The 72089-nt window shown below is 32.6% G+C and overlaps 4 protein-coding genes and 2 long non-coding RNA genes across 8 annotated transcripts; 2 read left to right on the forward strand and 4 right to left on the reverse strand.

Moving 5' to 3' along the window:
* Nucleotides 1–12778: 12778 nt before the first annotated feature.
* Nucleotides 12779–17952, forward strand: LOC144572663 (kinetochore protein NUF2 homolog). The gene is made up of 12 exons (XM_078322321.1): nt 12779–12981; nt 13569–13790; nt 14209–14299; nt 14822–15001; nt 15272–15361; nt 15767–15874; nt 16050–16103; nt 16234–16348; nt 16520–16677; nt 17302–17397; nt 17552–17652; nt 17784–17952. The coding sequence occupies exons 1-11, from the start codon at nt 12821–12823 to the stop codon at nt 17648–17650; spliced, it is 1374 nt and encodes a 457-aa protein (XP_078178447.1). The 5' UTR covers nt 12779–12820; the 3' UTR covers nt 17651–17652; nt 17784–17952.
* Nucleotides 17953–21518: 3566 nt separating this feature from the next.
* Nucleotides 21519–23189, reverse strand: LOC144572666 (large ribosomal subunit protein uL29). The gene is made up of 4 exons (XM_078322323.1): nt 23014–23189; nt 22778–22913; nt 22520–22676; nt 21519–21730 (listed from the first exon to the last, which is right to left on the reverse strand). Exons 1-4 carry the CDS (start codon nt 23015–23017, stop codon nt 21656–21658), a joined length of 372 nt encoding a protein of 123 aa, XP_078178449.1. The 5' UTR covers nt 23018–23189; the 3' UTR covers nt 21519–21655.
* Nucleotides 23190–30382: 7193 nt separating this feature from the next.
* LOC144572467 (F-box/LRR-repeat protein At3g26922-like) lies at nt 30383–34698 on the reverse strand. Its single transcript, XM_078322055.1, has 4 exons — nt 34569–34698; nt 32940–33871; nt 32349–32507; nt 30383–30738 (listed from the first exon to the last, which is right to left on the reverse strand). Exons 2-4 carry the CDS (start codon nt 33813–33815, stop codon nt 30538–30540), a joined length of 1236 nt encoding a protein of 411 aa, XP_078178181.1. The 5' UTR covers nt 33816–33871; nt 34569–34698; the 3' UTR covers nt 30383–30537.
* Nucleotides 34699–37560: 2862 nt separating this feature from the next.
* LOC144572603 (wall-associated receptor kinase-like 14) lies at nt 37561–45369 on the reverse strand. Of its 2 annotated transcripts, none has more exons than XM_078322245.1 (4): nt 44438–45369; nt 39633–39701; nt 38714–39036; nt 37561–38604 (listed from the first exon to the last, which is right to left on the reverse strand). In XM_078322245.1, exons 1-4 carry the CDS (start codon nt 45123–45125, stop codon nt 37681–37683), a joined length of 2004 nt encoding a protein of 667 aa, XP_078178371.1. In that variant the 5' UTR covers nt 45126–45369; the 3' UTR covers nt 37561–37680. The 2 variants fall into 2 exon arrangements, with proteins under 2 accessions (XP_078178371.1, XP_078178372.1); XM_078322246.1 differs by having other exon boundaries at nt 39633–39698; nt 44438–45368.
* Nucleotides 45370–54733: 9364 nt separating this feature from the next.
* On the forward strand, nt 54734–55931 carry LOC144572072 (uncharacterized). The gene is made up of 2 exons (XR_013517671.1): nt 54734–54935; nt 55632–55931. It is a non-coding gene; the product is annotated as an uncharacterized LOC144572072 (long non-coding RNA).
* Nucleotides 55932–56376: 445 nt separating this feature from the next.
* Nucleotides 56377–57877, reverse strand: LOC144572071 (uncharacterized). Of its 2 annotated transcripts, none has more exons than XR_013517670.1 (3): nt 57629–57877; nt 57105–57202; nt 56377–56720 (listed from the first exon to the last, which is right to left on the reverse strand). It is a non-coding gene; the product is annotated as an uncharacterized LOC144572071 (long non-coding RNA). The 2 variants fall into 2 exon arrangements; XR_013517669.1 differs by having other exon boundaries at nt 57624–57877.
* Between the last annotated feature and the right edge of the window lie 14212 nt (nt 57878–72089).

Raw genomic sequence — 72089 nt, forward strand, 5'->3', positions numbered from 1 at the left:
GGTAGAGAACCTTCAGATTCAAATTGGAGTCAAATGGGTGTATTATGTTTTTTTTAATAAAAGGGTAAAATAGGTATTTTATAAATTTAGAATGTGTTTTAATATAAAATACAATAAAATGAGTAAATATGTGAGTTTTTGGAGTTTAGAGGGGGAATATGTAATTTTAAAATTTAGAGGGGGAAATACGTAATATTGAAGTTTTTGAGGGGTATACGTGAAATTCCCCATTTTATTTTATTTTATTCACAGCTGGATCAGAGGAACTGTGTAGAACAGTGCGGGGCCCATTATAGGATAGTGAGCTTGTTTACTAATAATGGCCTAACGGCAGAGTGAGATTGGGATTATCACTAACATTTTTAGAGAAAACAAACAATTTTTTTTTTTTTTCAAATTTTTTTTTTCTTTTCTTCAGGCAGAAACGATCCCTTTCCTCTCTTTTTTTTTCTCTTTGTTTAATATTCAGAAGTGCTATGTTTTATTTTCAAATTACAATAGCCCAAATGCACCTTAGTTTTGGAGGTTTGAATGCAACTTTGATAAATTTGCTCGAGTTAATTATGTTAAAGCCAAATTGATGCAGCCAATTAGTGAAAGAAACAAAAGAGAATATGGTGCTGCCAATTAACATCTTATTAAAAACATAATATCATGGCTCATTAAAGAGAAAATCATGCTGCTTTAAAATCATATACTGCAAGATTTTGTAACAACTCATTTTTATTTCCCTTTTATTATAAATAAGTTCATAGGTTAGAGGAGAGAACATATTAGATTAGAGTTATTTTATTTTTGTCTTAGTGTGATGCTAAGCTTAGGGTGAGTGAGTCCCCTCGGGTCTCCTTTGGGCGAGCGAGTTCCCATTGGATCCCTGTTGAGTGAGCAAATCCCTTAAGAGTTGAGTGAGTCCTATTTTAGTTGATTAGTCCCAACAAATATCTTGTATCGTTACTATTTTATCAATATAATTTCTGTTTTTTAAGTTTTTGCAATTTCTTTTATGTTTGCATTTTTTTTCCGCTATCAAATTGGTATCAGAGCAGGTTGTGCCATGCCGCGAGGGATATGTAGTGCAAACCAAATAGACTCGAGGTCGAGTCTTCTTCGAGAGGAGGAATATGATGCAGCTAATTAATGAGAGAAACAAAATAGAATATGGTGCTGCCAATTAACAGCTTATTAAAAGCATAATATCATGGCTCATTAAAGAGAAAATCATGCTACTTTAAAATCATATATTGCAAGATTTTGTAACAACTCATTTTTATTTTCCTTTTATTATAAATAAGTCCATATGTTAGAGGAGAGAACAAATTAGATTAGAGTTATTTTGTTTTTGTCTTAGTGTGATGCTAAGTTTAGGGTGAGTGAGTCCCCTCGGGTCTCCTTTGGGTGAGCGAGTCCACATTGGATCCCTGTTGAGTGAGTCCTCTTTTGGTTGATTAGTGATCGGCGTAAAGCGCAACACAAGTTTCGGTACGCTTGGGAGCGTACCTTTTAAACCTCGGTTACACCTTCCGATTAGGGTTGCAAGTGCACAACCCTATCGAAGAGTATAATCGGGTATCGATCCACAGGGACGGTTTCTTTATCTAGAATTTTACTTAGCTTAGCTAAAGACTAGAAGTGAGAGAAAGGGGTTTTGGTGTTTAATTTTCCTAAGGAATCAACTCAAGCAATCACACAATGATATAGAATAGTAAATGTGCAAGAAAAGGTATAAACTGTGTTTTGATTTGGGATAAAAGGTGTTTCAAGGGTTTCAGACTTCATCTCTGATTTGCCTCTAGTGGTACGGCCCTTACCAAGTTGGTACGGCCAGGCCGCACCAACCTGGTATGACCAAGCCGTATGGGGCTTGGTACGGGTAGGCCGCACCACTCTTGTAAGGGCCGTACTGGTTTACCATAACAGAGCTTACAAGTTCGAGTTGATGCATTTCTTGCTGGTACCTCGTATTAAACTCTTGATAAAGGTTCAATTGACCATACCTAAGGTTCCTAAACCTCAACTCTCGTTTGTTGGTTCAAGATCTAAGTTTTGGATTCAATTCTTCACCTTCTAGGGTTTCTAAACCTCAACTCTCGTGTTTTGGTCCAGATCCTCTAGTTGATTGATTGGAGATCTAAGGTAACCTCTAATCTGTCGATTAGAGGAGAATTCAACCTTTCGGCTTCAATTCGATCAAGTCTACCTAAAGGGATTGGTTTGGTTGAGAGAAGGCAATGGTCACATGACCTTGTTAGGGTTGATCTACCACTATAGGCACACCACATGCAATCACAGCAACACAAAGCAATCAAGACAAGCAAATTCACAATCAAATCAATCACAAGAGTTCATACAAGATCCAAAACAAGAAAAGCAACACAAATCAAGAAAATCCATCTACAAACCCTAGAAACGAAAGTCTACTACTCACAAGTCATGGATCTGTCCAGATATACAAGAAAAGAGATAGAGAAAGTCATGAAAGAACTAGATTGAAGATCGGGAATGGAGAAGGTGTAGATCCGTCGATTCTCGCCTCTTCCTCTTCCTTGATCTTCTCTTCTTGCTCCTTTGCTCTCTTTCTCTCTTTCACTGAGCTCTCAATCTGGAATGAAGTGGAATCCTCGAAAATGGAGAGATCCCCCGCTATATATAGCCTCTGCCAAGATTTGAATTATGTCAGGCGGCACCTATGTACGGCCCGTACCAATTTGGTACGGCCAGGCCGTACAAGGTGGGAAGAAGGCTGAAACGGCTAAGTTTGGTACAGGCCGTACCAAGTTTGGTAAGGGCCGTACCAAGGTGTCCAAAAACGCCGTTTCTTCGTGTATTTTGCTCCAATCCTGCAGAAAACAAACAAACTCTCAGCAGTACCAAATTCTAAGGATATATCAATGAAATGCACATGATTTTGACAATTTAGAACGTGAATTTGGTACGAAATCAAGTCAAATATAGGCTAAATATGCGAGGTATCAATTAGCCCCAACAAATATCTTGTATCGTTACTATTTTATCAATATAATTTCTGTTTTTTTAAGTTTTTGCAATTTTTTTATGTTTGCAATTTTTTCCGCTATCACAAATGGATAATTTTTTTATTTTATTATATATAAAAAAAATTTAACATATTTTTAAAAAGAGAGCGTCTAACTATCCCCGATTCATTTTTCTCATTCATTCACTGATCATTAATTATCTTGAGGGCCGCTCATTAACTGGGGGACCACTAACTACTTGGAAGACCACTTAATATTTGATATATTTTACAATTGGCGCGCGCAAATATGGATACCTATGCGCACAAGTATTGATATATAACATATCAAATATTCATATCTAAGATACCAAGTTTTAAAAAAAAAATGGACACACTCATCTTTCACACGTTTTTAGAGGTTTATTTTTGTTCTCCGTTCAATCTCGTCAATATTTCAGACGATCTGTAAGAAATTTTGCGAATCTAAAACCACAAACGTCTTCTACACAATTTTTTTTCAAATAAGATTCATGATGACACAATTTTGGGTTGTCAGACGCACAAGTATTCATACCTCGTCGTGCAAATATTCATACATCGTAATGCAAGTATTCACACATCGTAATGCAAGTATTCATATCTAAAGATACCAAGTACTTCTAAAAAAAATGGACATATCATTCATTTTTTTCTCTTTCATCACACACCCATCTTTTACACATTTTTAGAGGTGAGTTTTTTTCTCTGTGTAATCACGCTCATATTTCTGACTATCTGTGAGAATTTATGTGAATGTAAAATCATAAACGTCTTCTATATAATTTTATCTTTTAAATGAGATCCATGATGAAATATTTATCTCTAGAATATCAAGTATTCATATTTACACAATAAAGTGTGAATATTAATTATGTAAATTATTTATGAGAAACCCACAGACGTGTTTTGAGAATTAAGTATCTCGGGGACCACTACCTACCTGGGACAACTACCGATCTGGGGGGATCGCAAACATCGCTTGAAAGTGACACAGACTACATGCGGAAAACCAAAGACAAGCGGATGCGTAACGACCATCGCAAGTACTAGGCTATAATTGTTATAAACAATATTCTTCTCTAAAATATCAAGTATTCATACTTGCGCATTCAAGTGTGAATCTTTATGTTGTAAAGTATTTCTGAGAAACTCACCAAACATGCTACAGGCATTAACTACATGGGAGGAGCACTATCTATATGGGGGGGATCGCAAACGTCGCTTGAAAGCGACAGCTACGGGGACCACAAGCGCAAAATATTTATACTTATAACTGAAGTATGAATTTTTACATTGTAAAGTATCTTAATTTAATATTTATTTTTACAAATGACTTTATTTGACGCTTGATTGTATTAATATGTAATATGAAAAGTATTCACAAATGTGCATGATGTACAGCTATTTACGTTGTAGACTATGTGCAAGTATTCATACCTCATTAAGCAAGTATTCATACCTCGTAATGCAAGTGTAAATATTACATATGTCAAGTGTTTGTACCTAATAGGTTCTCTAAAAAACAAATCCATACGGCACTGGATGATGTATGAAAGTATTAATATCAAGTATTGCAATTATTCATACATCGTCATGCAAGTGTAAATAGTTCATATAGCAAGTGTTTTGTATCTAACAGATTCTATCAATATTTTTTTTGCTTATGGCATTGGATGACGTTTGAAAATATTAATATTAAGTATTGTAAGTAATAGAAAAGAGACGTATCGTTGCTCTTGAAAATAATTACTCTCGTATTTGCTTATAGAGTATAGTAAGTATTAGTTATATTTAGAAACATTCTATATGACCTTGAAAAGGTTTGTTTTTGCAATTTTAAGACGACAGAGGTAAGGAGGACAAGAAATAGTCTTATTTTGGAATTTAAGTTTCAAATTTTAAATTTTATAGTTTTAAAAATAAATGCTAAAGAAAGTACAGGCATCAACATAAAGAAAGTAAATATTATAATACTAAAGAAACTCTTGGGCTGAGAAGAAACTCTTGGGCCGCCGGAAAATCAAGAATCAACCAAGATTCCCTTTTCTTCTCACATGGGCTTACATACTGATATAGCTCCCCTCTTATCGGAGCTCCAGAAGCTTCTGAGTAATATCTCTTCCTCCCTTCAGACCCTTCAACCCGATACAGTCCCATCAGTTCCACAGCCTCCGTCTGAGACGTTCAATCTCTTCTCCCACTTTATCCAGTTCAATCCTCCCACTCGAGTATACCACGGCTAAATCCAGTCCCAGCGCATCCCCCGATAGCAGTAATTCCTGGATTTTCTGTAATTCCTCCAAGAAAAACATTTACAGAAGTTATTAAGGAATCCATCCTCGCCCAACCCATTGTACGACACTCTAACCGCCCAACGCCGCACACAAGATCTTCTCAACAGAATCGCACCAAGACCGATAACAGCATCGCCAGTCAAAGAGTATCTTCAAAACTGTCACGCCTCCGTGCTCTGACCGAGAAAGGGATACCTGTTTGTTACCGATGCGGAGCGTCAGGCCATCATACTGTTTCTTGTCGGAGCTCCCTTGTCTGTTTTGCATGCTCTCAAACGGGTCACCGATCAGCACGATGCCCCTCGTTAAATACATTCAAGCCTTCAAATCCACCTCCCTCCTCTTCACAGTTACCAAATCCCCCAAAATCTACCCCTCAAATCCCCTCATCCACTTCAACAACATCAACCCCATCTCTTCCACCTCTACCTTCTACCCCTCACACTCCACCAGTAACAATGCTGCCCCCTCCAGCACCTGCTCTTTTAGCAGAATCAAACATTCTACCAGTTATGCGTTATTATGCAACTTCAGGAACCATTGCCTTGCGAAATTCACTGTCTCAAGGAGTAGTACTTCGCGACACACGCTATGTTGGACCTGATTACCTTCTCTCTTGCCTTCGCCTTCTCTTTCCATTTCCACATTGGAATTGGAACATTCGCGAACTACCAGATTTTCACTATCTTGTATCTCCTCCATCGGATGAATGGAAAGAAGACGTCTTACGGGCTGGTGAGGTGTCGTTGCGAGGGATTGTCTTCCCAGCTACTAAGTATGACTTCCGATTCTTCAATGGAGGTGTCCAGCTCAAAGAGTATTGGATCAGAGTCTATGGATTTCCTCAGGATCTTTGGCGTGACACTGAACTCAGACAGCTAGCAAGAGATCTGGGAAGTATTTTCATTACATACGATTCTCAATCATCCCTGATTGCTCTCCGATTGAAAATTGGGGTTCCGGATAAAGAAGTGATCTCCGCATGTCGCCGCCTCATTTTCACTGATCTAAATGGTACCGCACACAGCCACATTGTTCAAATCCAGGTAGAAGACAGTGACACACCTCTCTGGGGTTCAACAAGGATACCAGTCTTTGATGTCAATTTCATCAGAGAAAGCTCACAGTCACCTCAACCATCACCTGCTCTCTCCGACAATATCCTGACTCTGGCACAACCACTAGAAGCATCAGCTAACTCTATACCCGCTCCCAATCCCTTACTGGTAGATCTGAACACATTCCCTGATGACTTCTCCAACATAGCACATCCCAATTCTGTGGATACCTTAATCCCAAACCCTATTGGAATGCAATCTATGACTTACACTATCCCCATCCCAAACACTCCCCTTCCAGAAATTGGCTCTCCACAAATACCACTACCCCTTCTACCCCAGCTAGATGTCCAAGAACAGGCATTTAACCCTCAAGTACTCCCCCCTCACCAAGTGGTTCAACCATTACCCCCACAACCAGTGATACAGGCACATGCCATTGCACAAATCGAGCCAGTTGACCCAGTAGATCTCCAGATACAGGATGTAGCTCCCAATGAACCAGTGGTGCAACAGGATCAACAAGAAGATCCCCCTCTACCACAAGCACCAGTAGTTGGTCAACCAGTTCGCCAGGAAGTTCAACAGCTCAATCCTGTACCAGCTCCAGCAGGTGTTGAATCTGAAGCACGACACAGCCTGAGGCTGAAGGTAAAAGAAGCAGGAGGAACCAGCAAGAATAAGGGAAGGCATGTGACCTCCTCAGGTAACACTATAATTCAGCAATTTCAATATATTAATCTCTCTGATCAAGAGATTATTTCTCTATTTGAAGTGAGTGGTTTAAGTCTAGGTACTGATCTAGATCATAAGCTTAAAGTTGTTGCACACTTAAGATCACTCACTAGATCTAGCTTTTCAGATTCATGCCAAGATCTCATCCCCAAAATACCACCCACCCCTCCAGTAGACATTAGTGACATAATACTAACCATAAATCCAGACAACACTTTAGTTTCTAATGATTAATATCTTCTGTTGGAATGCAAGGGGGTTAGGCCTCCCAAGTAAACGTAGGGCTCTTAAGGATTTTCTCAACACACATAGAATTGACCTAGTTGCCATACAAGAAACCAAAAAAGAATCATTTACTAGGAGACAACTTAATTCACTCAATAGTAACATTAATTTCTGGTTATCTAAACCTTCTATTGGCTCCTCAGGAGGAATCCTATTTGGCATCAATGATAATAAATTTTCCATTATTGATTCATGGATCATGGAATTCTCTATCTCTGTTCTTATCTCTAATAAAACTGAGAATTTCATTTGGCTGTTCACTGTGGTTTATGGCCCAGTTCTTTCCTCAAGAAGATCAGAGTTTCTTAATGAACTTAGAAGTATATCTCTTTTTGGTTATTCTTCATGGTTAATTGGAGGCTATTTCAATTTAATCAGATCCAGATATGAAAAAGTAGGGTCCTCATATAACCACATCTTAAGCAATCGATTTAATACCTTAATTTCTGATCTTAACTTGATTGAAATACCCTTACAAAATAGGAAATTTACCTGGGCAAGGTCTGTCACATCTCCCTCTAAAGCTCTTTTAGATAGATTCTTATGTACAGTGTCTTGGTCAACTAAATACAACTCCTCAATTGTTCATTCTCTACCTCGAGTCTTCTCAGATCACAATCCCCTCATCCTACAAACAAACCCTAATACAACTTCTATTCCAAAACACATCAAATTCGATAAGAATTGGATTTCTGCAGAAGGTTTCAAAGAATTAATGATTCATTGGTGGAATGAATTTCAGCTATCTTCTGATATAGGTAACTCCTGGAAATTTAAGTTACAATTTCTAAGGAAAAAATTAAGAGGGTGGAACTCAAACTTACAAGGAGAGAAAAGGAGATTAAAAAATTCTCTAATAGCTGAAATTGAACACTTTGAACTGTTAAATGAATCTAATTCTTTGACACCATCTGACTGCTCTCATTGGCAACAATGTCAAACCACCCTGTATAACCTATTTCATCAAGAAGAAGTCTACTGGCAACAACGAGCCAAATTAAAATGGTTCTTAGAAGGAGATCAAAACACTAAATTTTTCCATCTAACAGCTACCCAAAGAAAGAAGAAAAATACAATCCTCTCCTTAGAAATAGATGGCAATCTTACTTATGACTCTATGGTTATCAAAACCCATATTACTAGTTATTTTAAAAACCTCTTAGGATCTTCTTCCCAGAGACTAGTGACATTACAACAGGGATTATGGTCTGTTCATGAACAATTGACTCCACTACAACAATCCTCTTTAGAGTCACCATTTACTTTAGAAGAAATAAAAGATACCATTTTCTTTTGCAATCCAACCAAATCACCTGGTCCTGATGGCATCTCATTTCTCTTTTATCAAACTTTTTGGGAAACCATACACCTAGATCTACTTACTATCTTCCAGTCATTCTATAATAGGACATTAGACATTTCTAAACTTAATCTAGCCTCAATTTGTCTCATCCCAAAAAAAGAAGATGCTCTTACAATTAGGAATTTTAGACCTATTAGTCTTATTAATTGTAGCTTTAAAATTGTTACAAAGCTCCTTGCTAACAGACTTGCCAAAGTAATTGATCCACTTATCGATGATTCACAGTCAGCTTATATTAAAGGTAGATTAATAGGTGACAATATTGTCACAGCACATGAATTACTACACCAAATTAGGCTTACTAAGCAAAAAGGAATTCTTCTCAAATTGGATTTTGAGAAAGCATTTGACATGGTGAATTGGGATTTCTTAGTTGAAATTCTTAAATATAGGGGTTTTGGCTCCTTATTCATTTACTGGATCAAGGATATTTTGCAAGGGAGTAGGACTTGCATATCATTTAATGGAGAGCAAGGAGCCTACTTTGCATGCAAAAGAGGTCTTAGACAAGGAGATCCAATGTCACCTTTCCTTTTTGACTTAGTAGCTGATGTCTTACATAAATTACTCACAAATGCACAACAAATGGGTAGAATTAGAGGTTTAAGACAATTTCCTGATAATAGCAAAATTCTAAACTTACACTTTGCTAATGACACCTTACTATTCTTAGAAGCAGATCCTTTAATGATAGAAAACCTAAAATACTTACTATTGGGGTTTCAAGAAACTTCTGGACTAAAAATTAACTTCGAAAAAAGTTCAATGATACCCCTTAATATCAATTAAACTGTAGTATTGCATCATTACCTATTACTTATTTAGGTGTTCCATTACATTGGAAAACATTAAGCATAGCTAATTGGAATCCTTTAATTAATAAGATTGAAAAAAGGTTACAATCTTGGAAAGGATCACTCCTATCAATAGGTGGAAGAGTTACTCTTTTAAATTCTGTCATTTCATCTATTCCTATTTACTGGTTATCCATATATAAAATCCCTGTTACTGTTTGTGCCAAAATTGACAAAATAAGGAAAAGATTCTTATGGGCCGGAAACTCCACAGGGACCAAAAAATACCATTTAATTGCTTGGGATCAGGTTTGTTTAGGTAAAGACCAGGGGGGCTTAGGGGTTATGAATATCACCAGAATGAATATGGCACTTCTTGCTAAGTGGTGGTTTAGGTTCAAAGATCCCATTGTTAAAGGAAAATGGAAAACCATTTTAATTAATAAATATGGTACCTCAGGGTTACAAATACCTAGACTTTCTTCCTTTTGGAAAGGAGTTATTAATTTTAAACACGTATATGACTTAGGTATTAAAAGAATGGTAAACAGTGGAACAGACACTGCTTTCTGGTTAGATCACTGGATAGGAGACTGTAGTTTATACTGCTTATATCCTAACTTATTTCAAATTGCCTCTAATCAAACAATAACAGTAGCTGAGGCATTCCCCTCAAATTCGGTATTGACACTTTCTTTTAATAGGCAACTTACTGGTATTACTTTAACTGAATGGTATGATCTGAGACAAACCATAATCTTTACATATAATATAGGATCAGATTTAATTAGATGGAAATGGACCACACATGGTCTTTTTTACTGTACATTCCTTATATAAATGGCTTGAATTTGGTGGACTCAAAAATAATTCTTTCACAACTATCTGGAAAGCACGCATTCCACTTAAAATCAAAGTCTTTTTATGGTTATTGAAACAAAATAGAGTACTTACCAAAACAAATTTAGCAATTAGAGGTTGGAAAGGAGACACTACTTGCTTACTGTGTGGTGAGGAGGAAGAAACCACTAATCATCTATTTATTACTTGCACTTATACTAAAACCATTTGGTCTTGGATTGCCAGTCATAATGGGTTCTCTTTTAATTGTGATACAATAGAAGACCTATGGTTAATTGATAGTTGTATACCCCTCAAAGATAGATTACTCGTAGAATTAGTCAGAGCTGCCACTCTATGGTCCATTTGGTTAACACGAAACAGAGTTTGTTTTGAAAATGCATCAGTACCAACTTTGACTAGTATAGGATCCAATATCATAGCCTTAGCTTCTTATTGGTGCAAAATAAGGAATGATGAGACTTATTTTAAATTAACCTTAATTATGCCTATGGATGTTTATGATTTGAACCAGGGAGGCAGACTGACAGTTTTGACAGTTTCAGATACCCAAGAGGAGCACAGTTTAGGGGATACAGGGGATACAGAGGGCGCAAGATATGGGTCCGGGGATCTGGATCTGTCGGAGTACCTCGTCGCCAGAATGGAATCTGAATCTTCCATTCCAGAAAATGCAACACTCTCCTCTAAAGACTCTAATATGGATTGCTCCTCCATAGACTCTATCCCATCTTAGTACTAATAATTTTCTAAGTACTTAGTATTGCTTTTGTCTGTAATATGTTCTCAGTCACTCTAGCTAAAAGTTTGTCCAAACAATGCAGGTGATTTTTGTGGTATTTTGGTTTTTGTATGATGGATTCCATCCATCGAAATTTGTATGAACTATGATTACCGTTTCTATATGAAACAGGTGGGTATACCCACTTTTATCAAAAAAAATAAAATAAATGCATAATAGAGACAAGAAACGGTCTCATAATAGAACCCGGACCGTACAATCTGTGTTAGTACGAACATTAAATGGCCCATGCATTCCACCTTCAGCCTAGATCCTGATCGAACGGTCTAGATGTTTAACTCGAAATATGAGTTAATGGAGAGAATATGAATTCCAAAAAACGGAGGTATTTGAAGTTGTGAATCCTCCTCTGAATAGTATAGTAATTGACTAGTGGGTTTTAATGTAATTAATTGGTATATATGTATTGTCTACAAGATCTAAACCTTAGCCCAAAAGATACCATAATATAGAATTCGAATTTGTTTCTCTTGCTATTGGTTTCTAGACTATAGATCTGAATTAAAGTATAACAAAAATTTCAATTCCTCTCTCTTTATTCCAAAAATGTGCAAATCAAATTCTCCCCCTGGAAAACCCAGTCCAAAACACTTCTCAAACTAGGGTTTTCTCGAAACTCGGCATACCACTACCTCCCGCCTCCATTTTCACTCTGTTAGTTCTCGTGCAATATCTTCTTTTGCTAGCATTCTCTCTTTGATTGAACAGCACCGATGGGTGAGTGAAAAATCCTAAATCCACTTGTTTCATCTCTCTCCCAATCTAATATGTTTTGATATGGTCTTATGATGCAACGAAATTAAGATGTACGAGCTGAGAGAATTAAGGTGCACGAACTATAAGAATAAAAACAGAGTGGATAATAATCCAATCAGTATTCAAGAAATTAAAAATAGATACCCATATCAAAATATCTATATAAAAACAAATCAAATATGATTTTAAGTTTTAATTATTGGTATATGAATAATAAATATCTATTAAGTTATAAAAAATATATCTTATTTATTATTTTAATTAAACAAATATTATGAAAGTTAATATTTCTAATAATATTTATATATATTTTAATAAATATCCGATTCGATCTGCATTCATATTCGAATAATAAGGATACGGAAATAGTTTTACCACTATCCGTCGCGTATCCACTCCGTTTTCACTCGTAACATACTGCCTCGTAAATTTATCGTGTGGAAGCAGATCGGACGGTTAGATCTAAACTCAAAATTTGAGCTACCTCAGGTGATACGAATTGGCCCGAACCGCCTAATAGTTTGAAATCGAATCCACTCGCCAAAAGAGAGGAGAGCGGGAATTCGTATCCTCTGAGATATCTCAAACTTTGCGTGACTTTATGGAAAATTCGAACCGTTTAAATACGTTCTGCACGAATCTCAAAGCAGAATAATACTGACCCCTACATCTCCCCGAATAGGCACCGGACACGTCGGTCACGCAAAAGTTGAGATATTTTCAGGAATCACAGGATCCTGCTATTTCAAATCCAACACTTTACTTTATGAAATGTACAAATCTCAAAATTAGTAGTTTTCTGTGCACGAATCTCGAAATCCGTCCTTGTTGGCCTTTGTCGAGGTTTTCAAAGAGAGAGATGGCAAACTACTCGTTCCCGGAGCTGCCGGCGGCGGAGATAGCGAGAGTCCTGCAAGAGGAGGACATAGCCGTGATTAGCACGGCTAACCTGGCCAAGCCCTCCGCCGAACTTCTCTTCGCCATCTTCTCCCACGTATTAGTCTATATCGACCCGCTCAGGTACCATGCTCATCATCTATTCATCTCCTTACGAAATGGGGTTTGGGGGGTTGCGGGGCGGACAGATTGTTTTTTTTTTTAGGAGTTTTGATTGGGAAACAGTCCAAACCCTACAAGAGAGAGATTGCAATTTTTCATGCTTGTTTATGCCTCAAGAATGTTTGACTCCAGAAACTCCGGGGATTTTGAAAAGGTTAAAATATGACAAAAATGGACTACAACTCTGCTATAGAATAATTACTGGAATCTGACCTTAATTGTCAGTGTAAATGAACTTAATTTGGAGTAATCTACCCCAATTCCTTCTGCTACTAGAGACTCCTACTTGTAGAGTGTGTTGTTGTTTTAGAGTTTCCTGATCCACATGCACCTAAAACGTGTTGGACATTAATTTACTAATTGCCTATACCAATTCGCAAATTAGGGGCCTTTTGTTTGAATACACCTTGACTTCATTTGCTGTTATATATGCAAACATAAATGGTGTTGAGTTTTCTTTGCAATAGACATTGGTTGTAATAGTGTTCTCTTAATTTCCAAGAGACTCTAATAGTGTCGTGATAACAGTTCCTCTTTTATTGTACCAGAAATGACCCTGATCAAATCGGTTTTGAGGCTCTGACAGTGCTTGAAGATCCATCCCAGCATGCAGATGCCATCCGGGTTCATAATTTGTACCAAAAAATAAGGGCATTTTTTGCCTCCATTCAGTATCATGCATTCACATTGCGGGATCTGCTGCGGCCTGATCCCAACCCCAAACGCACATTGCAACATCTCAGTGCTCTTGTAAATTTTATATATTACAGGTGAAACGAGCTCTTGCTATGTTCTATTGGTTTGATTGTGGTATATAGCAATATGTACTGGTTGAAATTTTGGCCAGTACTGGTTGATCTCATTTAGTTATTTTTTTTTTTCTTGATACAATTTTGCTTGGGGTTTATTCTATGGATAAACATGAAGATGTGGCCCGATAGCCCCAGCTAAACTTTAAAATCAGTATAATATTGCACTTTTCATTGATGGCCTGAAGTCTGCCTATTTCGTCCTAGATTAAAATCTCGGGTATATTGAAAATGGCTTTCTATTGGATGATAAGGGCAACTGGTATATCTGTAATTCTTTGTTGAGTTGAAATTACTGTATCACTTCTTCCTCATGAACTGTGTTTCGATATTGTTCATTGTGAGATTTTGGTTTCAATTCTATGCTTTGGTTATTCAGAAATGAAAAGCTCCAGTTCCTGAACCCCTTGCTCAATGAGATGCCCAGTTCTGAGGATAGAAAAGCTGAGCTCACTTCAAGGATATCTGAGGTACTGCTTTTACCTTTCCTAATATATTTTTTGGGAGTTGACAGCAGCCCACAGAAAAGAATTAATCTAAGTACTTGTTTAGACTAGATTTTTATTTTTGCAAAAAGTGGAACGGGCAACTGGATTCATTAATAAGAAAGACATTCACGTTACAAGATTCACAATAAAAGAAGACTACCTGTTTACTAACCAGCTGAAACCATTTCAACTGGTATTACCTCCCCCCCCAAAAAAAAAATAATAATAATAAAAAAATAATCTAACTACGGTGGAACTGGTGCAAGCTGTAATGCCCCTAAATGTTAATAAATCTAAAGAAACCCCTCAGAAGTATTACTTAAGCTAGACAAAACACAGGAAAACATCCATTAGGCATATTTGCATAAAACACCTTCAAACACTAGTAAAAATGTACATAAAGCACCTCAATTAATTTATAAAATTTAAGTTTGGGTTTGGTACTAGCAATATATGAGATGATCGAAATGCACTTGACATCTGATTAACTTGGTGGATGTACAGCTCAATGAAGCAATACAAGGTCATGAAATAGAGGCAAAAATGGAGGAACCGGTGGTACAGCAACTGGATGCGGAGGTGAGGGAACTGGAACAACAAATCCAAATTTACAACAAGCAACAGATGTCTCTTAAGACCCATGCCAAGGATCTCAAAGATGAAATTGATGCAATCAACAATCAGGTTTTCAAATGTATTTAATCATCTCTTGTAATCTTTGAAGTCGCCAACAAGGATTGTTTTTCTGCGAGTCACCTGTTTATCCAATTGGCTTCTTTCAAGTAATTTGAATTATTAAAGGAGTCCACAAATAATCTGAATCTGTTCCTGCTATTTTATCGAGACTCAGTGTACCTCTAGAGAGCAAGACTATAAAAGAAAAGAAAAATTAGAAGTACTTAGATGCTATTAGAGATTGTTGTTAATTATATATTGCTATTATTTTATTGTCAGATATCTCAAGCTGATTTTCAGCTAATGAATAAAGTGCAAGAAATCTCAAAATTATCTTCTCAAATTGTTCAGTCGCCAGATAGGCTACAGGTAGGTTCCATAACATTCTTCGTGAATTTTTTTCTGAAAAACCAAACAATATAAAGCATTTTGTTTGACTAAAGCACACCAAAAGACTGGTTAGGTACATTCGTCAAGAAAGTCACTAAAAACAGTCCATTGGCCCACGTCATACTTTTTAAAGGAACATTATATGGCCCTCCTAACGTAATTGATCAATAGTGTACATTACTTTCATACCTTATCCATATAGATATATGGATAAAAAAAATAGAAACTATGAGAAAGGAGCTGTAGTTTAGGAATGATAGTTCATACCATTTTGTGATCAAATATGTTATGTCAATTTCTTTTTTTCTTAAATTCCTTGCCACATTACTTCTATTGTATTTTGTAAGTTTAAATGCCCATGAATCTTATTTTCTTGGTTAAAAGATGGCACTAGAGGAGAAGAAATCGGCTAGAGCTGAGGCAAAGAACTATGAGAAATTGACAAAGCAAAAGGAGCTGGAAAAAGCTGCAATTCGTGAGATCTACAATAAGGTAAGTGTGTGTTTGAAGCTATGTATCTAGAAGTCAGTTCTGCAAGGACCTCCTTTCAGCTAATTTTTTTTCTTCCACTTGTGGGTAAAAGGGCACCTTGAATTATGTAGGTTTATTATCTTTTTATTTTTATTTGTTTTGAAAAGTGAAATGCTGAAACTTGTTACCAATGTAGGCACATGAGAAGTTGTGTAAGCACTTGGAGAAGATGCAAGACTTACAGGAGCAAGTATGGTTTTATTTAAAAGTTCTATTGTTAATCTTATACATTCAAAATGTGGAGAACTTGTATGGTTTATCTGTTGGCTTTGCTTATATTATAGAAAGTTCTATTTATTTATTTGGTTTTTGAAATTTAGGTGAACGAAAACAAAGCCCTGGAGAAGAAAATAAAGGCACTGAAGGCAAAACTGAGTGATGAAAATGTATCTGTTATGACACTTGAAGCTAAGCTAGTTGACAAGCAAGGAAAAGGTTTGTGTGATGTATAGATATCGTGTGTAACAGTGCAAAATAACCGTAAAACAAGAAATGAAAGAGAAAAGATTAACAATCTGAACTTCATATTTTATCCATATCAAGTAGCTTATTATTTGTTTTATAGTCTTTATTTTAATTTTTATTGTTGTTGCCTGAATTGTTCAGTGCAACAAGCTGAGGAGATGCTAAAGGCGGCTGGGAAAGAAAGAGAAGAAATATTGTCAGAGGAGACTAAAAAACTTAATGGTGTGAGGTCTCAGATTGAACTTAAATTAAAGCTTCTTGAACCTAGGGAGAGAGAGGCAGAAGCCATGGTTTCTAAGGTATGAATACTAAGATGGAAAGCTTAATCTTACTGTTTTTTTGTTTCGCAAATTACACCGTGTTTTACTATGCAAATGAGACCCCAAAATTTTCTGCAATTGTAATTAACACCCAATTTTTTTGTGACTTTTTGCAAATATGATACCGAAGCGCAGCATGAATATCAATTAAGAAACAAATCACTAAATTGCGCCTGACTGCTTTAACTCCACTGGAATCTTTTTAAAACTTGTTCATATAAAATTGAAATCCAATGTGGATCCACTTTGCCTAATCTTGGTTTAGTACGACTATAGGGAATGAAGTTTGCTGAGTCATGGCAATAGAACTGTTCATATTACCAGATTGAACCCTTCTTCACCACCATACTCAAATGGTTGTCTAATTGAAATTCACAATAATGTCTGTGAAGATAGATAATTTGGTTATTGGCAAATACATATTATAATGAGTGGAATTTGCTGTTTCTGTACCGAAGTGGTTAGGCCTGGTGTTAAATATAGCAGACAGTACAGACAAAATCTAATCTTTACTGTAGTCTTACATGAAAGCTTCCTTTTTCTTATTTCTTATTTCTCATTTTTTTTTTTTTTTTTTTTTTTTTTCCCTGATGCCTTTCAAAGGGTGAGAGACTAATCCAAGAGGCAGAGTCAGCATGGCAATCAGGCATCGCTAAGCAGCAGCAACTACTCATCAACCTGGAAGAAATAATTCAAGCGGTATGTCTGATTAGTAAAATGATGCATTTGTATTATTTAATTTTTGAGCTTTGACAAGGTCCCATTTTTTATGACTGTGAATTGTTTGTATATTGGCACTCATTTTTTTCGTACATAGCTGCTTATCTCTCTCTCTCTCTCTCTCTCATCACAGTTTGACTACTATTCCAAGAACAACATAGAGCTATTTGTGCATAAGGTTGAGGATTTGGAGAAGATATCTTCTCAACATAACAGGCAGGGTGGGCACTAGTGAGAAGAACATGCATGGGGCAGTTGGTAAAGGCATAGCCCTCTAGGGGAGGGACATGGGATCGATTCTGCTTGGGAGCATAATTGGGGCCTACGGGCTATACTCAAAAAGAAAAAAAAAAGACAAAAGAAAAAGAAGAACATGCATGCAAGCCCCATTTCTGATCTAACATCTACATCTTGATGATTGATCTAAGTGTGCGAATTAAAACTATGGAAGTCTTAGTTTTGTACAAATGTCAGTTTTTTGTTCTTATAACTCCCGTGTCCAATGGAAGTTTTTGTACAATTAGATTAAAACTTCAACCAAAAATCTGAATTAATTGCAACCTTTTGCCAAAATCTAGTTCCTCTGGTCTGGCACCTCAATTTCTATACTAAACGGTAGGTTTGTGTTTGTGAACCGTCTATTTTAAGGTAAAAATAAGTTTTACTTTATTAGCTCTTGCACTCGTATCATGCTTCATAAAGGCCATGCTATTTTCGAGATTTTTTTTTAAATGATGTTACTTTTTTTTTTAATGCTACTGATGAAAAAATCGGGTCTTGGACTCTTGGTATCACCTTTTTTTAAAAACAAAAATAAAATAAGATTGCCTACATTCAGACCATCTAATATTTTGATCTAAATTTTAAATTACACCATTAAAATTGAAATAATAAAATTTTCTTTTTCTTTTTTAAAAAACAGCACGGACTTGAGATAAAGAATAGTGCTAATATGGATTAGTGACTATTTTGAATTACTATTTTATGTTTGGACGTGTTTGAGTTAGCAAAAAGTGTCTATTCTTTGTTTGTCTTTTATGAGTTAGCATGCTATTTTATCAACTCAATCAAAAGTTATATTAGCTCATTATTTTCATGGGTGATGATAGTAAAACAACTCAATTTTAAATTAACACATTATTAAAATATTTTACTATATAGACAATTTTATCCTTCATTAATTGTTTCCTTTAAAAACTAATTCTCTCATATATATTAGCACATAATTTTTTTTCCTTAAAAGTTATGTTTTATAAAATATGTTTTTCTGTCATATATTATTTTAAAATTGTTCCTTACGAGTTACTATAAAATATGTTTATAAACTTTATGTTATCATATAATAAATATTCATTATTTGTTTTAATCAAATATTTAAGATTTTTTAAGAGAATTACAACATTGAATTAATTTTATTATAATATTTAAATCTATCCACATTGTACCGATTTTTTTATATATATCCAAAACTTCAATCAAATTACAAAAAATAACCGATGCAGCGTTGAAATTCGATTTTTACCCAATCCGGTTATCCAATAACCGGATTTTATAGAAATGTCCGGTTAACCACTCCCCGGACTCAAAATGCACAAATCCGGTTAATGGTTAACCGGATTTGTGCATTTTGCCTTTTTTTTTTTTTTTTTTTTTTTTAACAGAAAATTTATTTTTATTTTTATTTTTTGTATTAAAATATTAGAAATATTGAATATATTTCTTTGAAAACAGATATAATACAATATAATTTGATTTATTAGAAAGACTGCAACAAATAACCCGGATCAATATTTTTCAGATCCAATTTTTCGCGGTTGTAAGAAAAATTAATATATTTCTTTATGTGTTATTGGAAAAAAATAAAAATAATTAGATTCTGAGTTATTGATCCCGGTTCAAAAGTCACTTCTAAGTAATTCAGAAAATATTGTGACCTTTCTAGTACATTTAATTAATAAAAAGTTGTATCTATTTTTGAAAAAAATCAAAAACTTTAATTTATTTAATTATTGTTTTTCAAAAAGAATTCTCAAAATAGATACAACTTTTTATTAATTAAATGTACTAGAAAGGTCACAATATTTTATGGATTACCTAGAAGTGACTTTTGAACCGGGATCAATAACTCGGAATCTAATTATTTTTATTTTTTTCCAATAACACATAAAGAAATATATTAATTTTTCTTACAGCCGCGAAAAATCGGATCTGAAAAATATTGATCCGGGTTATTTGTTGCAGTCTTTCTAATAAATCAAATTATATTGTATTATATCTGTTTTCAAAGAAATATATTCAATATTTCTAATATTTTAATACAAAAAATAAAAATTTTCTGTTTTCAAAAAAAAAAAAAAAAAAAAAAAGGCAAAATGCACAAATCCGGTTAACCATTAACCGGATTTGTGCATTTTGAGTCCGGGGAGTGGTTAACCGGACATTTCTATAAATTCCGGTTATTGGATAACCGGATTGGGTAAAAATCGAATTTCAACGATGCTTCGGTTATTTTTTGTAATTTGATTGAAGTTTTGGATATATATAAAAAAATCGGCACATTGTATATATCAATTTATTTTATAAAACTTCACAATTTTTTTTAACAATCTAATGTAAAAAACTTAGAGTGAGTCTATGGTAATATGCATATCACGGGTTGTTACTGTGCTACGGCTCTAAATTCAAGTTTTTAAATCCTAACGGTCGATCCGAACCGTTCATCTTGTTCTCCATATTAATATGTGTTTGGAGACCAAATTTTACATTTTTTGAAATTTTTTTACTATTTTTTTAGATATTTAGAAAATCACTTGATCTGAAAATTCTGGACCATCCAAAAACAGTGATTTTCAATAAATCTAAAAAAATAGTAAAAAAATTTCAAAAAATATAAAATTTGGTCTCCAAACACATATTAATATGGAGAACAAGATGAACGGTTCGGATCGACCGTTAGGATTTGAAAACTCAAATATAGAGCCGTAGCACGGTGCCAAATCGTGATATGCATATTACCATAGACTCACTCAAAAACTTATTATGTCTATTAACATTTTATCTTTATTTTTTTAAACAAATAACACTAAGAAAACGACATGATTACTTATATAAAAAACATATTGAATGTAAATTATCATGAATAATTTGACATTCAACTTATGATTAAAATAATAATTTAAGAGTACAACAAAACACTACAAAATAAAAAAATAAATTAATTACATCTATTCTATCAACTCAATTAAAATAACACTAAGAAATTTATTTTCTGATAGGTTAGGGGATTGATCCATCTATTCAATTAACAAAAATAAGTTAATTACAAAACATCAATAAAAAATTTCTAACAATTTTAATTAAAATCGACTAATATATTATAAGTATCAAAATTAAAGAAAAAAAATATATAAATTAAAAAAATATTTGGGTTGGAATATATCACATATTAAAGCTAGTGTATCTTACTATAAAAAAAAATTCCAAAAAAAAAAGTTAAATATGTATTTTGACTTGACTGCTTAAAACCTAAATTGAATTGAATATTTCTATGAGAAAAAAGAGAAGATCAATGAAATTATGTAGCTTTTGATTTAACATGAATGTAAAATATAAAAAAAAAAAAGCAAAAAAATATCTAGCAATTATAGAAACCAAATGATTTAATGATCACTATATTAATTATAGTATGAAAAATATGATAGTTAGGAAGACAGTTAATGAGAGTTAAAATTATACCCTATCTTCACCAATCCAAACCTTCCCCCAAACGGACCTGATGTAGTTCAGTTTTTCTTCTTCACTTGCAAGATAACGTTAACGATTAATTATTCTGAACTTGTTATTTACTATAGAAATTCTTGAATTTTAATTTAATGCCTTGGTAACAAAGGATGTACAGGCCTGGTGCCATGTTTTATTTTTACTAATATTATCCTTTAGGATTGTTATATTATAGAAGTAACATTTAAAACTTAATAGTTAACAGTTTAATCTTGTTGTCTACACATAACGAATTATACATTATTACTCATACTTTCATAATTGTACCAACCACGAATCATACGAAAATTAGACATAAATAAAAAGGTTGAGTTTATGTAAAAAAAGATGCTAATAGCACCACAGAGCCAAGGAGGTATTACCAAAACACAACAAACATACATGAGAAACGTAAGTTTAAACTTGAGAAAAATGCACTAGTCTGGTATTGGAACTAGATTAAAACAAAACTGCTAATCTAAGCTTTGATAGCATACTTTCTCATTGGGAAATACTTCTCTCTCTTCATCTCCCGCTCAGTCTTCAGGGACTCCTGCTCAGCAAAAATGGGCAACAACATTTCATTACAAAATTCATTAACATACAGTAGCTTCTGTTAGAAAGTTCAGTTCTACATCACTGCACACCAACACTTGGATTACAGAACCATCCAGACACTGTAATGTGTAAAAGCCTCCTAAATACCACCAACAGTACAAGTGTATGTATCATGCAATAAAAGCTCCCAACTATTAATGAGGTGTCAATCACAAAAATTGGAGGATACTGAGAAAATATATATGGTAAATAGGTCACCCAAATAATCCACAAAAAGTGAAAGGCCCAGTTTTATATTGGAGGCATCAATGAAGTGATTCAATGTCACGTACCATGGTGAATTTCAGTTAACACCTTCATTTCAATGGGTCAAAATCTAACTTTCAGACCACAATATTAAAAATGAATGGAAGGGAACACAATGGCAGTATTATTAAATGCATGTTTATGCATGAATATTTCCTATTAACATCTTATGACCAAGAGTAGATAAATGCATCAAGTATAATCATTATATCCTCCTGAAACATACCACATGCAAGTGATGCAACCTTGCATCATCTGGTTCAACTCAGGGGCAGGTATAGATGATATGTATGTGGTCGACTGACCCCATTTTTTTCGAAGCCAAGGTTATTTGTATAGTATCTTTCTAAAAACAAATTGACTTCCACAATTATTGTCTAGCAACCCCCATACAAAAGCATTCTAAACAAAAATGTCTTGGGCTAATTAGCCTCCACTGACTAAATGCACGCTAAGAGACCAAAGCACAAAACAAAACCTGGTGTTTGGTGAGGCGGCGACGGATGGCACGGGTCTTCTTGGGCCTGAGATCCAACGGTTGATACTTCTTCTTCTTATAGACCTCCCTCAGCGCCGCCTTCTGCTTCTGAGAGATGACAGTCAAAACTCTTGCAATCGAGAGCCTGACCACCTTGCTACACCATCCACGAAACAAAAATAATCCAGTTATCACGACAATACTTACAAGAGACGAAGAAGAATATCTAGATTTAGAGAGAAATTTGCGAGAGCGTACATCTTGGAGAGCTTGTTGGGGGCACCGCCGGTTACTTTAGCAACCCGGAGGAGGGAGAGCTCGGCCTTGAGATCCTTGAGCTGACCGAGCAGGTCCTGCTTCGTCTTGCCCCGAAGCTCGTGCACCTTGATCCTCGCTGTATCATCAGATCAAATCATTACGCATAGATTATTATATCAGTCGCCGAGAGAAAGAGAAGGAGAGAGAGATGACGCTAAGGGCTCGATTCCACTTACCCATTGGTGCTGTCTAATCGGAAGGAGACTTCGATAGGAGAAGAGGCGGCGGCGCGAGAAACTGAAGAAAGAAAGAAACAATGGCAGGTCTCAGCGGAGTTATTTATATATCCTGCTGGGAAAAAACTCTCTAGGGTAGGGTTTGGAGCGAGCATGGGTTGGGCTGGGTTTGTTAGAGCAGCTAACTTTGGGCTTGAAAGTAGATGCAAACATCATAAAACGAAATAGATGTTTTATTAGGCCATTTTTTATTTCTTTGGAATACATCCAACTTTTTTTTTTTTTTTCTGTTTGCAGATCGGACGAATAATATCTCATGATTTTCGTCAATATTTGTATTTCAGAACAACATCTCCAAATTTGGTGGTGACTTATTACGAGTAAGATTATTAATAGATATTCACAATTTGGTAATTTAATTTGATTTGAATAGATGACATGTGGATTCCAAAAAAATATATCAATAATTTATTTGATACGCATGCGGATCTCGAAAGACAATCCAACTAAATTTATCGAATTCGCATTTGAATCTTGTACGACCCGAATCTGAATTTTTTATGGATTCCACAAGAAATTCTTTGAAATTTTAGCAACTATATGTCTATATATATGGGAAATAAATCTGCTGTGATTCTAAAGGGATCGCAGGACCCTGTTATTCCATATCCATCCATTTATCTGTTTAGAGATTCGTGCATAAAAAATAAGTATTATTGAGATTTGTGTATTTCAAAAAGTGAAAGGTTAGATTTGGAATCGCAGGATCCTGCGATCTCTTTAGAATCACAACAGATTTATTTTCATATACATGTGGAGGAGAGATTCAATTACACCCTTTTTTGGTGACACCGGATTACACCTTACATTTTTAAAGTCCAAACAATCAATCCAAACCGTTCAACATGATGGATATATTACAATGTGCTTGCAGATCAAAATTTATATTTTTTGAATTTTTTTACTATTTATTAAGATAGGTACAAAAATTCAATGATCTGAATATAACGATTTTGTTAAATACTTAATAAATAGTAAAAAAATTGAAAAAAAATGAAAAATTTTATTTGCAAGCACATTTTAATATATCCATTATGTTGAACGGTTTGGATCGACTATTTGAATTTTGAAAACTCTGTAAATAAAAAGTGTAATTCGGTATCACCAAAAAATATGTAATTGAATCCGTCCTCGTATATATGAGTGTTTGTGATTATACTTCATTATAAGTAAATTCTCACTAATTTTTAATATGAGAATCTTTGCTTGTCTAATTCCAAAGTATTGCAATAATATATAATTCATTGTTCAAATGCTATTTCAAGGGTTATCATATTTCGGCAGAACTTTTTAGGTTCAGTATTTCAAGGGTCGCTTCTTCTCTTTCCTGATCAGAGAAAGGGGCGCGAGAGAAAGCGTCAAGTTGGGCCAGTTTAAACGTGGATCAGACTAACAGCGGGCTTAATTTTATTGGCCCAGTTTCCCGGAAGCCAGCGGGCCTAAAATTAAACTTACGCCAGCTGAATAAACTTAAAGTTTTTTTTTTTTTTTTTTTTTTAAATCTTGGCAATGGCTGCCAAGTATAATTTTCATTAATTAAGCATAAATTACATTCGATCGTTCTACATCCAGAACGTCATCCACATTGAACTCCATTAACATCAACATCAACAACAACAACATCAACATCCGAACATTAACATCTAAACCTCAACATCTAATAACAAAATAAAATAAACCCTCTCCATCAGTAGTAGACATCGGCGACCTTCAGCATCAACTGGCCAGTGACCGGAGAAAAGGGGGCATCATTTTTTTTTCTTTTTTTCCGCTAGGTTTGCAGGTGGAAGAGGCCGGTGCGGCCTCAGCCTCGGCCTCCCCTTCCTCTCCATCTTTTTTGTGTAGCGTGAGAGGAGGGGGTGACTTGTTGGCCGATGCAATGGAGCGAAGATGACTTGCTACCAATCTCCGTCCTCCATCCTTTTCGGACGGAGGACGGAAGATGGATTGCTAAAGGAGATGATAGAACGGAGGCAAAGAAGAAGAGGAAACAGACTTAAAAGGAAACGGAACAAGCAAACTTAAAGTTATGTGAGTGACTTGGACAGAAATAAAATAAAGTTTATATTATTTTAAACCGACCTAATTTCGTACCGATTTTTTTATATATATCCAAAACTTCAATCAAATTACAAAAAATAACCGAAGAACCGTTGAAATTTGATTTTTACCCAATCCGGTTATCCAATAACCGGATTTTATAGAAATGTCCGGTTAACCACTCCCCGGACTCAAAATGCACAAATCCGGTTAATGGTTAACCGGATTTGTGCATTTTGCCTTTTCTTTTTCTTTTTTTTTTCTTTTTTTTTTTTGAAAACAGAAATTTTTTATTTTTTGTATTAAAATATTAGAAATATTGAATATATTTCTTTGAAAACAGATATAATACAATATAATTTGATTTATTAGAAAGACTGCAACAAATAACCCGGATCAATATTTTTCAGATCCGATTTTTCGCGGCTGTAAGAAAAATTAATATATTTCTTTATGTGTTATTGGAAAAAAATAAAAATAATTAGATTCTGAGTTATTGATCCCGGTTCAAAAGTCACTTCTAAGTAATTCAGAAAATATTGTGACCTTTCTAGTACATTTAATTAATAAAAAGTTGTATCTATTTTTGAAAAAAATCAAAAACTTTAATTTATTTAATTATTGTTTTTCAAAAAGAATTCTCAAAATAGATACAACTTTTTATTAATTAAATGTACTAGAAAGGTCACAATATTTTCTGGATTACCTAGAAGTGACTTTTGAACCGGGATCAATAACTCGGAATCTAATTATTTTTATTTTTTTTCCAATAACACATAAAGAAATATATTAATTTTTCTTACAGCCGCGAAAAATCGGATCTGAAAAATATTGATCCGGGTTATTTGTTGCAGTCTTTCTAATAAATCAAATTATATTGTATTATATCTGTTTTCAAATAAATATATTCAATATTTCTAATATTTTAATACAAAAAATAAAAAAAATAAAAATTTCTGTTTTCAAAAAAAAAAAAAAAGAAAAAAAAAAGGCAAAATGCACAAATCCGGTTAACCATTAACCGGATTTGTGCATTTTGAGTCCGGGGAGTGGTTAACCGGACATTTCTATAAATTCCGGTTATTGGATAACCGGATTGGGTAAAAATCGAATTTCAACGGTACTTCGGTTATTTTTTGTAATTTGATTGAAGTTTTGGATATATATAAAAAAATCGGAATTTCGTATCTGCCGAAACAACTGAAATCTGAACTACTTATTTTACAATTTAAGTTTCAACCAAATACAAGTTACATACTTATCAGTAAATGGATCAAAATATTAGCCAAGAAATCCGAACTGAGTAGTTGATACACCTTATATTATAACTGTTCTAAGCAAATATTCATATACAATACACTGACAATTAGTGCAGAGGGCATTATTTCGTCGCACATTAGTATCAAAAGTTTCTGAATTGATTCATTTATTTTCTTATGATGCATTAACATTAAAGATAATTTCCTGTAGATCCTTCAAAAATCTCAAAGTTATATAGTTTCCTTATAAAATATGTAATATCATATATATTCATTTAAATTTTTAAAATTTACTAATTTACCTAATTTATTGTCTTTTAAATTAAAACTCCCTTTAAATTTAGAAAATTACCATTTTATTCTTTATTACAAAAATAAAAAATATATAGCAATGTAGCGTAAGAGAACTATTTAGTTATCTAATTAGTTAGTTTGTGAGAACAAATGATTTTTTTTTGAGCAAAGTTGAGGGTCAAGCCATCAAACAGTTTCTAATATTCACTAGGAATTTCTCATCCGAGTTTCGAACTTACGACCTCCATAATTTATTTATTTATTTATAATATGGGGACGGATCCACTTACAATATTCTATAGTTACAACACATTACAACATTATTTTTCCAAGTCCAAACAGTCGATCCAAACCATTCAACATGATATCTATATTGAAATGTGCTTGGAGATCAAAATTTACATTTTTTAATTTGTTTACTATTTATTAAATATTTTGCAAAACTGTTGTTTTCAGCCATTGAATTTTGTACCTATTTTAATAAATAATAAAAAAGAATGTAAAATTTGGTTTCCAAACACATTTTAATATAGAGATGATGTTGAACGGTTTGAATCGACTGTTTAGACTTTGAAAAATCATGTTGTAAACTCTTGTATCTACAGAATGTTGTAAGTAAATCTCTCATGAAAAACACGAGTGTTACAAACACATAATAAGTAGCACGAACTTTTAATTTGTAGATGCATTGTGGACTTCCAGCACATGTATATTTGCCAATAAATCCCAGATTTATGCAAGAGAAGTTGATATAATCTTCATTATTAGATCTTATATAACTTGAAAGAACGACGACAAAAGAAAACTCAACTCATGCATCTCTAGTTGTATTTGTACATAAATCATTTTCTGTTTTTCTGTTTGAATATATTTGTAAATATTTATTTCGGTCTCTTTTGTTTGAATATATTTAGGTTGTAATAGAAGTATAATTTTTATTTTATTATATTATCATGTTGTTTAAAAAATTCAACATGAGTAGTTTATTCTTACTATGTTTTTTAAACATACAAGTTTCTAGATAATATCACTTGAAAATATATAACTGCAATAAAAGTATGAAAATATCATGCTCAACAAATCTTGTGATTTTATTGCAGTCTTTTTTCTCAAAAGGTGTTATTTTGAATATATATACACTTTAATAATGAGTTCGGCAAGGCGGCAAGTATGACATTAGTGTCATTTCAACCTAAATGACACTAACTCCAAAACCTACATACATGCTTTAAATGATGAATTCAAATCGTTCAAACCGATCTACTTGATAAGTGATAAGTTTACATGCAAAAATTATAATTTTTTAAATTTATTTAATGTCAAGTCAATTAGTCAAATGTGAGATTTTTTTTTAAGTTAATTTTAATGCATTTATTTTTTATCAGTTTTGACCACTTGACTTGTTACTAAAATAATTCAAAATTTTATAAATTTTGTATGTGAACGCATTACTCATGAAGTATGTTGGTTTGAGCAGTTTGAATTTTTTCGTTTAATGTTATACTAGTCAGACTTTTTAAAACATTGTAAGAATAATTTTTTTGTTTATGATTTTCTCAACTCAACAATGGAGTTTTTCTTTTACAAAACAATGTTAAGAGAAGTTGTAGGATGGAATATGTTATTTATTAATTTAATTAATGTTGCGGTAAAAGATTAGTTGTTTCTACCACAACTTATTTATATTGATTCCACGTAGTGTTTTATATTATTATCTTATATAATTTATTTTTAGATTATTTTTTAAAAAGTATCCATTGTTTCTTTTTTTATATTATGGTCATATTTTCTTTTGTAATTTAATAATATATTTTAATGTTATCTCTAAAAATAAAGATAAATTATAAATCGATACAAGGTACGAATTTTTTTGGATAAATTTCAATTCAAATAAGAAAACGCATAAGATATATGTTTATTTTAATGAACTAATTTTGTGAGGAAATAAAGATAAAAATTATGGATAAAGTTGTGAAATAAAAAAAATTAAAAAAGAACCAAATTGTATAAAAATGGTCAACCAAAAAAATACATGCGTATTTCTCCATATAAATGTGTATTTCTGTAAGAAATGAATAAGTAATTTCTCCCGGTTATAATTTTCAAATTTGAAAAAAAAATGAAACATTCCCAAAAAGTTTACGAAGATGTCACTAGACTTTTTAGAAATGAAAATAAAATAATTAATTAATCTAAAAAAGTGCATTCTAAAAAAGATATGACATATATAGAGAGAGAAGTTAGATGAGGACAAATTTTTCCATACAAGTAAAAAAATTAAAATTATTGTGTTAGTTAATAAAATAATTGATTGTATTAGTATCAGCACGCCCTTGTAGGTATGAGTCTTATTTTTAACGCTGGGTTTATCAGACATGACTATTTAGTTCTTGTCAGAGTACGAGTTTAAAATAAATATTTTTTTTTGGCTAATTCGTTATTGCTTTAATTGACTGAGGAGATTCGTGCAGCTCAGCTTTTAATTGATATGTTTTCAGGTTGGTTTGATATCAAATTTAATTGATAAATATATATGACAACTAATTGTTCGATATATATTTTATTTATTTATTTATTTTGATAGGGAAGTTCATGTAATTTTTTTCTCGTCATTTAAAATGTTTAAAGTGTGTTTGATGTGTCGAAGGAGTAATATAATCCTTAAAATAATATAACTGCTTTGCAATTATCATGTAATGATTCTTAAGCAGTTAACTATGCTGCTATCTACAGTATATAGTTTTAGAATTTTGAAAAAAAAAATTAAAGTGGTTAAATCACCAAAACTATTAATTATGTTCCAAGTAATACCTAAAACTTGTAAATAAAAATTATTAGAGTAATTTCGAAAGCTTATATTAATTTTACGTATAAAAATTGCAGTAGTGTAGCATAAAGGCAATTTACATGTGTAATTGATGTTCTTAATTAATTCTAAAGACATTAAAAAATTATTATAGTCGTACTTCAAATATTATCATATACTTGTACAAATAATTATTAGAGCAATTTCTGAAAGAGAAAAAATATCAATTTTTACAAAAAGAATAGCTTGAGTAAAACATATAAAATGTTTTCATTTATGAACACGTTTAAAATTATTAAATCACCAAAACTAACAGTTACTCTAAATAATATAAAATTTGTAAAAAAATTTAGAGATTATCATTATAACAATTTCAAAAGGATAAATAAACTTTTTTATGTGCATATATCGCTTATATGTTTTGTATATATATGTATGCAAAACAAGACTTGACACAGAAGAGAACGCATATAAATTAAAGATATCACTTCAAATAGATTTTAAGTTTAGAAGAGATCACTTGACAATGGCTTATTGCAACAATAGGAATAATAATTTCTCGAATTAATTCAAATAAGGATAATATTAAAAATAAAAATAATAGGTAGAGGGGTGTATAGATAGAGTATCCAAATAAATGTCATGCAATTTGAGCATCATCCAATGATGCACAGAGTCAATGATTTCAAACTATTAAAAAATAAAATAAAAATTAAATCACTTAGGCATTGAACTTCAAATTTAAACTTAACTGTCATGAACTGATGATTGTCAAGATTGTAAAATAAATAATTATTATATGATCTCCTCATTAAGGCACAAAACTAGGAGCTATCAAAACATCAGTTCATCGCTATTGTTATATTTCCGGGTTTGATCATTATTCTTAAATTAACAAGACAAAAATCAGAACGACTATTTTACAAAAAAATTGGAACAATAGAAACTGCTTACAAAATTGTCACCGGTAAATTGAGGAAAGAGAAACAAATCAACAGGTACAGATATCACATCAACATCCATGTCTCAAACATAATGAAAATACCAAACTACCATAAAAAAAAATTATTGATATCTCAGAACATAAATTCCAATTTTCTTGATGTGAGTGCGCAAATTGTGGATCAGTCTAGCAAACACTATATCAGGCCGTTGTTCTGGTTTTACAATCTTAACCACCTTGAGGTACTCCCTCTGGAATACCAAATCTCTTCTATTTCTCAATTTCTCCTGGCTTAGCTCTTCTTTTGGATAACCTTCCTTCGGCTTCCATAATGACAAAAAAAAATCATATTAGTCTAGTAAGATAGGTAATCGTCATATAGGTACCTGCTAGTAGGGGTGTTCAAACGGTCAGTTCGGTTTGAACCGAATTAAAATAGACAAACCAAACTTTTTTTCGGTTTTCGAAAAAAAAAACGAACCGACCGAATTGAAAGTCTCAACCGAATTACAACTGAATCGAACAAACTGAAGTAAATTTCAGTTTGTCCGGTTGATCCGAAATTTGATAGATTCAAGCAAGAAATTCGAATCAGATAAATCATAAGTACATAACTTCTTTGTCTTTTACCTTGTGCCTTGAAATTCGCATGTACTTCACAGCCTTCAAACCCACGGATTGTTTTAGTTCAGTGCACAAATCAAACAAAAAATCAAAAGAAGGAAGAAGTGAGAGAAGATTAAAGAGAAAAAAGAAAGAAATCGGAGATAGGATCCAAGAAAAAAAAAAGGAAGAGTATTTTGATTAACTTCTTGTGGAGCTCAGAACTTGAGGCGGCGGCGACGGAATTAAAGAGGCGAAAAGAAACTACGAAACAGGACTTCAGGAGAAGCGCAAAAATGAACCAACCGTTGCAATTATTTAACCAGCGATTTTATTAAAGAACTCGATCGGTTCGGTTCAATCGATTTCAAAATCTTCTAAACCGAAGCAAACAACAAAAACCAAAATAAATTAAAAATTAAACCGAACTGATCCATTTAAACCGAATAACCGAACCGTTTAAACCAATTTTCTCAGTTCGGTTTAAAACCAAATAAACCGGACCATTTGAACACCCCTACCTGCTAGTTCATAACAGCTCTGTCCTTGCTTAATATATAAAGAGTTTATAAATAAATTGTCATAAACCAGAGAGAAAACGCAAGGTTGGCTTTGGCCACAATTTTCTCATCAGCCGAAACAGAGAAGCAAATCAGCATATAACCAGATTATAACCATGTGGATGTTATCAGATGAACCAATCATTAGTCATTCTTTGATTAGTATTTAACATGTAAAAAAATTTATATATTTTTAATGCAATTGATATACTTGCTAAAAATATAACTAATATAATTAATTATAATGCAATTAAAATAGTTGCTAGAAATATATTTAATCAAATTACTTTATTACTAGAACTATTTTACTTACTGAAAGTGTGATAATATATACAGCAATGCAAATACAATTGATTTACTTATTATTTCGGTGTCTGAAATTACAAATAAAATATTATCAGTGGCGATATGATTAGTTCAAAAGAATCAATCATAATATACAACAAATTATGAACCTTTTATAAAAAAATATATTTGAACCTTTTATAAAAAAATATATTACAACAAATTATGCTTCCCCTCCTCCAGAGATCATTGGAACGAATGCTCTAAATGATGTGGGATGATCACTCCTAGAGTTTTTCTTGACAGTTTGTTTTGCACATTTGCTGTGTTTGGACGTTTATATTTTCTTAGCTGAACTGGGGCTATAGTGAAAATTATTTTGCTCTATGGGTTGGTAAATGATATAACTTATTTCCTTGACCATAATACATGGCAGCCTCTGGAAAAAAAAAGGAGAGGGAGGGGGAGAGGTGGAGAGAGATTACTTCATGGAGGCGCAAAGTGAGCTTTTCTAGAAGAGGAGAATGCTTGAGAAAACAAGCCACTAAATCAAGATCATCATAACTCAAATTCCAGTATGAAATTCTCAATGTCTGCAAGTTTCTGAAGGTGCTGCACTCAGAAATGTCCTTCTCCAATTTTACCTTTATATTAAGAAAAAATCCATTTTAAAATCTCATTTATAAAACAGATTATGTCAACAAATAGATCAACATGATTAGCACCAAAAAAAATAAAATTTTGAATATGGAAGTAAGAATTTCCTTAGTTTATTTTGTTTTCATGATTTATCCAGCTGGCAACAGCTAGCAAATGATGGCACAGAAACAAACTGCACATGGAAATAAACTAAATTATGATTTGTAATAAGAGATATTGTACAACAACTATCTGCACAGATCTGTATTGCACACTGTTTAATTCATGGTTACACAACGGATGGACACCAAAAGTTTCATTTACCGTACATCATCATATAATAAATGTATTTCTGTTTGAGACGACACTGTTACGATCCCAATAAATGCATGCAAGAAACTAAATTTTTTATTATTATTATGAGAAGAGAAATATACCTTGAACTGAGGACCCCACAAACCAAGACTCAGATGTGAAACATTTGAAAGGCTGCTGAGGAGGTTCAGAGCACCATGATTCTTGACCAGATCTAAACAGATCTTAGCATATTCAAGGGATGTCGTGTCCTTAAGTTCAAAGCCTGCCATTCTCCGAAAGGATTTAATGTAGAGATATTCAAGACAGGGACAAGATATTTGAGTTAGCCTTGATTGAGAGCAGTCGTAGATTGTCAATTCCTTCAACGTTTTGGATGAAATTTCGGAGATATCCAATTCACAATGGGCTAAAACCATAATTTCAAGGACAGGGCATTTAGAGCAAAGATTTTGTATTAAGCTATCGAGTGTTATGTGCATCAGATGTACAATTTTCAGAGCAGGTAGGTGTATTGATTGTGGCCTGAAAATAGGCAAACCAACAGCTTTCGAGATACGCAACTTGAGAACTTCTATTCTTGTGCAAGAGAAAATGAAATCAGGCAAAGCCAACTGATCCTCTCTATCTCTACCAATACTGACAAGAATCACCCGAGGCTGTGGCCACTTTACACGGTCAGGAAATTCGAAAGAAATTTTCGATTCATACTCCATAATATAATTCTTGTATCTAAACTCGTCCAACTTTTCTGGCACTCGATTTTTCAACACGCCATACATAAAATTCTGGAACTTACACTCGCCTTCTCTCCATATTTCCTTATCCTCGACACTCTCATCCACCCAATCTTTAATATCAAATTTTAGAACCGGAAGAAAAGTCCATGCATGTCTCCATATTTTGGAAAGGATGCATGTCTGAACAGCCTCTTTTGTACTCAGGAAGGATAGGATGTTGGGCAATATTTCAATGGGCAAGCTACAAAACCAGTCCATGGCGCTGTTCTCCTTCAATGTTTAAAAAAATATTCCCTCAAAAAAGCACTACTCCTCTGTTAACAAAAAAAAACAAAGGCCGAAATCTTTACAATGATTTTCTCAAATTAAAGAAAACATATAGCAGCCAGAAACAAAACTCCAGTAAGTACCCTGACCATTGTGTATAAACAAAACTTTAGTCAACCTATAAGCAGCCAGATCAGTAAAAGCAAATTTGATCGAAGAAAGCAATAAACCCAATTGTTCAAGTATTTATAACAAACTGACAAAGCATCCTAATCTGATTTTTTAAAGATTTGTTCTTTGAACTTTATAATGTTGCAAATACATAACAGATGATTTATTGAGGCTACATATCATAAATGAATAAATGAAATGCTGAATCTTAATTAATATTTGAAGTTAAATAATCAATAGGCAATGCTAGGTTGCAATATCAATATTTGATGCAAATTTGCTAAACCAATGTCAATTTAACAATTGCACTGCTGAGGAACTACCTGACATCAAACGAATGTAATTTTTTCACTCTTGGCCGACAATCCAATACAAACCTCTCATGGAAAAGATAAATTAAACATCTGTGATTAAGATAAGTCAAATAGGAGATAACTAGGCTCCTTGGTGCAAACAAGTTCTTTAACCAAGGCCTAATTTAACTAATAAACTAATATTGAGCGGAATTGAGAGGGAGCCGGACTCGATTTCAACAAGAAACTATTTTGAGAGATAAAGGAACTGAGAACAAACCTGAAGAGGCGAGAGGACGGGGCAAGGCGAGATGGCTGCTGCGCGGAGAGAGGCGAGGCCTGAGGAAGACAGATACGCAAAGATTCTGTAGTGAGGCTTAGAAGAATCGGATTGAACTGAGAGTTGATGAGAATTTCTGAAGAACCAGTGGAAGTAACGACTAATAATAAGAGGAACTTGGAAGTGTAAAATTATTATTATTTTATGAAAGAAATGTCTTTTCATACAATTAAGGGTCTGCCTTATATAGATGATACTGCTAGTCTGTTACAAAACAATAAAACAATCTTGATCACTAATTAAAACTCTACAATTAACTTACGACGTGACACATAAGCGATGTGCTGGACAAATTCCACATCTGGCCAAACAATCCTAACCCTTTCTGCTCTCCATTTCTTACTGTTGGGCCCCGATTTCCTGTGTAACCTTGGTATTGTAAATATTGTATTCAAAGTCAGTTTTATTAATGCGGCCCCTTCTTTAAACTTATTTTTTTTTAATATTTTGTTGCCTATTCTCCCGACCACTCAACATGATATTCATATTCCGAGTAAAGCTAGGGTGTGACATGCTCACCAAGAAAGTTTGGTGAGTATAACTCCAAAAGTATATCGGATCGACGTCAAATGCCGAATTCAAACTGTTGAAATCCATGTACTTCATGAATGATGTATATACATGCAAAATTTTGAAAGCTTCGAGTTTATTTGCTTCACGGTCAAGTGGTCAAAGAAATGAACATTTTATAAGTTAATTTATAAGTTATTTTATATATTCAAGTTTTATTATTTCTTTGACCACTTGACCGTGTAGCAAATAAACTCAAAACTTTCAAAAATTTGCATGTATATGCATCACTCATGAAATACATGGATTTCAACGGTTTGGATTCGACATTTGACGTCGATCCAATATACTTTTGGAGTTATGCTCACCAAACTTTCTTGGTGAGCATGTCACACCCTAGCTTTACTCTCATATTTCATACTAAAATATGTTTGAAGGCTAAATTTTATAATTTTAGAAACTTACTAAAATATGTTTGAGAACTAAATTTTATAATTTTAGGAACTTTTTACTATTTTTTCAAACAAGTACAAAATCATTATTTTTTAACCGTTTAAAAACAACAATTTTGTACTTATTTTAAAAAAAGAGGAGGGTTCAAATGCACCCAAATTTTTGTGCACCCAAATGCACCCTATCTTTCAAATCATTTTTCTTCATTTTCAAAGTCCGAATAGTCAATCCGAACCGTTAGATGCGATCTATATATTAAGATGTGCTTGGAGACCAAATTTTACATTTTTTGAAATTTTTTTACTATTTATTAAGCCACTTTGAAAATCGCTGATTTTACATTTTCTGGACCATTGAATCAGCGATTTTCAAAGTGGCTTAATAAATAGTAAATAAATTCCAAAAAATGTAAAATTTGGTCTCCAAGCACATCTTAATATATAGATCGCATCTAACGGTTTGGATTGACTATTCGAACTTTGAAAACGAAGAAAAATGATAGGTTGCATTTGGGTGCACAAAAATTTGGGTGCATTTGAACCCTCCTCTTTAAAAAATAGTAAAAAAAATTCAAAAATTATAAAATTTGGTCCCCAAACATATTTTAGTATGGATATCATATTGAGCGGTTCATATTGACAGTTTGGATTTTGAAAACAAAGATATAAAATATGAGTTATAATGAGGTATTAGAGCCATCCTCATATTTAATAATGTACTTGTTAAAATTGACAGAGTGAGAAAATGTATGTCTATTGTTACAAGCAACATGTGAATTTTACTTTTATTTGCATGCTTGTCTTTATTCTTACATCACTCGATCTTTACATACATAATTTATAATTTTTTGAATTAATTTAGTATAACATCAAGCGATTTAAAAAAAAATGTTAGTTAATTTTAATACATTTGTTTTTCATCACTTTTTACTACTTGACTTCATACTAAATTAATTTAAAAATTGATAAATTTAGCATGTAAACACATTACTCATAAATAGATTGATTTCAATTATTTGATTTTGTTCTTTGAGGACAATCAAATAGATTTTGAAATTAAACTCATCAAGCTCTTTAGTTAGCTTAAGAACACCTTAGTTCTACTTAATATATTCTTTCTAAATTGTACTCTAATATTTTGAACAAATTTTATATATTATTTAAAGCATAATTATCGAGTTTTTTAATTACTTGAAAATAAATTTAAAATTAATAAAAAAAAAACGTTCAAGTATTGTAAGTTATTTTTGAAGAGTAGAACTAGGGTGTTTGTAAGTTCACATAGTTCTTTGATGAACTCAAGTCTAAAACCCATCGAATCGGTTTCAAATAACGAATCCAAATTATTGAAACCGGCATACCTTACGAGTAATGCGTCTACGTGTGAAAATTTTAAACATTCAAATTAATTTAGTATAAAGTCAAGCGGTCAAAATTAGAAGGTTAATAAATTAATTTTAATGCATTTATTTTTGAATCTTTTTTGATCACTTGACTCTATGCAAAATTAATTTAAAAAAAAAAATTACATGTAGACGCATCACTCGTAAGGTAGAGTGGGGTTTCAACGGTTCATATTCGTCATTTGAGACCGATTCAATGGATTTGACTTAAGTTCACCAAGAGGATGAACTTAAGAACACCCTAGTTCTACTCATTTCTGAAATACTGGCCTTCCGGCAGGTGGTATCAAAGTGGTACAATAGGGATGGTGAATGACGTTTTTTAGAGAGACCACATGTCTAAGAAGTAAAAACTAATGTTGCATAGAGGTTTTTTAGGTGTAGCCAGTAAAATTTCAAAAACTAATGATATTGAAGTACATTTACATCTTGTCAAGTTCAATTTCTCAAAAGTGTGCTTGCTCTACATAAAATTGTAAAATTGGAAGAAGAAAATTACCCTTGCTTTGCCCCTGGAACTATCCCAGGAGAAAGAAGATGGGCCAAATTAATAAAGGCTTGAAGGTATTTACCGGGAGAAGTCAGTATTGCATTCATTATCTTTCAAAGCTTTACCTCTACACAATTAATACTCTGAATAGGAGAAAATTCTTGTTTATAGAAGCAAAATATCGTTCAAGTAGCCCCCTAAGAAAAGCGAGGCATTGATCCATTTGTAGAAGAAGAACTGTTTTCACTAACCCACATGTACTGTACCGACACCGGTGAATCTTCCTTGAGCTCCCTCTTTCTTCTGGTCTTAGAACTGGATACTAATACCTTCTCCTCATCACTCATGCACATGTCCTCTATTCCATCCAATAGGATGGGTTCGGTATCAGGCAGGGTAGCCCGTACCCGCTCCAACTCATCAGCCACCTCACTCATACCAGGTCTAACATCCTTGCTAAATGCAAGGCACCTAAATGCCAACTCAGCAACCTTCTTAATTGAATCCATGACCCAATCATCACCCCTTGAACTTGATTTTACCAAAAAAGGGTCCACTATTTCTTCAACCCGTCCCTGTCCAATCCGACTCACGGCTAATGAGGCCAAATTTACCTCAGTAGGCCCCCGGCTAAAGTCAACCACTTTCATAGACGTTATGATCTCGATAAGAACCACTCCAAAACTATACACATCACTCTTGTCCGACAAATGAAAATTCTGATGGTATTCCGGGTCAAGATATCCAGGTGTACCTTGAGGTGCTGTAGAAATGTGGGACAGCTCCATCCGACCGGCCCTTGAGAGGCCAAAATCAGCCACCTTCGGGTTGAAATCTCGGTCGAGAAGAATGTTGCTAGATTTGACATCACGATGGTAGATGGGAGGGTGGATGGAGTTATGGAGGTATGCAATCGCCTTGGCAGTCTCTGTTGCAATGGAGAGCCGAAGAGACCAAGAAAGAACGCTGCTACCTTTGTCAGGGTGGAGGTGTTGTGAAAGGGTCCCATTTGGCATGTACTCGTATATGAGAATTTGTTCACCATTGTCAATGCAGCATCCAAGGAGCCGGACTAGGTTTGGGTGGCTCACTGACGAAATTAGCTTGATCTCATTTGTTATCTGCATTGTTGTCAAAGTAATCATTGATCAATCAGTTTTGGATTGTTATTGGATGAACTTTACTGTTAAGTGTTAGTAACAGTACGTAAGTTTAAGAATAATTTCTGACCTGATCGATTGAATCTGAATCATCAGCACGGTACCGAATCCTTTTTATGGCAACAAGATCATCTGTGCTATTATTTTGCAGCAACAACTTTCCAACATAAACGGTGCCATAACCCCCTGAGCCAAGCTTATTGGTTTCAGCAAATGAGTTGGTGGCGCGTTCTATTTCACGATATGAGTAGATCGGTAATGTGCATGAGATCTCTGACAGAAGCCTCTGCTTTGTTATCTGATAATCATTTAGTGAGCATGTTTTCCCGGACCGCCGCCAGTATATGATGCATAAGGAAAGAACAGCTGCTAAAATTCCACCAGCAACTATTCCTGGAAATTCCACCCGTGACATTTGTTTAGTTAACTGATATTCTTTTGTGCAGAGCTGTTTGCTTCACAGATTTGTTACAAATCAATTTTGTTTAGCTAGCTGACTAAACAGAAAACCAAGAATCCTTCAGGCTTGTACTAAAAAACACAGATAAAGAAAACCAACAAATTTGATGGCAAACCAATATTTCGAAAGCCATTTGTTGTGCTGAGGAGTGGGGACCATTCAATTGTCTCATAATATATATATTTTTTAATCTAGTTACAGATTTCAGATCTTTGGCACATTATCTTGCTGTGCTGGTAACCTTTTTTATGAACTAACAATACCCTGATAATAACCACATAATAAAATGTTAATCTTTTGTAATTATGGCTCAGTTCTCTCCAGCTTTTGTCATTAATTTCTTCTTATGTTATATTAATGATTAAAAATTGTGCACAGGATATTGGGATCTACACAATATTGTTATAAAAAGTTTGAACCAAGTTGTAAATAGAATCGGTCGGCCACTTCACTAAAATAATTATGAATCATATCAGTCCAATTTTTCCGCAATAATTTTAGCAATTTTGATTTGCAACTAAAATTTTACCTCCGATGATAGTACCTAATCGGCTGTGTCCACAAGAGCTCCGCCAGATATTGCAATTTGAAGTATCTGCTTCAGAATGTAAGCACAAATTTCTGTGAGTCGCTCATAGACTGGAAATTAAACTGTTTCGTTGAAATTTAGTTCAAACAGTAGAAAAACTCAGAAAAATAAAAAGAATGGGGAAAGGAATTTTAGCTATGATTCAGAAATTACTCCTTAAAAGTCAAAATACATAAATAAAAGTTTCCCAATTTGTTTGGAAAATTTGAGAAGTGCACTCCTAAGTTTGTCCACCCACTGCCTACTCATGAACATCTCAAGTTATTTAATAGTTTACTATAGAGTCCGGCTAGTATAACATTGATGTTATATAACACTAACTTTAAAATTGATTGAATAAACTTCAAACGATTAATCCAAACCGTTCAAACCGATTTATTTTATGAGTGATACATTTATATGCAAAAATTTTATATTTTCGAGTTATTTTAGTATCAAATCAAGTTGTAAAAATGTTGAAAAATGAATGGATTAAAATTAACTTAAAAAACCCACTCATTTGACCGCTTGACTTGATACTAAATAAATTCAAAAATTTATAAATTTGTATGTAAACGCACAACTAATGAAGTAGATCGGTTTGAACGGTTTGAATTCACCGTTTGAAGTCGATTCGATAGATTTTAGAGTTGGTGTTACATAGACTTAAATGACACTGATGTTATACTAGCCACACTCTTTACTATACGTTATTTAACAACTTAAAGTTTATATCTTTTAAAAAATATACTAAATAAACAAATTGTGTTGTTAATAGAAATTAATTATATATGTAAGTAATACAAAATTATTAACTAATCTAACTAAATTAGAGCTTACTTGAATTGTATTTTTGTCACAATCTCTTAAGAGCGATAATAATCAAGCATGTGATGTTCATACAACACAACAGTCATTCAAGCATGATTGACAAATATATTTGTCCAATTAATAATTAACTACTCAGTCTTAAGTCTTAACATTTAAGAATATTTTATTAGTTTTTAATCAGCTACATATAAAAAAATGAAAATGTCTAGAGGTGAATACTGAATAGTGTATAGTGGATAGACAGAATATGAGTGATCCAGAAACTCATATTTATTAAAATCTGTTGACAGGGGCAGATGGCCTTCCTCTAATTAATGAATCAGAGCCTCTGGATATATGGCACACCCATATATGCATCAGAGCATCTGAATTTTGTATTTACTCGGGTACTGATTTGGGTGCGTGGCGCACTTGTGATTTTATCATTACTCATATTTCAATAGGTAAATAATGCATAGAGAGGCTAGTGAGAATTTAAAAAATTGGGAGATATCATTTAAATATATATACACCCAGCTGGAGAGTTGATGAATGATGATATAAAGAACCACCAGCTACATAAATATAGACGTTAGTTGGTAGTTAGTAGTTGTCTGGCCATGGATCAGATAACCAATGAGCCAGTTCCTCTACTTATGACTTTGGCATTTTCTTAGCACACGATATTTATGACTGCATCTAATTAAGTGTTTATACTTAGCACACGATATTAATATTTCAATTTAAAAGATTTATGTATAATATACGAAGTACTTATTATTTTTATGGGTCTGTCTAAATTGCTGCTGGTAGCATTTCAGCAGAGGTGCTGCCGGGGCTATATTTAGCCGTGTGATGTCCAAACAACAAATTCAAACTGTTAGATATTTAATCTATATTATAATCTACTTGGAGACCAAATTTTACATTTTTTGAATTTTTTTTACTATATATTAAGCTGGTTTGAAAACCGCTGATTTCAGTAAATTTTTGCAGCATTGAAATCAGCGGTTTTCAAACCAGCTTAATATATAGTAAAAAAATTCCAAAAAATGTAAAATTTGGTCTCCAAGTAGATTATAATATAAATTAAATATCTAACGGTTTGAATTTGTTATTTGGACATCACAAAACAAAAAAATGAGCGGCAGCACCGCCGGCAGAAATGCTGCCGGCAGCAAATTAGCCACAGCCTATTTTTATTTATGAATGATTATATGAAAGTTCGTATTAAAAAAATCGAATAAATAGATATATATATATATATATATAATTTTCAAATTTTTATTTCTAATAATGTTTGGAATAGAAACATTTTTCATCATCAACTATAAATATTTTAAAAAAAAAAATTGTATGCCCCCATCTAGGGGTGGCAACGAACCGAACCGAACCGAACTTATCTTAGGTTTGAGTTTGGTTTGAATTAATTTCGAACCGAACCTAGTTTGATTCGTTTCGAACCGAACCCATTTCGAACTACACATTTTTCGAATTGAACCCAAATCGAATCACGAACTAAATTATTTTTTAGCAGTCCTAGTTATACCGGTAGTTTATACATTAATTTTTTCTCACGGGACAATTCACATGGCTTCCTTTTACCGGTATGAACTATGAAATGAGTGTTTTTAAGTTGAAAAATTGTTCATGAAAAAATACATCAGAGACGGCTTTCCTGGTATGAACTATGAGAGACGACCGAAGAGAGAGGAGAGACAGTCATCTAGTCCGGAGAGAGGAGTGACAGCCGGAGAGACAGCCAGTCGCCGAGCTAGATTTTAGAGCTAGAGGGAGAGTGAGTTAGGGAGAGGTGGAGAGAGAACTAGGTTATTGAGATTTGAGAACGAGGGAGTGTCGGCTAAGTTAAATTATGACTCTCTATCTTGGATTTTAATTTCATCAGGTAAATGGACGGTCGATGTTATTATGAGATTCGAACCATAAAAATGATCGAACCCATTTCAATCGAACCATGCTAGGTTTGGGTTTGGTTTGAATTAATTCTGAACCGAACCTGATTTGGTTCGTTTCAATTCGAACCCATTTCGAATTGAATTAAACTCGAATCAAATCCGAATCGAATCACGAACCTCGAATTTTTTTGCCAGCCCTACCCCCATCCCATACATGCATCTAATTCAAGATAAGTGGTGGGTTCTGTAATGCAGTTGCCCTTTATTAGGATTTAGTGGGTTACCTTTTGAATTCAAACAAAAATAGTTTGTTTGCAGAAAGCAAAGATGCAAGCGACGTTATCATGGGTAAATGCTAACCAGCTCTTGTTCGTATCCCCAAAAAGGCCAAAACAAACGTTTATTCCTGAAATTCTCTCCTCTAGGTGGGAAATTAATGAAGCGAACAGTAGAGAATGCCTGGAAGACTTTCATAGCACTTGTATTTCCTCATATGTCAATGCATGCGCGCTTGAAAAAATGTCTAAAATCTCTCCCATATGAATGCAATGATTGCTTCAAAAAGAAACTAGTGCACAGATATTCTAGAAGCTTTATTATCAATTAATTGCATTGGTACATAAATCATGTTATATTCTTATTTCTCACGGAATGTTTATAATCTATATTAGAGGAGGGTTCAAATGCCTCCATTTTTGGTGTCTCCATCATGCCTCCATTTTTTAAAACGCTAATAACTCAAAATTTAAAACTTAAAAGTCAAAATAAAACCGTTGAATATGATCTACATCATTTTATTTATGCACTTGTAAAATATTATGACATTTCAACTTTGTTTTGGTTGTCATCAAGAGCTTGTAAGAACGCACTAATGTGGATAATTTCTAGACGTTGATTTTTCAGCTAATTGATTCACATAAAAAGAATACCAAAATGTAATAAAAAAATTTGAGCACATAGATATAATAGTATAGATCACATCTAACAGTTTTATTTTAAAATTTATGATTTAAATTTTGAGTTATTAACGTTGTAAAAAATAGAGGCATGGTGGAGGCACAAAAAATAGAGGCATTTGAACCCTCCTCTCTATATTATGTTCTTACAAAATTCGTGCATGTAAACATCAATAATTGGCTGAGCATTGTACTTAGTATACTTCTAGAAATAGATAAACAATAAAATATTTTACATTCTAAATTTTTTTATTAAAATGTTTAATGAAATCTCAACTGCAAGCTGTAAGCCTGTAAATAATACAAAATACTAAAAAAATATGACAACTTCACAATTAATACTATTATTTTAAGATAAAATTATAAATTAAAATCATTCTTATAATTATTATTGTTAGATTGCTAACAATTATCAATAAACATATAGACTTGCACAAGTCAGATTTAAAATGTAAAATATGTAAACTAGGTAAGCTAAAAAGTACCAATCCACCAAAATAGATATATAGATGAGATGACGGATGACCCAAACATTTATTTATTTTGCCAAATGGACCCAAACGATATGTTTGCCCAATCATGCTATGCTTGAATTCAGTAAAGAGAACGAGCAACAACAACAACAAAAAGAGGTGGTAATAATTACGCTACTTTATTGTATATTTGTATAGCTGCTCAACAGTCAAAGACTACCATAAAATGCATTGTTTAATGTTTAGAGTACACAAAAAGAAAGGGATGCATTGTTTAATGTTTAATGTTTAATTACGCTACTGAGAGGATGTGAATTCAGGAACCCAGCCAGTTGACTAGCTGAGTCGCTGGGAAAGAAAACGAGTATGCTTGAAGTGTGAAAAGAAGGGAAGGTCCCTAAAATGAAAGGATTATTAACGCATAAAAATTGGATCGACCATCATGAAGGAAACAACCTATAGTTTTCTCGAGTGTGTTTAAATTAAGAAACCTTTTAATTCTTTTTCTGAAGAAGTTAAATAAGCAGTTTAATTGTATGAATCCTAGAGATATATAGAACATGGAATTTTTGTAATTTTAGAAATTAAAATGGTAATACATAGTTACATACCTCTACGGCAACCTTCTCCATCAGCAAACCCGTCTCCGATGAACCCTGTGTCGCATTTACACCAATATCCATCTTTCACTTCACTTCCAACAAGTGTACAACTTGCATTGACAGCGCAACGACAATTCCCCGTCATCCACCACCCAATCTCTACAATTCCTAAAGCAAGGACTGTTTGCCCCGCCACATCTGGCTCGTACAAGACCGATGTAAAAAGATTTTCACATGATGAAGTTTTATTTAATAGACCATCTTTTGTCAAGTACTTGCCCGTAGTATTGTAGAAGCACGTTAAGTTATCCTCTTTAGGTTCGCAAGCTGTCTGATTTGACATTTGAGAAACCACCATTGACTGTAGGAGACATGGCGATGTAGTAGATGGGGGGCAACCTCGGAGGAACAAACCATTTCTATGTGTTAACGCGTAGTTTGGTGAGAAGAATGTGGAGGCAGAAGTGACTGGACGGGTGCAATTGGCCGAGATGTTTAGCAAAAAAGTATTGTTGGCTGTGAATTTTTTTATAGGAAAGCCGGAGAAGGTAATGCCCGAAGTGGAATTGCAGGATAACTTGAGACTGCAAGATGGAGAGAAGCCGAAGGGGTATGGGACAGTGGTTTTACCACACGTGCTGATGCATGATGCGGCAGATGCCGCGATTAGAGAGAAGAAAAGGATGAGTTGAAGCATTTTGGAAAGATTGGTTAGTGGAGGTTTCTCATGTTTTGGAAACAAACTTGAGACAGATCACTCACAGGGAATAGGAATTATGAATTGGTATGGGAATAGTTGTAGGAAAATTGAGGTCTAGTAATTATTACTAGAAATCATAACCTCCCCATTCTCCCCTTCCTTTTCTTACTTTGCTTTTTCTTGTTTTATTGAGTGGTGGTTCAAGAATCTTTGGCAACACTGGAGATTTGTTGAACATAATTATTGAGGGAGAATGGTTTATCCTTTTTGAATTGAAGAATATATCAAAAGGGGTCCTCGGATTTTTACACAATTGCAACTTTAGTCTTAGAAGTCTAAGACTGTACTTCGGTGGTCCTCAAGTATGGCCAATTGTGTATATATCGGCGCTACTATGCACGAAACTTCCTTGAAAGATCTCTTAGAGCATCTACATTCCTAAAACTCAATAAAATTTCTAAATAACTATTAACTACTTTTTAGAAATTATGATTTCTAAAGTTTCTAACTCTCACATCCCTAAAATTCATTTTAGAGTTTCTATTAAGCTACGTCAGCAACAAATTAAAAAGGAGAAACAATTTGAGTCAATCATTTAACCAACATAGAGTTTATAAACAGTTTCTTAATAAGAAACTTTCCTGTATAGTTTCTAAATAAGAAACTCTCCCACATCCCTGAAACTGGATTAGAAACTGCCACGTCAGATTAAAAACTCTAATAGTTTCAGGGATGTAGATGCTCTTATAACGAAATTTCCATGTCATCATTAAAATGATGTAGGCACCTATATATATTTAAAAAAAAACAAACTTGTTTGTATATATGCTTTAATTCAGTATGCGTGTAATTAATTATAGTGTATATAAGCATAGGACATTGTAAAACCCTTTTTTTTTTTTATAAATCAATCAACAGTTAGTCTTCAAAAGGTTCCAACCTTCAAAAAAAAAAAACTTGCTTTATTTATTATTTTTATAACTTAATACAGGAGAGACCAACTAATTAAAATGAACTTTGAAAACCAAAATCTTATGCTAATGTTATTTGGATATATAAAGTAAGAAAATTTATGAACATAAAACTTGTGAGACAACAATATGTAATTAACTTCGCCTCATCAATCATCATCAATCTGCAGTATTCACTATAATTTGTATATCAAATATCAGAAGGGTCACAGGTAGAATTTGAATTATTAGCATAGGACAGAAAATGTCTATTGGCATGGGCTACCCATGCAAGTTGCAACTAATACCATCTTTTGTACATACCTAGTGGGTTTTTTTAAAAAAAAAGATACACCCATATTTATTTATATTATAAATTAAAACTTTTATTTAGGTCCAAAGAGTCTAGATATAAACCATTCAACCTGATCTTCATATGAAAATGTACTTGTAAATTAAATTTTATGTTTTTATAATTTATTTTCTACTGTTTTAGATAGACAAGATCACTTGATCTAGAAATTTTAGACCATTCAAATATAGTGATTTTCTATTTATTTAAAAGTTAATTTCAAAAAATTATGTTGAACGATTCAGATCAACTGTTTGAATTTTAAAAATAAATATATTAATTCATAGTACAGACCAATCTGTGCTATGCATAGTACCATAGCCTGACTCATATTTTTCATATAAAAAAATTGTAGGTTCAAAAACTAATTAACATCATCTGAAATTTACTTAGAAAAATAGGATTGGGGCCTTTCTGAGCTAAACAAATTTGCATTATATACGGTATGGTACGGTGCTTGTGAAATGTTAATTCTCTTGTGTTTGGACTCTAAAATCGACCATTTTTGGATACAAAGTAGAAGTTTGTTGGTGTCTGCGCTCAAATTTTGTTTTGCGAGATTAAAATAGCCGATTCGAATTATTTAGTATGACATATATATTGAAATTTTGGTTGAAATCAAATTATATATATATTTTTTATAATTTTACTACTATTTTAGAAGGACAGAAATATATCATTGACGGAGGATTCATAATTTTTAAAACATCGGATATTCATCTAAAAGATAGTAAAAAGATCTAAAATAAACGAGATGTTAACATGTACACCACATAGAGCGATTCGAATAGATTGTTCAATTTTTTTTTTTAAAAAAGATCGAGGATTGAGTGCAAAATATCGATGGTAGCGCAGCCTCTAATTTTTAATAGTTTTATTTATTTTGTAAGTATATTAAATATTTTGATGAATTTCAATTACAAATTTTAAATCTTGTTGCATTATTTATAAATTACAAGCTTATTACTATATATGATCGCTATTATGGTATAAATTGGATTGTCTATAAAACAGGAAAAAGTAAATTTTTTGAAAAAAAAGTCAAGTCTTCTAAATATTACATTCAAAACAATTTATTAAAATTTTAAATTTGAAAAGGGGCTATTTTAAATCAGTACAACTGTACAAGTTCACACATTTTCGCCTTTTTGCCATGGTTTGTAATTTTGTAATTTGGACTTAGATGTAATTTTTTAAAACAACTATGCAGGATTTATGGAACCATTTAAATTATTATGTTATAAAATCTATTCACATGAAACTTAAAGCATATATAAAATTTGTCTAAAAATCTTTTGAACAAAATCTAATTCCACATCGATAGGCATCTAATTTATATTTTACTCTTACTTGCTAGCCTGGTTTGAACATTGAAATATCTCAACAACAACAAAAAAAAATCGATAGGCATCTAATTTATATTTTACTCTTACTTGCTAGCCTGGTTTTGAAAATTCTTTTTGAAAAACAATTATTAAATAAATTAAAGTTTTTATTTTTTTTTAAAATAGAAACAACTTTTTATTAATTAAATTTACTAGATGGATCACAATATTTTCTAGATTACCTAGAAGTGACTTTAAAACCTAGAAGTGACTTTTTTCCAATAGCACATAAAGAAATATATTAATTTTTCTTACAGCCGCGAAAAATCCGGCCTGAAAAATATTGATCCGGGTTATTTGTTGCAGTCTTTCTAATAAATCAAATTATATTGTATTTCATCTATTTTCAAAGAAATATATTCAACATTTCTAATATTTTAATATAAAAAATAAAAAAAATTCGAAATTTCTGTTTTAAGAAAAAAAAAAAAATTACTTTCCGGTTAGTGATTAACCGTTTTTTTTTTTAAAAAAAAAAAAAAAAAAAAAACAACATAACTTTCCGGTTAGTGAATAACCGGTTATATTTGTTGAGTTCGGTTATTGGATAACTGGACATTTATCTCAAATCCGGTTATTGGATAACCGGATTGGGTAGTTTTCGAAATTCAACAGTGCTTCGGTTATTATTTGTAATTTGATTTAATTTTTGGATATAAATAAAAAAATCGGGTTTTTATGTATAGCATTTTATTGACTTTGTATTTTTTTTTTTTCTTTCATCCCGGGTCATGGAACGACAAAATTTTAAAACAAATTAAAATATTATGGCATTCTTGACTGAAATATGAGTATGTTCGAGGAACATTATGCCTGATTGTCTGTGTTGGATTTTATTTTAATTTTTATTAGTTTAGAAGCTTTCCTTGTAACTACATATGACCTTGACTTGTTTCTTTTATATTTTGAGAGCAAACTACATAATTGCCTCCAATGTATCAGTGATTTCCGATTTGGTTATAACGTTTCTTTTTAATATTAAATAATTTGCCTACTAAAATTTATTTAACAAACATATTAAAGTACAAAATCGAATGATGAATAAGAGAAAAAAAAAACTTGCAAAGTGCAACTAAAAATCTTTTTAGAAAAAAAGTAGGAGTGTCAATGGGTACAATACGAGTAGGGTGGAAGCATTTTCATACGTACCCATATTCACTAAAAATAGTCTTACCTATATCATACCCTTACCCATTAAGATTTGATTTTACCCTATCTTACCCTTACCCGTTAAAATTATCGGGTAATGAAACGGTAGCGGGTGAATAACGAATAATACTACTATAATAATTGGTTTTATTATATTTTACAAATAGAACATCAAAAGTCATTTATTTTTCACATATGCAATAATATTACTGATAAAAACTAAAACTAAAAATAAAAATAAATATGCAATCAATTTCAACTAAATTGTATTTTTATAAAACAAGAGAATTGAAAAACAAAAATATATCTTCCGACAAATTTAATTATTTAATTAAAGAACAAGACATACAAATAAAAATAATATGTTTAATATTTTTCTTACAACAAAAACAATACACTAAATAACAAAAGTACTCACTAATTATTGCTCAAAGATTATCATATAATTATATTTTATATAAGTACCCTATAGGGTAATGGATATGAAATAGCTTTTACCCGTACCCTTACCCGTTTAGTTAATAAAAAAAAATCCTTACCCATACCCATATCCATATCCAATAAGCTAATGGAAAAAAAAAGCTTATTCATACACACCTTATCGAATACGGTACAGGTTACCTGGGTAAACGGCTAAAAAGGTATCATTGACACCCCTAGAAAAAAGCCACGATAGATATCACTTGTTGATTTGTCCTTTTCGATCAAAAAATAAAAGATGAACTCTGTATTAGGCGGAAATTTGAAAAAAAAAAAAAAAATCTCAACGCGTGAATAAGCTTTTGATATATAAAAATAAATGATCGCTGTTATCTTTGCTCAGCATCAGGAGAGATCAACTATAAATTATTTGGCATTGAAAAATAAGAGATTTATACTAATCATATTACTGATTTAATAGATCTATGCAACGAGCATTTGATGTTCATGCGTGTTGCTTGGCTCTGGTCTAATTAACTGCCAGGCCAGCTGCTTTATGTGATTTGTTGAGGTAAACATATTGACAGAGCTAGTTTAGCTTAATGCAACGCACGACTAATAGAGATAAAATGAAAACATATATAACTGAGGCGTTGTATGAAGTGAAACTAGCTCTGTCTTGTAATGCCAGTCGGCTACTAGCAATGAAGCGAAGACTCAGCCGACTCGTTTGACTTATAGATGCACAACATTGCGTAACATCAATGCAAACCAGTAAACTGATTTGTAGGCCAGCCCCAATAATTGGGTGCATCACTTGTTCATTTCCTTAGTCCATTGTAAGGAAATTGCATCAGCGTGTTCTCAATATCTTCAATTTAACACCTACTTGGGTTTAGTGCAAAATAATGAATTAACTTTTAGTTGGGTTTAGTGCAAAATAATGAGTTCTGTAGTGTCTAATTTCTTTATTAGTTATTTGTTTATCTACTTTCATTTATTTATGTATATAATTTGATTGATACACTGTAGAAGAAAAAAAAAAAAAAACACAGTAAGATTCAACATATAACGTGTTTTAAGAACTTAACAAAGCATAAGTTGCAGGCTTGTAGTCTAGTATTATAATTTTTAAAAAAAAAATCTGATTAGAAAATTTTAAATGAATATTTAAAATAAAAAATTTGACCCATTTTTATCTTAAAAAAACAAAAATAATTAAAACCATACATGCAAACAAGACCAAAGTTTAGTCTGAACAAGACCAAAGTTTTTGATACAGGAAAGCAAACAAAGTTTGTCTTCCAGATCATACAGGAAAGCAAACAAGACCAAAGTTTAGTCTGAACAAACATGCAACAAACGGCCTCAAATCGCTGTCAGGTTTCATTCAAGAAGCAACGCAACTTCAGTAGCCTCTTGAGTCTTGACTTGAAACCCAAACAAACAAGACCTGGGCACCTGGCTGCTTCCACGACGAAATATTGAAAAAAATTCCATGGAAAGAAAGACTCTTTGAACAGATCAACAACTCCTGCTACAAGTCGGGAGCTAAAACTTTGCCGTGTTAATTAAGCATCTCTCACATAATGAATCCAAAATCTGAAATCAAATTATTGACCTATATATTGCATTCCCACTAGGAAAGCTACTCAATCGAGGGGAATTGTATTTTTATTACATTAAGGCTGCATAAAACTGACACCGTGTCGCTGTCGACGTTAGAATATGGTTTTGGTTTGAACTGTTTATGGGGTATCTTTTGCTAATTGGTACAAATTTGTCACATATCTGAAGTGACTTTAGTCTTGTGAAATTGTATGGTGTTGATATAAATGTGGGTGGATTTACTCATTTACAATTACTAAATGAAGAAAGTCTCTAGGTTTTATTCCCGGTCAATTAAACTTAAGAAATTCTGATGGAGCCAAATTGAGGACTATTCATAATGTGTTACAATTTTTCTTTTTCTTTGTAACTTTTTCAAGTGATGGCAACTTATTCGTGAATTTTTATTTATAGAAAATATTATAAAATAAGAGAGCAAAAATATTCTGATTTTTCTATGCATATAAGAGACCATCAAAAAGAAAATATTATAAAATAAGAGACCATAAAAAAGAATTGGTACATCTTTACTGATTTAAATTTTGAATCAGTTACCATGGGTCTGCCTTGGAAGTAGACGTTTGCTAAACCCCTAACGGGTTCAGCCCGTTTTGCCCGGTCCGTACCCGTTACCCGAGCTACCCGTACCCGTTGCCCGGGTACAAACGGGTAGACGGGTAGACGGGTAGACGGGTAGACGGGTACGGGTAATAAACGGACCGGACAACCTAATTTGAAAAAAAACCCGTTATACCCGTACCCGTCTACTCGCCTACCCGTACCCGCCTACCCGTACCCATCTACCCGCATACCCGTACCCGCCTACCCGTACCCATCTACCCGCATACCCGTACCCGTTACCCGTACCCGACCCGTTTCACTTCAAAAAAATTTGAATTTTTTGAAAAAAACAGAAAAAAAAGGGAAAAAACAGAAAAAAAAAAAAAAAAACCGGGCAGACCGGACCCGTACCCGGATACCCGGATCCGTACCCGCGGTACCCGTACCCGTCAACCCGCAACGGGTACGGGTAATAAACGGACCGGATAGAGGTTTTGGAAAAATTACCCGTCTACCCGTTACAGGTTTTACCCGTACCCGACCTACCCCTTTACCCGTCCTACCCGTTACCCCTAACGGGTAACCCGGAACGGGTCACGGGTAACCCGTTAGCAAATGTCTACTTGGAAGCCATGTCAAGCAAAAAAAAAAATAATTATATCGTTAGATCCTTATATGTTTTATCGATTCAAAGTTTATCCTACCGGCTCAGGTGCTGTTGTGGGGTTTTAAAACCAAAGGCGACAGGAGATCAACTTTTCTGTTCTTTTGTGTAGATTTTGCTGTTTGGTCTTGATTAATGTAAGGTACCAAAATAACGCTCTAGATGTAATCTATTTTCTATTAAGACACTACTGGTAGCTGCTATCAGTATTATTATTATTTTTTTAATGCTACCGATTCTTCTGTGTATGGAAAAATCAAGATACTATTTCTATTTTTCTCTTTTATTTTATAATATTTTCTGTAAATAAAAAATTCTCTAGTTATTCATTACAAATATTGAAAGTGAAGTTCTCCTCCGTGGTTTGAAAGTATTTTATTTTATAATAAGTGGCGCACATATTTTACTGAAATAAGAGTGATTTACAATATATCTATATTTCATTTAAATAGTAAATACATTTTCCTTTTTTACCCTTGCCCTCAAACTAACACTGCATGCCAAATTAGTAAAAGAATTCAAAGGCGTCAAATTCAATAATGCTACAAGCTTGCATGCTTCTATTTTCCCTTTTTTTTTCGAATAGTTTGTAAAGGAAAAAACCTTAATTAGGAAGCCACCCGCTTAATTATGTTGAGGGGTGCAGATTTTAAGAGTTTTGACTCAAGCGTTGAGGTGAGATACTTTTTTTATTTAGACCATATTATCCTTGTTTTAAAAAGGAAACTAATAAAGAGATATTTGTTAATCTTTTCAATTAAAAAAATATACACAATGATATCACCGAACATTAATTATCTAGTTAATTACCTGGTTCATGTAAATTTGAAACCAAAAATCTAAATCCAATTTTTATGAACTTGCGTATTTTTTTTGTATCATAATAAAAGTAAAAAATAAAGAGAAAACCATACAACTAAAAAGAGAAGCTATTATTCCCAACAATTTTATATAACAACAAAAATTGAAATAGCTTCGTAATGGGCACTTTATTATAATGCTAACAATATAACTAGATATTTTAAAAATTATAAATTTTATTCAAATTAAGCATTGTAGTAACTTCATTTTTAAAGAGTATATTGAGGCCTTCATTTGCATTTGCCGTTTCATTGACTTGAGTAGCTGGTTTGTTAGCCTGTTATTTGTACATACCAAATAATATTTTGTTTGTACTCAGCTGTAAAAGCCCACTAATGAGGTGCAGATTAATATTCGGTGATATGCACGTAACTTTCTTAATTTGAAAGATTCAAAATAGTCACTTTATTAACTTTATTTTTGAAGCAAGGGTAGTATTGTCTAAATAAAAATAATTCTCTTACCTCGACGCTACTTGAGTCAAAACTTTGTTGTTAAAATCTACACCCTATGTTGAGCCCCCCCCTCCCCCCGCCGGAAACCCACCCACACACACAATATTTTCATGCTCATACTGTATTTTTATTTTTGTCTGTTGGACCAACCAGATTAAAAAACCAGATCGTACTATTCAAAATGTGAAAGCATTAAAAAAAACGGCCCATTATTACATTTCAAATGAACCGGTGATAATTTGCAAGTAATATAATGGGAGTAGAACTAGGGTGCTCTTAAGCTCACCAAAGTGTTTGGTGAGCTTGACTCCAAAACTCATCAAATCGATTTTAAATGACAAATCCGAACCGTTGAAACCCGTCTACCTTACGTGTGATGCGTCTACATGTGAAATTTTTAAACATTCGAATTAGTTTAGTATAAAGTCAATCGGTCAAAATTAGAAGGTTAATAAATTAATTTTAGTGCATTCATTATTTGAACGTTTTTTGACCGCTTGACTTTATACTAAATTAATTCGAATGTTTAAAAATTTCACATGTAGACGCATCACACGTAAGGTAGGCGGGTTTCAACGGTTCGGATTCGTCATTTGAAATTGATTTGATGGATTTTAGAGTCAAGCTCACCAAACACTTTGGTGAGCTTAAGAGCACCCTAGTTCTACTCATATAATGGAATAAAGTTAGTGTGTGTTATTTTTAACAAGAGGCATTAGTGAGTATAACTTTAAAATTTATTATATTAATTTTTTTTCGTAAAAAGGTTAATGCCCAATTTCATTAGAGTAATGAAACAAGAGTTTCTATTATATTAGTTTTAAACGACAAATTTAAATCGTTAAAACAGATCTACTGTATCTGTACATATAAATTTTTGAAAAATTTAAATTTATTTAATATAAAGTGAAGTAGTAAAAAATTTAAGTTTTATAAGTTATTTTAGCACATTTTGTTTTTAAAAAATTGACTTTGTACTAAATAAATAAATGGAAAAATTGTGAAATTGCCACTACAAAACCTTCAAAATGTGAGAATGCCACTGCAAATTTCAAAATGGTAAAAATGCCACTCTAAAACTTGAGTAATTGTGAAAATGCCATTTATACTCATTAATTGTGAAAATACCTAAAATACCCTTAATCAATATTCTGCTTTGGAGATTCATACACTGATACTATTTTCAAACCCTTAAACCCGTTAACAATGAAACCTCCGTATCGCTTCTTCTCTCTCGCTCTTTCCCAATTCGCACACCGGCGACGCCTCTCTCTCTCTCTCCCATCGAAACCCAACTAGGTCCGGCATCGGACATGCTTCCCTCCGTCTGTCTCTATTCTAAACCCTAAACCCGACTGATCGGTAGGCTTCTGTTATGCAGCGCAAGAGCGCGTGAGATAAGGTTTTCTTCCTGAATTTGCTGTTGTTCTAATTTATAGATTGCTAATTTTTCAAGGATTGGGTGTGCTAAACACATATACACTGATGGTCCCTATCTAATTTTTTCAAGGATTATTGCAACCGTATTTGATAGCAGTCAATTGTTTCTCTACTGCTTACTTACATATCTACTGATGATGGATCTATATACACTAGTCTTCATTTGTTGCAACCCTAGTTCAAAATCTGGATGGTATTTTTTTAATTGATAATCTTTTTTTTTTAGCTTAGAAATGCAATTAATTTCAGAGAATTAGAATATGCACTCAACGAAATTGATTTGTTTATTAGATTTATCACTTGCAAAGGTTGCATTTTTTTTTTTCAAATTTCAATTGGATTGTGCATACTTTTAGAGACAGAAGTGCCAAATTTCTAGGTTTAGGTCATCAAATTGTACTTATCAGTTGGCTCAGTTTAACTGGTTTAATGGCTGGTCATTCAAATTTGCTTAATTGTGCAACTTTCAGACTTTATCGACAGAGTGTGTTAGAGGTGAAACTCTCAGGCTCAATTGGAAGTAATGATTTTTGGATAAATTGGAAGAACTGGGCACAGTTCTATCATATTCCTGTGAATCTTACCAAGGAAACAGTACCTTGCATTTTCATATTTCCTTAAGTATATATGTCTACTTCGCTTTTCAATTATTTTGTAGGGTATGCATGGCATTAATGACTCGTCAGAGCTACAAGTTGTGACTTTGAAGAAATTTCTTTCATTAAATGAAGAACTCGGGTACTGGGATTTGAAATAATGGACATTGTAACCATCTGGTGCCAGTTTGTTATTAGAGGAGGAGAATACTAGTAGCACTGTTATGCCGGTGCTTGTGATATGATTGCTGAAGATTATATGAATTTCAAGTTTGGGTAGCTAATTAACTAGAAGGATTTGATTTGTAAATTATTCAATTAGTTTGCAAATAGATTTGTTTGATATTTGATATTTGATGTAAGATTTTCTTTTTTATTTTTCTTACAACTTCTGAAATATATTTGTGTATCTATTCATATTTGCATATTAAATGCAAAATAAATATATTTGCATATTAAATATATTTGTGTCTAATGCATCCATACTTGCAGATTTTGATAATTATCTATTCCTCAAGGGTATTATTGTCATTTTGACAAAAAAAATCATAATTCTCCATTTCATTTGACTAATATCATTTGCAAATAAACATCACAATATGTTGGCAAAAAACTAGATAAAAGCTATTATATATAGATCATCCCAGTTGACCAAGTGCCTGACATTAATTATTAAAATAACACATGAATAAAAAAAAACACAAAAAAGCACTATTTTTTATGATAAACCCGTAAGCCAACATTAGAAACTTAAAAAGAGTTACACAAGACATCCCTACATTACAATATGTAAGAATTAATTTAAAAGGGCACAATTATCATCTGCTTCCTAATAAACAATTCTAAGTTAGTCTTCTACCAGCACAAATCAGATTACTGGTACAACACATGAAAATGAGAAATAAAAGCAATAAAGTAAACGCCTTAAGGAAATAAACTACTACCTATGACATCCAGTTTAAAATTGCTACAATCACAGTTTACTGGTACAATGCCTACTGCTTCTATTGTATTCTTCCACGTCCCTTTCCATTGTAATACATCTCTTGTTACACTTTCAGAAAAATCTCAGATTGCAGCACCATTTGTTCGTGAGATGAACAATTTCCTTCTCTACCCTTCCACAACCCTTCTTATGAAGCTTTGGATACCTACTTTTCAATGAGACTTTGTTTAATGACAATATTCAAAACACAATATACAATAATATGATGAAAATAGTTTACAGAATTTTTAATATAATTACCCAAAATTAACAAATGGTTCTATCATAAGTAGCATCTTCAAATTTGATTCAGTTGCCTTCAAAAACATATCACTGAGTATGTGTGGCTATCTCAACTTGTTTAAGATTTTTTTTTTGAACTTTGGATACATCTTTTTTGTTAAAATAAAGTAAAAAAAATCAAAGGGATGACACAATTAGTGCTAATATAATGACTTGTCAAGCTCTAAAAGGAAAATAAATATAAGTGAAGAGAAAAATAAAACAAAATTAGATACCGACATAAAAGAGGATTAAATTGAATACTTGCCCTTGAATGCAAATAACAAAAAGCAATAGAGATTTTAAATCTTCCACTGAGATTTTCCTCAGTTTTATCCTATTCCTCATTCGAAATAAATCCAACTCCTGTCATTTGAGAAAAAAAATATATTAAATCCCTACAGTATATCAAGGGGAAAAAATTAGAAATGCAAATTGTTATAATTTTGAACTAAACCAAATGGAATCTGCTTTTGTGAAATATTTGGCAATGACTGTATCATTAGAATAAAGCAAATTCAGAACAAACAGTACCTAACATGAATATTGAGTTTACGATTTAGTGAAAAAATATTGATAGATAAAAGTAAGGATTTTCTTTTCCTTGAAAGCATTTTATTAGCCAAGATGAACCAAGTAATGAACTCCTTCGATAAGCTTTACCCATATCTATCTCAACTCAAGGAATCAAAATACATGATTCCTTACCAACTTGAAATTTGCAATTTCCTCGAAAGGATTTTATGTAATAAGTAAATATTCGTGAAAAAGAAGAGGGGAAGAAAACCTTGCCTCGCTCTCGCACCGCCTAACAGGAACCTACCGATCGGTTGAGTTCAGGGTTTAGAATTGAGACAAACGGAGGGAAGCAATTGAAGTTTGATGGAAAAGAGCCAAAGAGGGATAGATGCGTCGCCTGTGGGAATTGGGAAAGAGCGAGAGAGAAGATGCGAAACAGAAGCTTCATTGCCAACGGAGGCAAAGAGAGCTCGGTGAGAGGGAGGAATCACGCGAGAGAGGGAGGCAGGGAAAGACTGGAGGAGGCCATTTCTTTTGTTAATTTCACTTCAAGGGTATAATTGGAAATACAAAAATACGTATTTTAAAACAGAATTTTTCAGATTATTTTTTATAAAAATTGTATAAGAATGACATTTTTACAATTACTGAAGTTTTAGAGTGGCATTTCTACCATTTTGAAATTTGTAGTGGCATTCTCACATTTTGAAGGTTTTGTAGTGGCAATCTCACAATTTTTCTTAAATAAATTTAAAAAATTTAAAAATTTTACATGTACACAAGGGTGTAGTAGATCGGTTTTAACCGTTTCAATTCGTTGATTGATTTAAACTTTTTAGTTATGCTCGTCAAAAAAGTATAACGCGGACTAATTTTGCTCATGATAATGATATACTAATGATCAAGGAAACAAAAGACCCATGTTTTAATAGAACATGGAGTGAGGCCTAGATAAAGCCCAAAAATGGTTATAAATCAGTTGGGTGTTCAACGAAAGAAGAAGCATAAGCAGGCCTGAACATTCAAGGCCTTAAAACGATTTGGTGTTTGGAACTTTTTTTTATAATTTAAAGGCCTTAAACGAGCCTTAACATTCACAGGCCCAAAAACGACTTGGTGTTTGGAACTTTTTAGTTAATTCAAAGGCCTTAACATTAAAAAAAAATTAACAAAACTAATTGATATCGATAAGTTTCTGATTGCACAAGTGTGCCTGAATCTTCTGATCAAAGGATCAGACATGTACAGATATCTTTCCAGATTAATCTTCAATTTAATTTGGATCTGAAATTTGATTCGTAGATAAAACTACCTTATCGAGGGAATAATAATTGTTACTTAAAAAAAATTATACATACAAGTAAATACAACCAAACAAAGTAACAAACCCTACTAATAAATTAATTATTCCTAAATAACACACACACACTCTCTCTCTCATGGAGAAGAGAAGGCATCATCAATTACGAGCTCGCCATCCTTGGTCATGCGAGGCTCCGGCATCGCCTTGACGAGCGAAGAAAGCGCATTCCTGACACGGTCGACCCGTTTCTTGTGCCGGATTCGCCTGAGCACCGCCTCCTTCTCCAGCGATTGCATACCCCTTCCTCTATCGTTTGTGTTTCTTGAGGGCTTGATGTACAGATATCTCGTGACTTCGCTCTCTTGAACGGAGGTGGTGGTGGTGGTGGTGGTGGTTGATGTGGTGGGAGCGGTGGAGGGTGGTTTAGTGACTTTAGACATGATTAGTGCTTGCGTATGCGGTATGTGTGTGGAGTTTACTTTACTGGCTGGATAGACTTGGAAAGAGATGAAATTGGAAGAGGTGTGAAGGAGGTGAATGTATGGTTATATAAGTAGTTTGGAGTGTACTATTTAATTGATAAACAGTGCAAGGAAACAGGATGCTACGGGACATGGTTTTATTTTTATTCTCCAGGTGTCAACCTTTTGCGGAACATGGTTTTCTGCGTCTATATTCTGGGAACTCGAGTTATCCTATTCAATCCGTCTCTTAAATAATTTAACAAAAAAAAATTTTAACATTATCTAATTTTTTTTTCAGCAGTAATATTCAAATATTTAAAATTATATTTATAACATTTTAAGTATATAAATCTCTCTCTGAAAATAATTTTAGATAATTTTAACTCTCAACTGTTTTTGTCTTCAATCAAAAATATATATATATATATATATTTTTTGTCACCCACTTTTTTTTCTATGATCATTATAATTTATTTTTCCGACGATTCGTAATGAATTTTACGAATCTAAAAATATAAATGTTTTCTATTCGATTTTATCTTTCAAATAAGAATAAATACTTTTGAATAATTTTAAAGTCATTTTTTTAAAGTAAAACTCATGAGCACTTTAAATTTTCAAGTTTTTAAATATTAGTTTACAACCATTAAAATTTTCAAGGCTTTCTACATGAGGTTTATATGTTTTGTACATGAGTTTTGTAAATGCAGTGTTATTGTTGATGTTTAAATTCTTTGTACATGAGGTTTATATGTTTTATTCTAAAGATTGAAAGTGTTATTAATGAGGTTTATATGCTTATACATGAGGTTTATCTGCTTGTAAATAGAGGTTTAAATTATTTTGAAGCAAAAAAAAAAAAAAAAAAATTGAAAGTCACATAGATTTAAAGTGGGAAAAAAATTGCGACACAAATATAACTCGAAAGTTATTCTTCATGGATCTCATTTGAAAGAGAAAATCGGGTAAAAAATGTTCATATTTTTAGATTCACAAAATTCATTACGGATCGTCGAGAAAATGGATGAGAATGATCAGAGAAAAAATAAAAAAATGGGTAAAATGAATCTTTTCGTTTTTGGCTTGAAAACAAAAGAAGTTAGATAGAGGTTTAAATGCTTCCGAGTAGCATTGTAAAATGTTATAAACAGAGTTTTAAATGTTCGGATATTAGCGCTGAAAATGAAAGTTAGATAACATTACAAGATTTTTCTATTAAACTACTTGGGGGGATGCGCTCGAGAATTTTATTTAGGGTACAATTATCATGCTCTTTTTTTTAAAACATACAAATAATATTTAGTTTGATTTAAAATTAGTTGTTTCTAAATTTTAATTATGAAAAATATGATCGTATAACTATATTTTTAATAATATTGAACAAAATATTTTTAACAAAGATATTGTTCATATAAACACTTAGCTAATACTTTTCAATAAATTTTTTTAACACATAGAGATATAATTTTCAAAATTTAACTGATAATTGTACATCAAAAAAATGATCATTATTACGTTATATAGTAGGGATCGACCAACAGTCCCCCTAGTTCAGTCCCCTATCTGTCCGCCGCACTAAAAGACAAAAAAAATAGTTAAAACGTGCTAACTACCACCAAAGAGCAAGATTAATGCTATTTTATTAATAGTCAAAACGTATAGTATTCATACCTACGGATTTATAGTATTCATACTTATTATCAGAACCATTCGTCATATGTAAACACAAGTTGGAGGGGACCAGTAACGACCAGGGGGACCGCTGACGTCTTGTGACAGTCTGGATTGGGGACCGCAACCGCCTGAAAGTGACATTTGTCAAGATTGGAGACCACTACAGCGAATCTATATATTATTCATATCTAAATAAAGAAGTATTCATATCTAAACAAATGAAGTATTCATACTGGCGATTACGAAGTATTCATACATGTTTGAAATAATATACAATTCAAAATTCAAAGTTAGACCCTTCTTCATGCATATCTAACAAATGAAGTATTCATATCAAACTAATGAAGTATCCATACATGTTTGAAATAATTTATACAATTCAAAGTGAGACCCTTCTTCATGCATATCTCTCTCACCCCACCTCTTTCAAAAAGTATTCATACTGACGATTACGAAGTATTCATACATGTTTGAAATAATTTATACAATTCAAAATTCAAAGTCAGATTCATCTCTCTCACCCCACCTCTTCCAAGAAGTATTCATACTGACGATTACGAAGTATTCATACATGTTTAAAATAATTTATACAATTCAAAATTCAAAGTCAGATTCATCTCTCTCACCCCATCTCTTCCAAGAAATATTCATACTGACAATTACGAAGTATTCATACATGTTCGAAATAATTTGTACAATTCAAAATTCATTGTCAGATTCATCTCTCTCACCCCACCTCTTCCAAGAAGTATTCATATATAACATGAAGTATGCATATCTAACAAATGAAATATTCATATCTAACTAATAAAGTATTCATATGTTCTACTTTGACAACCTTCGCTGGGCTAACATGGACCCCTCCAATGGTGCACCACACTCTCCCCGCCGGATCTCGATGGTGCACCGGACTCTCCTCGCCGAATCTTGTCAGATCTCGACGGTGCATCACGCTCTCCTCGTCAGATCTCGACGGTGCAGGAAGAGAACGATCCGACCTTCTCTCTGACGACATCTCTCGACGGCCTTCTCTTTGACGGCTACGAAGATCCCAGTTTTAATTACTATTATCTGATCGTGCGGTTTCTTTTGGATCGATTCAATTTTCTCGTTTCTCAAAATAGTTTCGTATTATCTGACATATTATCTTTTGGATCGATCCAATTTTTGTATTTTCTCAAAATAATTTACTTGACATATTATCTAATGGTTGCGACGATTATTATCATTTTCCAAAATAGTTTCGTAAATACTTATGATATTTTTTTTGGATTTGGATAAGTTTCGTTATAAGTCAACTGAGTTGAAAAGTTAAAAGTGGTATTAAGATGCAGGGGGACGTTTAGGGGATAGATTCAAGGGGGACAAAATCATTTCTCTATATAGTATACCATCATCAGTTCATCACAGACGCGTTTTCCTAACCAAGGTAACCAACGTTACCAACCCAAGGCAATTTTGCAGGTAGGTACTCGGCCATTAATTGTAGAACAGAATGATGATAGTTTCCTTTCAAATAAGTGCCTCCAAGTGCTGCTTTGGTCATATGTTTATATCAAAATGGTGCAGAAGAAACATTAACCTTCCTTGGTTTTTTTAAACATGGAATCACAAACTAATCCATAATTCAACAAATAACTGGAACAAAAGATGATATAACAGTAGATGTTTAGCTTCTTTTATTCCGAATACTGTATAATGAATTCTTATTTATTTAATTTAATAAAAGTTTAAAGTAGACAATGACTTACTTTAACAGAAAAAAATAGAATTTCCCTCCTGGTAAATTATTCCCTAAAATTAGTTATCTTTTTCTCTATTTATTTTTTGTTATAGTCTTTGTAGATATTTATAGAAGATAGCTAGGACTAAATTTTGTATTTTGAAGATTAATTCTTATTATAATACAACATTTTTGTTTTAGATTATAATTATTTTGCGATTAATTTTCACATTTTTAATTAGCTCATCTCCGATCACTATTGGAAAAAATAGAATCAGGATCGGTTATATACACATATTAGTTCATGTGCTGTGATTTTATTAGATTTTAGTATCGGTTTTATTGATAAAACCGATCCAAATAGGTATTAGTATTGATTGGTTCGTACAACCAATCATGATTCCAGTTTTTCCACTAGTGGATGGTAGTAAACTCCAAAATTTTAGTGGTATAAGAATAATATCTTAATTAGTATATAACTAGTATCTTAATTAGTACTTCTTTTGCACAATTGATATGTGAAAAATCTTAGGTTCTAAAATTCAACAATAACAAAAATTTGTATAAAAAAAGAGTCTTTCATGTATTGAAAATAGAAAATAAAATACATCTCTCGTATCTTGACATAAATTTTATAAATTGAAAACAAATTGATTTTTTTTTAACTTTAAATAGAATGTAGTTTGCATACCGCTTAAACACTGTTCAAAATGACAATTTATTGCAAAATCATTATTTACGTATTTAATTAGAATATCTTCATAAAATTTCTAAAATAGAAATAATATTTTTTTAGTTTTAAAACTTTTAAGGAGTATGGAGTTACTAGAACACTAAATTTCAATTTTTCACGAATTTAAGCCCAACTAAATAGATTAAATTGGTTCAAACCAGGCTTCTAAATAGCTAGCTATAGCGGCGCTATAGCTTTTTCGGACCATAAACGCTAAGCTATGAGATAAAATTGCGCTAACTCAGCTACGACCACTATAGCTATAATAGCTGACCGCTATTACCGCTATATGAGACCCGCTATAGCTACCGCTATGCTACATGATTTTTTTTTGCAATTTATATGGACTTCTGTACTTCTATTCTTATTTCTAATGCTACATGGTCTTCTACGATAAGTATACTAAACCAAACTATATGCTTCTATTTTTATTTGTGATTTATTCTATCATTCTATATCGAGAAATATTCAAATACTAATTATTCATTTTGATTACTCTTTTTATAGTATTCATTTGTAAAATTATTATCGTTCGTTTCAATTGAAAGCTGATTTTGATTATTATTATAATTATAAAATGTTTAAATATGTATATTGACTCCATTTACCTTATAAAATTAATTGCTCTTTGTCTATTATAATATGTAATACTATGAAGTATAAACTATTAAATAATGTTACTTTTTAGATTTTTTTTCATTCTTATTTGCGTAATTAATAAAAAGTATACACTTAAATTAGTTGTCATTTAGTTGTTACATTAATTCTCTAATATTGATTATGTTGATAATTAGTAGAAATATAGAATATAAAGTTTGAAAAGGAAAAATCGCTATGTGTGATAGCTTCCGTTATAGCTACGCTATTTGCAATAGCTTTTTTTTTTTTATCTCCCCGCTATACCGCTAAAATCGCTATTTAGAACCTTGGTTCAAACATATGAATGGTAAATAAATCCGGCCTCCAAGATCGATTGCAATTCCAGAGAAGCGCCTGTTACACCAATAATGGCATGGCATGACCGCATGAGGTTTATAAAATTTGTCTCATATAGTGCGATAAAAATGGTAAAATACACCCAATAAAACCCGGATACAAAATGCAAACCTCTGTGTAGTTTAAGAAAAAAGTTGGTTATCTATGTAAATAAATAATCTCTTACAAATGTGTCCAAACCAAATCATGTGCTTGTCCTCACAGAAAGGCACGTGGACTGCAAAGAAAGAGGCACAGACTCCAGAGAAACCGACGTGTACGGTGCCTATACGAGGCTAGCGCACGCGGCATCTTTATTTGTGCTTCAAGTTTCGTACTGAACGTATTTGAACGGTTGAGATTTTTTCACAAAAAAACACTCAAATTTTGAGATATCTCAGAGGATGCGAATTCAGAGAAACCGACCTTTAGAAAAAGGTGGCATACTAGGGGCTATGTACAGTTCAATGAGATAAACAAGGGGCACTTCATTGGTCTAGGTTAAGCAAACCACGGGGCTTTTTCTTGGTTCTGAGATTTATTTCTTTTGAATGACGCATGAATATTTATTTAATCAATCAGTTAGGAAGGGAATACGACATAATTATTCTTGTGCAGTGCAGATTGGCCGACCTCAGTTGTGTCGAGAACTGGTTACATCCATTACAAGTTTCGAACTATCCAAAATTCGGATTAATTTTCTCTTTCTTGCTAATTTGCTATTTATCCCACAAACAATCAAACGGAGGAAACTTTGGATAAAAATATTGACAGAATCAATCAACAGAGGCAAAATAAATAAATATACGAGTAAAAGTTATCTATTAAACGGAATAAATAGTATTACATTATTATTTTTTTTTCGAAAGAACAGACTCATAAGACTAATTATCTAGTCAACTTTTCAAATGAAATGTTGTTACAGTAGGAATAATTCTTAGTGTGAAAAAAAGATCACTACTTTCTAATTATTAGATAGAGTCAAAAAAATATGAACTATACAAGTTTACAAAATCTTTTGATTAATTGAAGAAAAAAAAAAAGTTTCGGTGTATATATATAGAGAACCTTACCATTTGAGAGGTAACTATAAAAACAATAGAACCCACTATTTTATTCCTACCTCTATGAGATCTTTGAATTTTTCAAAACTTCTTAGATACGCAAAAGATAAATGTTATTCCCACTTGAATTAAGACATCACTTTCACCAAAAGTTAATTATGGTCTTTTTGTTCAAATGCCAATTAAGGTGAAGCAGAATCAGAAACAACAAATTTCTTTATGATAAACAGATCTATTTTGTAAGTTCGTTATTAAATATAAAATCTCATATATTTTTCTTAACCGATTCTTTCATGAGGTAGATATCGTTATATTATTTTTTTGACAAAAGATATACAAGTGCATGTTTCATATATAAATGATGATATATAAATTACATACTATTGATAGCTGTTCACAATCAGCTAAGAGCATCTCCATCGGTTTGCAATTACGCTTGCAAAGTCCGACGTATCATTTCAAATTTGCAAGACACCGATGGAGAGAATTTCAGAAACGAAAGCTTTCAGAATTTGCAAGCTTGCAAAGCGCTTGCAAATCTCTCAAAAACTTAAAATCACGAGAGATCTGTTCATCGCTACTTGAGCTCACTTCGCTTTCATGACAATTATATCCATATCAGAGTTCAAGAGATAGTCCAAACAAAAATCTTCTGGTATTACAATCATTAAATTAAGCACGATATGCTAGAACATTTATTAAATTTTAAACACAATAAATTTTATTTGTTGACAATATTTCAATAATATTTTTTTAGCATCACCAACGTTAATGTTAGAATGAATGGTTCATCATTACAATATATATAGCACTAAGTCTGGCTGCCTCTTGATTATCTTTAACCGTTGAAATATTATTGCTAGAACAGACTCTCATCAGATCCCTATTCGATCTATTTTAATTTTATACAAATGTTATTGATCACTACAGAAAAAAATAGTAAAAAATAGTAAAAAAATAGAAAAAAAATAGAAAAAAATAGTAAAAAATAGTAAAAAATAGTAAAAAAATATTGCTAGAACAGACTCTCATCAGATCCCTATTCGATCTATTTTAATTCTATACAACTTCAAATTTATACGGAGTTGACGCTTGTGGGCAACATGTCTATTGATGGTTCAGTTAGTGATAAAATATTTTAAAAATTCTTCGAAAGTTATCAGCAGATTTTTTTTAGGCGCATTTAATATCTATATTTTTTTGTATTTTCATTATGTCTTACCATTTTGCTTTTTTAACTATAAAATTTTTAAAACTTACTGTCAATATGAAATTATTACAGATAATTTATATTATTGTTTTCTACATGTTCAAAAAAAATTATCACTTTTCAATTTTATTATATAAGAATCAATAAGTTGAATAAATAACATTTTAAAATTATTAAATTAATATATTTTTTTGACCCCTGATGTTAATTAAACAAAGTCAAAATATCATAATTTATTTCATATTCAACAAAAAAATGAAATAGATCATATATAACGTTTTTTTATCTTGACATTAAAATTTAAAAATAAGACACAATGAAGATTAAAAAAAAAATTAATCCTTTGTACCCTCTCTTATTTTATATTAAGCATAGTAAAATTGATTAACAGAGTTCCACTATTAATGGAGCGGATAGCTAGGTAACATCAAAGAGAATATCACCCTTTCCTTTTTCCCTGCTGATAGGATATGTTTATGTTCGGATCATAGAGAGAATTGAATGCTTATTCTCTCCTTTTCTTTGCACAATGTTCTTCCAAAATTGTAGATTATCACGAAAGGATAAGTTATTGAATAAATAGATAACTTATAGGTGAAGCAATAAGAGCATAATTTTTTCGAGATGTCAGTTGATGCACTTGGCCAGAATGCTTCCGCTGAGAAAATTAGCATGTTCATGTTTTGGGTTGGTCCTTTAATTTTATTTGGTTAATTAACTAACTTTTATTAAGTCAAGTGTACTGTACTACTGTTAGATAATTTTGTCCAGTCAAAATTCAAAGCACGTTGACAAATTAATTTGTCTGATTAATAACCAGGTGTGTTTGCTTGCAAGTAATTGGGAAAAAAAGTAGGCTTACATGAATATGACAAGCATTAATATTTTGAAACTTTTTACTAAATAATAACTACAAACATAATTTTCGAATAAGAAATAGGGTGCGATAAAATTCTAGAACAAAAAATAATTTCACAATTATTTAAACTATAGACATATTTTTCCGAAATTTTTATAAATACCCAAAAAGAAATTAAAATTACCAAATCTACCCACCTTTTGAAAGTATTTCGATTTATACCCCTTCCGGTTACTGAATAACCGGATTTGGAATAATTTTCCGGTCACTGGGTACCCAGATGCATGCAAATTGTTGGGTTACTGGGTAACTGGAAAGACAACATTTGTTGGGTTACTGGGTAACCGGAAATAGAGTTGGGTTACTGAGTAACCGGAAATGTAATTTTTTTACAAAATTCAAAAATTTCTGAATATTTTCTTTTTTTCATACTCTTCTTTCTCTATTTTGAATATTTTCTGAATTAAATAAAATTAATTATAAAAATAATAATAAACTACAATTTATAACGAGTTAGGCTAATATGACACTAGTGTTATATCAAACTAAATAACACCACATCTTAAACCCTTAGATTTGCTTTAAGATTCGTACTATCCGCTTTTACTGTTCAAGCACTTCATTTTGTACGAATCTTAAAGCAGATCTAAGGGTTTAAGATGTGGTGTTATTTAGTTTGATATAACACTAGTGTCATATTAGCCTAACTCATTTATAACAAATTAAATAATAAGTAACATAATTTCAGAAATTAAATAATTTACAAATTAATTATAAAAAATACTTTTTTTTTCTTTTTTCTCTTCCTTTCTGTCTGTCTGAGTGTCTTCCTTTCTCTCCGTCTGAGTGTGATCGTGTACTTCGAATTTATAGCAGATTACAAAACCAGTTATTAAAATTTATATTTAAAAGAAATAAAAATTAACATAATTTCAAAAAATGATAGATAGTTAAAAATTGAAGGCCTATTGTTTTAAAAAAAATAATAACTAACATAATTTTAGAAATTAAATCGAAATCCAGTTATAATATCATTCAAAAATTGAATAGATTTTGTAATTTCGTTTTTTTTTGGGTATTTATAAAAAAATTGGCTGATAATAGCACACACAGCATGTGACATACATCGCAACTCAAACAATAAAACAATTCAAAAATACAATGCTGATTAAATAATGAGCCAATAGGACCTATTTAAGTGTTACATGCTGTGTGTGCTATTATCAGACAAATTTTTTATAAATACCCAAAAAAAATGAAATTACGAAATCTATCCAATTTTTGAATGATATTATAACCGGATTTCGATTTAATTTCTAAAATTATTTTAGTTATTATTATTATTTTAAATAATAGGCCTTCAATTTTTAACTATCTATCATTTTTTGAAATTATGTTAATTATTATTTCTTTTAAATATCAATTTTTATAACTGGTTTTGTAATATGTTATAAATTCGAAGCACACGATCACACTCAGACGGAGAGAAAGGAAGACACTCAGACAGACAGAATGGAAGAGAAAAAAGAAAAGAAAAAAGGTAATTTTTTTATAATTAATTTGTAAATTATTAAATTTTTGAAATTATGTTACTTATTATTTAATTTGTTATAAATTGTAGTTTATTATTATTTTTATAATTAATTTTATTTAATTCAGTAAATATTTAAAATAGAGAAAGAAGATGATGAAAAAAAGAAAATATTCAAAATAGAGAAAGAAGAGGATGAAAAAAATCAGGTTACTCAGTAACCCAACTCTATTTCCGGTTACCCAGTAACCCAACAAATACTGCATTTCCGGTTACCCAGTAATCCAACAATTTGCATGCATCCAGGTATCCAGTAACTGAAAAATTATTCCAAATCCGGTTACTCAGTAATCGGAAGGGGTATAAATCGAAATACTTTCAAAAGGTGGATAGATTTGGTAATTTTAATTTCTTTTTGAGTATTTATAAAAATTTCGGCGTATTTTTCATAACGCATCTACACCTTCTCTACACTCTGTTGGATCTAAAATCATTTCTATTGTTACTTTCTGGTCCAATACTTTAGGTGGTGATGTGTTACATAATCTGTCTCTAATTTTCCATTTCAATGTGAATTCTATGCCTTGTCAGGATATCATTATAATAGGGAATCAGATGGTGCGTTTGGGGCACGAGGTCGAGGTAGAGGACGTGGCAGGTACTCCTATGACTCTGGTACCAGTAGGTTTAACCCCTATACCTGGTACAGATCACCTTATGGTGGATGATTTACTAAGATGAAGATCAATTAGTTACTGTTTTCATATCTGTTTTTTGGATAGTCTTTTGTTGCTTAGCTATGTGACTGTTGGTTCTTATCTTCTATTGTGTTTTTTTATTGTAATTACTTTCTTTTGTTGTATTGTAGCTGGTTTGTGCTCCATTGGTTTGGAGTATTTACCGGTAGAACAATTCTGGTTTCTAATGAAACTGGTGAGTTTGACCCATTTTTATAAAAAAAAAAAAAAATAGTCTTAGGAGTTAGAACGCATCTAATTTTTTTTTTTTTTTTTGTGCAAAGTCTGTAATCAATTTCATTTATTAAAAGAGTTACAAAGTAGCTATTGTATAATATTAGACAATAAGTGTCTTAAAAAATATACAGCTGTAAACAAATTAAAAACACACAAATGTATGTGTATCCTGTGGACACAAATTTGGTCACCCTTGATGAAAATGATAGGAGCCTACCGATTGTTTCCTCTATGCGCGAAGTTTGGCCTGTTGGCAAACTTTATCGTAGAAGGCACTGAATCAAACCGGACCGAGAACTTAATCAACCAGACCGGAACAATCACCACTCAAAAGACCCAATGAAGGCACTGAATCAAACATGACTAGGAACTGAATCAATCGAAAAGACAGTCACCACTCAAAAGTCTCAATGTAGAGCCGCCAGTGTGAGAGCCAGAAAGAAGAGAAGGAGAAGAATAGAAGAAAGAGAGCACACAATAAACACCAACACAAACCAAAATATACAACCACGTAGAAAGTAAATAACTATATGTACGGCTCGTTCCACCCACTCTTTCATTGTCAAAAAGAGAAATAAGAGTTTGAGAGAAAGAAGAAAAAACAAACCGCTTGTGGAATAAAAATTCCAAAAAACCAAAAGAAAACACAGTGATCAAATCCACTAGGCAGAAACACCGAACAACGGTGACAAATTTGCTAGATAGAAGCACCTCGCGCTGCCATCATGAATTGACGAAAAGTAGCTCTCAGCCTCTTCACCGCTTGCGGTCGCTGATTAGCGAGATACTGAGATTAGAGGTTGAATAATACCCTTAACGGGTATACCCGCCCGTACCCGCCCGTACCCGCCAGCTAGGGTACCCGTGCCCGAGCCCGGGTATGGGTCGGGTACTCGGGTACGCGGGTACGGGCAAAAACCGGACCGGACCCGTTATTTTAGACCAATACCCGAGTTAACCCGTACCCGACTACCCGAGTACCCATACCCGTATACCCGAGTACTGTTCATCACAGTTCAAAATTAAAAAAAATTGATTTTTTCCCCCAAAAAAATCAGAAAAAAACCAGAAAAAATCAGGAAAAACCAGAAAAAATCAGAAAAAATCAGAAAAAACCAGAAAAACCAGAAAAAACCAGAAAAAAAACAGCAAAAAATAAAAATAAAAAAATACCCGTACCCGCCCTACCCGTACCCGTACCCGCCTTACCCGTCAAGGGTACACGGGTAAGGGTATAGGACGGGTAGGGTATGGGTTTTGAAAATTATACCCGCCATACCCGTACCCGAATACCCTTGTAGCCGAGTATACCCGTACCCGAGACGTACCCGTACCCGAGACGGGTATACCCGGGGTACCCGTACCCGCCCGAGTTGCAAACCACTAACTGAGATCAATGACTGTATGCATCTAAAATTGAAGAAGACATTTTATTGGATAAAAATTAAAAACACGAGTTAGATTGGATTCTTCTAAAATTACATAAAAGCCTATTGGATCGTTTTATTAATTGGGCTGGGCTGTGAACTAGTTCGGAGCGTTGGACATGAAACTCGAAGCAGCAATTAATCCTGTCATGGGAATCAATTTTTACTGAGAGCTCAATTCATTTCGCTACAAAATTTTTTCATAAAGTTTATTTAGCAAGAAGTGCTTGATTCAATTAATTTATACATCATTTTATATATTGTTTATTTAATAATTTATAATAAAATTAATTTATTAAATATTCTGTACATAATGTGTTTATGCCGATTTTTTTAAAAATACCCAAAACAAAAAATAAATAATTTAAAATACCCAGGTTTCGGACAAAATTTTAAAAATGCCCAAACCGCCTCAAAATTCGGCGGTACGGAATTTTAATTCCGAACCACCAATAAATTCGGCGGTCCGGAATTTTAATTCCGAACCACCAATAAATTCGGTGGTCCGGAATTTTAATTCCGAACCACCAATAAATTCGGCGGTCCGGGCCTATAAATACCCCCCAAAGCCTGTTTCTCTCTCCTCACAATTCATTTTCTCAAAATCTCACTCTCTCTCCTCCCCACCTGAATTTCTCCTCTCTTCTTCTCTCTTCTTCCAATTTGCAAGTAAGTCCCTAGATTTTTTTGAAATTTCATTTGTAGTGTAAAAAAGTTGTACATTAGTCCAATTATGTTAGTAAGGTACCAAAATTAGTATTTTTTTTTTAGTTAGTTGAGTTAGTGCTAATTAGTTA

Source organism: Carex rostrata, chromosome 20 (assembly GCF_964058835.1).
Source record: "Carex rostrata chromosome 20, lpCarRost1.2, whole genome shotgun sequence".
NCBI classification, from domain to species: Eukaryota; Viridiplantae; Streptophyta; class Magnoliopsida; order Poales; family Cyperaceae; genus Carex; species Carex rostrata.

What these genes read in the sequence shown, in the direction of transcription:
- LOC144572663 (XM_078322321.1), top strand. Translation starts at nt 12,821, where the DNA reads ATGGCAAACTACTCGTTCCCGGAGCTGCCGGCGGCGGAGATAGCGAGA. An exon ending in GTCTATATCGACCCGCTCAG is followed by an intron (nt 12,982 to 13,568) that starts GTACCATGCTCA and finishes TTATTGTACCAG; the next exon opens with AAATGACCCTGATCAAATCG. An exon ending in TTGATGCAATCAACAATCAG is followed by an intron (nt 15,002 to 15,271) that starts GTTTTCAAATGT and finishes TTTTATTGTCAG; the next exon opens with ATATCTCAAGCTGATTTTCA.
- LOC144572603 (XM_078322245.1), bottom strand. Translation starts at nt 45,125, where the DNA reads ATGCTTCAACTCATCCTTTTCTTCTCTCTAATCGCGGCATCTGCCGCA. An exon ending in TGGAGAAGGTTGCCGTAGAG is followed by an intron (nt 39,702 to 44,437) that starts GTATGTAACTAT and finishes TACATTCTGAAG; the next exon opens with CAGATACTTCAAATTGCAAT. An exon ending in ATTCAGATTCAATCGATCAG is followed by an intron (nt 38,605 to 38,713) that starts GTCAGAAATTAT and finishes ACAACAATGCAG; the next exon opens with ATAACAAATGAGATCAAGCT.
- LOC144572666 (XM_078322323.1), bottom strand. An exon ending in CCCAACAAGCTCTCCAAGAT is followed by an intron (nt 22,677 to 22,777) that starts GTACGCTCTCGC and finishes TGGATGGTGTAG; the next exon opens with CAAGGTGGTCAGGCTCTCGA. An exon ending in GCCGCCTCACCAAACACCAG is followed by an intron (nt 21,731 to 22,519) that starts GTTTTGTTTTGT and finishes TTTGCTGAGCAG; the next exon opens with GAGTCCCTGAAGACTGAGCG.
- LOC144572467 (XM_078322055.1), bottom strand. Translation starts at nt 33,815, where the DNA reads ATGGACTGGTTTTGTAGCTTGCCCATTGAAATATTGCCCAACATCCTA. An exon ending in TGTGGGGTCCTCAGTTCAAG is followed by an intron (nt 32,508 to 32,939) that starts GTATATTTCTCT and finishes CTTAATATAAAG; the next exon opens with GTAAAATTGGAGAAGGACAT. An exon ending in TCACTTTGCGCCTCCATGAA is followed by an intron (nt 30,739 to 32,348) that starts GTAATCTCTCTC and finishes TCATTATGGAAG; the next exon opens with CCGAAGGAAGGTTATCCAAA.